The sequence below is a fragment of the Ammospiza caudacuta genome, chromosome 8, assembly GCF_027887145.1.
Source record: "Ammospiza caudacuta isolate bAmmCau1 chromosome 8, bAmmCau1.pri, whole genome shotgun sequence".
In the NCBI taxonomy this organism is placed as follows: Eukaryota; Metazoa; Chordata; class Aves; order Passeriformes; family Passerellidae; genus Ammospiza; species Ammospiza caudacuta.
Window position 1 is genome coordinate 30,558,330 of NC_080600.1, and position 72,089 is coordinate 30,630,418.

At 37.8% G+C, this 72,089-nt stretch overlaps 1 long non-coding RNA gene across 1 annotated transcript; it reads left to right on the forward strand.

Moving 5' to 3' along the window:
* Positions 1-32,601: 32,601 nt before the first annotated feature.
* LOC131560928 (uncharacterized) lies at positions 32,602-52,279 on the forward strand. The gene is made up of 3 exons (XR_009275021.1): positions 32,602-32,729; positions 41,716-41,828; positions 52,060-52,279. It is a non-coding gene; the product is annotated as an uncharacterized LOC131560928 (long non-coding RNA).
* Positions 52,280-72,089: the final 19,810 nt, after the last annotated feature.

The window sequence follows — 72,089 nt, forward strand, 5'->3', positions numbered from 1 at the left end:
CTAATTTGGAAATTCCTAATACCATTAAATAACTTTAGTCTCTGAGTAAATTTAGTTTCCCTTTGTCTGAATGAATTCCCTTTTTTAGAAATTCTCTGTTTTCTCCCCACTGCATTGAAAAAAACAAAAAAAGGTTGGTAGTAGTATTACAGGAAAAACTTAGGAAGATGGAGGGATGAAAAGTATCACTTTTATTTTTCCCTATTTCAGTAAATACTCCAGACTTGTAATGTACTGTGAACATTCTGGTAAATTGCCTTCAAAGTTCCCATATTTTTCTAAGGGTATAATTTTGGAATTCTGGTACTATTGTTGGTATCCAGCATTTACTCTGTGACTTTCCTCACAGTGTATCATGTAGCTACCATGCCATCTGTGTTTTTTCTTAATTTTAGGCTTGGTCAGTTCATTGAAACTTGGATTGGATGGAGTCTGCAGTTGTGTCTTTTTTTCATGTGCGATAGGACTGTGTAAGGATAGGAAAATCTCATTCTATTACAGATAGTTTTTCTATTCTTCTTCTTCAGTTTTGGCCACCATAAACTTCAGGTTTTTTAGTATCATCCTTTCTTCCACAGCAAATGAAGGTCATCCAGTCCTTCCTATCCCCCACCAACCCTGTTTTCCCTCATTTTTACTACCTCCCATATGCATAGTCATGACTATTTAAGAAAAGAAAAAGATATATCCTGGTTGACAGCTGTGACAAATGTTCATTCATTACTTTGATGCATAATTAAATTATTTTCTTAATTGTATCCAATTAATATTTAACTTTTTTATATTCAAATTAAGACACTTGCAATAAAAGAACTTTCTCAGAATTCTGAAGGACTGAAGACACACTTCTTGTGTTTCACATTGAAACTAAAAGGGAAGGTTCAGACAGTATACCTGAAACAAAACCAAGGAGAATCCATGAGGAAAATATCTCTTGGTATTCAAAGTGCACTTAGAGCCAAGTCCTACCATTATTAAATTTATGCATAGATAGACACCTAGATGAAGCTACTGATAAGAGGAGCATAAATCATACCTAATAACTGAATGCATCCAAAATTTGAGGTCACATCTGTCTGCCTTGCTACATCTGGCAGAGTGTAATTAGGTTTTCTCACAAAGACGAGAATTACAAAAAATGTATTTGTTGAGATTGTTATCCCTTCAAGAGATTTCAGATCCATTTTTAATTGATGTAAATAACAGCTCTGCTGAAGCCAGTTGAACCCTGCTGTTATCTGCCTGCAGGGAATCTGTCCTTCCATTCCCAGGTCAGATTTGACAAGAGTTGACTGACCTACAGTTGTTTTTGCTTTGACATTCTCCAGAATATTTGTTATAATTTTATCTTGTTGGGAAGGTTTCTTCACTCTGTTTCAAACTTTTTAAAACAAAAAGTAGTTGAAGTAGAAAGAAAGTTTAAAGCATATTTGTTTACACAGATAATTAAATGTTTCACTAACAGCATCAGAATTATTTTGTTTAGGTATAAAACATTTCCCTAAAATTAGCACTGTCTAATTCTGTTCAAAGGCACAAAATGCCTGTCTACATCTAATACATTTATAGAGAATGAGAGAGTATGTTTTCAACTAATAAAGAGAAAGTTTCTTCACTTTGGCTAAGTAAAATGTTAGAGAAGAAGCAATTAATATGTATTTTTATGGCTTTTTGCACTTAATTGCATTTCATCTGGCATACAAACTGAAATGCAGCACAGCTGCTGTTTGTCCCTTGCCTTCCCACACCCTGTAAGGTGGCCTAATCCTGTGTGCACAAAGCAGATACAGTAGATTGAACAGGAGAAGGATTTTGCCCTCATTCATTTGCTTTTAAAGAATGGTGTCCAGGGTGAAGGATGAGTATTTACTCATGTGTAGGCAAGAAGGTCAAGAAAAGGTTTCTGTTTGTTTTCATAGAATCAAGCCCAGAAATAGTTTTGTACAAATCTGTTGTGCCAAATCCAGCTCTATAATGCTAGGATTGATCAGAGAAAAGAAGAAAACACCCAATGGGAACTGAATTTGCAGTGTTCTCATATGGGAAGGAATGCCTTCTTGACCCCAAGTTTATGTCCTGAAGAATAAAACCTGATAGAAGCTGTCAATTTTATCTTAAGCTGCAGAGCTGTGAGGATTATTTCAGCTGAGGATCTTAATATTGGTCTCTGCCTTCACACAAGAAATGACACTTATGTAAGGAGATAGCAAGAGCTTTAAGAATTAAAATGAACTTAAACCACAGGCTCTGCAGGGTAGGGATGCACTTTCTGGATTCACACACACACTGATACATTTTCCAGTGCTTCTGTAACTTTCACCAAAAACCAAGTGAAAACTCAAAGGCTGGATGCAGCAGCAGGGTTGTCTTTGCTGTATGCAGTCCCATATCTGGTGGGAGAGGGTAACAGGGAGGGGATTACTGTGGCTTCAAAGTAAAATTCCCTATTTCTGTTACAAAGGCTTGTGCCCTGCACCCCCAGTGCCTCTGCTACCCATGAAAGGGCTCTGCTTTTTCAAAAGAATGAAGTCAGGGCTTTGGAAAGTCAGGGGAGTAATTTTGTCTAAAATGATGGCAGCAGAGTCCTTTTTTCTTACCTTAAACATGGGCACTAAACTGGGAGGTTCACCAAAGATTCAACTAGAGACACAGAAGAAGGTGGGTGGCAAAGTGGAGCACGGAAATTATGTTGGATGAGAAGGAGAAAACTTCACACCCATTGCATGATCAGGATGTGTGCTGGACAAAACTTTTTCTCTATGCCTCTCCTTCAACATGTCTCAGGAATAATCAGCCAGGAAGGGGAAATCTGTAGCAAACTGTAGGTGGAGATTGATGGGTCAAAGACAACTTAGGATAGCATTTCCCTGTAGCTAGAGACCTAGGCTTGGGTTCTCAGTTACAGAAACAAATTTGGGGGACACCAAAATCTATCCCAGATAAAAAGAGGAAATTAAGGACCGTTTAAATATCTCTCATTTCTTGTATATTTTCCACTGGGAACTAGGAAATAAGAGATTTCTTAGGGAAAATGGCTGAATGCCCTAAGAAAAAAAGAAAAAAAATTAAAAAAGAGAAAAAAAATCTCCTGGCAATCCTGGATCTCTCTAGGCAATTTTAGGTACCTGCAATAAAATTCTTTCCTAATCACCGTCACAGCTGCTTGTTTGACTAGATGGAACTTTTTTTTATCAATACAAAATACCAGCTTTAATAACTGTTGCAGTTTACTGTGGCTGTGAAAGTTCTTTCTGATATACTTTTAGCAGCTTTAGAGATTACTGCCTTTCCAAAACTAGGCTTTTCAAATGAAAAAAATAATTTCTGTTCAGTTTTGAGGAGTCATCCATAAGATATCCAGCATAAGACATCCTTGAGTGGTCTGTCATTCAGTAATATTGTTCTCATTTAAAATTTTATCATGAAGGGTCTCAGCAGGCACTGGAACATTTCTGTGGTCAGCCCATGATCTTCCCGTGTTGGCTTAGAGTACATGTGCGGGTCAAACTGCAGTGCTCACAGTTCCTTATTTCTATTATTAAAATCTTTAAAACTCAGTTCAAGGGTCTTTAGGCATCTAGGAATGTTGTCTTGCAATAAATACACAGTTACTGGTCTAAATTTTTTAATCGTCTCTTTTAACTACAAATTGGTGGTATTCATCCTCACAGTTTCTTCTCAAATATTTAAATGACATCTATTGAGAAATATATTTTATGATAACAAAATCAGAGCTGAACAATAGAATTACATTTTTAAGGGGGGTTATATAATGCAGGAATTATTTAATAGCAGTTGTAGTGTAATTAGTTTAAAATTATGTATGCAGTTCTTGTATGATTATTTTTCTTTAAATGGATTCAGTTTGCATGGAATATTAAAGCAATGAGCTATCATCCACTATAAGAAAATAACATGGCTAGACACACAGTGAAGCAGAGTATTTCATAAACACTCCCTGGAATATTTTTAAATAATCCAATATTTAAAAAGATTTGTTAGAAGAATACTCAGAAGTTATGAATTGTAAGCAAAGATATTTATTAAGCAGTTGACACCTTAGATACAAAAATTCCTGTTGTCTGCAAATCCTAGAATAGCAGCAGAAGTTTGCTGATGCTGTAGTATCTAAATGGAATCTTAGAAAGTTGTGAGGATTTTAGAAACACTTCAGTGTCATAATAAGAAAATGCAGGAGAGAAATACATACTATAGATTTTAAAAATCACCCTGCTTGTACATTTTAGGCAAGCCTCTCTATATGTTATTTATGGATAAATCAGAAAAAAATTATTTCATCTTTTTCTTTTTCCTCTGTTGAAAAAAACTCCAGAGGAAACTGCACAAATAGGGGACCCAAAAAAACAAAGTTATGTATATGAAGGAGTTTGATTCTTTCTCACCAGTATAAAATTTGTTCATAGAACCGAGTTAAAATAAGAAACTTATTTTATGTGTGAATTACAATATGGGAATTACAAATAAAAGAAGAAGCATTTAAAAATCTGTCTTATCTCTAATTAATCATGTAATATCAGAAGAAAGACCAGATTTTTTCATAGTTCCCAGCTCATGAAAAACAAAGTATTTCCTGGGTTCACTGGTTCAAATACCCACCAGTTTATAATTAGATTTCTCTCCTTCCATCCCCTCATGCTAAATTATTCCTGCAACTTTGGCCTGTCTTCATCAAACTTTCTTGAGAGATTTTGTTTCTGTTCTGTATTTTTACTAGCTGTGCAGTAGAAATGCTGCACCAATCTGGGTTTCATGTTTTGGGTTTGTAGTCATCCAAACTCTGTCATGTGCTATCTAAAGGAGTCCTGGAGCCGCTGCTGGACAGACACAGGAAAGCAGTTTGGCATCCACGTGTGTCTGAGCAGAGGCATGATAGGAATCCTGGACTTGCAGTGAAAATGGAGAGGGAGAGATGAAGCAGGACAGAATCACCACTTTTGGATCCTGTGGCATCTCATTTGTCCTTGTTCACCCTGGGCTTTTGGCTGTTGGGGGTCCCAGAGTCTTCTGGGCTGCCACCTTGGCACAGTCCAAATTCTGGGTGTCCACAGGATGGTCACAGGTGCCATTCCCACAACTTGGGGTGATGTGTATGGGAGTTGCTTCCTTTCCCACAGTTTGCCAGAGGGGAAATGTTTGTCTGGATGTGTTGTCCTGAATGTGCTAACCCAGTCTTACCTCTGGAATTATTGCCTTCCTGTTGCAAATTCCTCCCTTCTGTGCTGATCTGAATTATCCCTTTGGTTGCTGATCATCTTACGGCAAGTTGCTCTTGTGGCCTTGACACTGTTTGAGAAAGGCAGCAGTGTTCTTTAAGTCCTTTCAAATAGCCATTCTTGGAAGTTTTTGTTACATGTGGCAAATAAAATATAAGGAAACTCCTTTCAGATTTCAGGGAGGGCAAATTAAGATGAAATTATTTCTAGACTGAGCATATAATATGCATGTGTTAGCTACCACAGCCTGCTTAGTGCTGGGATATCATATCTCATCACCTAACTTCATTCCAGTTCTGGTGTTAGAAGTTTTTGTTAAAAGACAACAGTCTTTTCAGCTTTTACAATGTGAGAATATTTTAATCAAACACTTCATGAATATTCAGGCATGAATGAGACTGCGAATTGAGCAGGGTATGTGTTATTATTGGAACCATATGTACAGAAAAGATTTCTTAAGAATGCTCCAAAACTGTAGAAGAGAGCTAGAAATTAGGACCTGGTTAGCAGTCTTAGCTAAACAAGATTTGTCATATTTTGCATTATGTGCCCTTATTTTATCGACGTGAAATGTACTGTCTGGCATATCACCTCAGAGAGCTTCCTCAGCTGATGCAGAAAGTGACTGTGACAGCTGTTTTTATTGCAAATCTCTCCTCCAGTGTCCCCTCTGCTATAAAATTGGGAAACAAATGAGAGAACTTGATGAATAGCAGATTCAGTTTATTGGCAGTTACATTTATTTTTCTATCTTTATATAAAACATGAAATATCAATATATCAATCTTTATGTGACTGTAACCATATTTTTCCAGCCTGTGCACAGTGCTTGTATTCTAGGCTCATAAGGTGTGTGGGAAAAGGTCCTCTGAGTGTTTGAATAACTCTTAGCAGAATAGAGCTTAAAGGATGATTTGTGCCTGTGGGCACTGCAGCTGTGTAAGCACAGAACATCTGAAATATATTCTGGAATATGGAACTGAAAATTAAATGGGAAATGCTCATTATGTTGCATGTGTTATGATCAGCCTAATTTGTAAGTGCTGAAGTGGTTTGTCTTCAGAGGGACATTAGGTAATATCTGGATGAACCCAAAGCAGCTTTGGCTCAGATTTACAGAGTTATTCAGGCACTTCCCTTGCACTGATTTCAAAAGGCAATGGGGATAGATTGACTAGACTCTAGTGACCACCATCATTTATTCTTTTTACTGAGGGGATGCTTTGGATGAGATAGGTTGCACAAATCCTGATCAGTCTTACACAGGTGACCAACACTGTGACAATGAGCCTATAAAAACAGAGACAGCTCTCATCACAAACAGATGCCAAACTGACTCTTTTGGCCAATTGAAGTCTGTACTTGGACACTGATTGCAGACTTAAGCATTGGGAAACCAATGACACTTTTAAATTCAACTCAAATCTTAAGATTTAGATCTTAATATGAGATCTATGTTCTTGAGTGGATAGAACAGGATGGGGGAGGAAAAGAGGAATGCTGGGTCTAAACCTGGCTGAGTTAGGTACACGTGCCCAAGTACAGGCAAGCCTGGAAAGTCAGCTGTAGCAGGACACTGGTGCTTGTTGGAGACATTTTCAATAGCCTAGTTTAAACATGAAACTGAACTGCCTCTATAAACCTCAGTACATCATTCATCGTGTGGGTCTTCTGCATATCTTTTGGATGCTGAAGACATCTTTGCATGCTATAAATAATTTCGCATAAGACACACTAACCATACTCCAGGACTTAGGTGTTATTGATTTAGCCATTACTTTTCACATTTCTTCTTCACCTGTAGAAGATTTGCTGCTCACTGCATTTTATAATTATTGCACTCTGGAATTTTAAATGCTCCCAGAAACTCCCCTGCCTTTCAGCTAATAAAACAACACACTAGTGCATTAGATAGGATATTTGCTTTTGTTTTTAACCTCATGTTTATGTCTTACTTTTATCATATCTGGGTGTACAACAAAGTGAAGAGTAATATATAGATAGAATCTCACTGGCCATAAGTCTCTAGGGAGGAAGATTCCATCTTGACCAGAACCTTGTGCTAGGTTCTATTTCATAATACTGACCTGAGAAGCTGCAAAGAAATAGTGTAGCATCAGCTATCATAAAAGAAATCACCACCTTTCTCCTGCCATTGTCCCATGTACTTTGAATTCAGTATTGTCTCTTTACCAAGGAACGTGCCCTACCTGCAGTTGCACACACCACACCACTGAGTGTCCAAGAAAGTGAAGTTGCAAGCACTTAATTTAAATAGCACCTTCATTCATTGAAAATTAAAAAGCTTTTAGTAGTGTTTATGAAGAACAGGAAGGAGTTCTTCACTTGGTAAGCAGATATGTGTCTTCACATGTGCAATGTAACTATGTATGGGTTTCTCAATATACATACAATAAACATGTTACTGCAAAGATGAAGAAAGAGTGAATTTTAAATTGCTACTTTTTCATTGTGGTCTACAGATCCATTTTATTATCCTACTTAAACAGTTTATTTTCACAGTGACCCCTTTTTTTTAATGTCTATAAAAAAGGAATACTCATATTTACCAGCATATGGTGTTGGAGATACATGTAGTCAGTTCAAAATCACCTAGAAGTAACATAAGTAGGACAGGGTATGACACGTGGATTTTCATTTGTGCTTCTTGTGTTTTGAACACTAGTCTGTGCTCACACATGGCAAGGATATAAAGTGAAAAAACAAATGATGGAATTGGACAGCTGTGTGACCTTCTTTTTTCCTTCTCTCTGCTTTAATTCCTCTGCCTTTCATAAAGAATACTGTCATTTTCCTCAACCTTTAAGTGAATTTTGAGGTCTTAGAAGAAAGGAGGACTGCTACAAAAAACCCACACTGGGTAAAAGGGATAGCTTGGAGCTAATCTTGAGGACATTTTAAGTCAGCTTTCTTCATGTTCTTTTAATAAAGAAGAACACTGGTTCATAAATTGTCATAAAACTCATGGGTTTTACCAGTTCATATTTGTGACTCCATAAAATACAATATCTAATATATTATATATCTTGTATAACAAGAAACAGTTGATAGGCAAACCATAGAATTGTTCCAATGTTTCATTTTCTCAGTTTTCTCTTTTACCCTTTGTGTTTGGTTTTGAGCAATTTTTGGGACCTCTGATTTGACACAGGCAGAAAAAAAATAATTGGACTTTTTTCCCACTAGTCTCCAAGACAGGGTTCAAGTGCTTCATGGAAACATTAAAATATCAATATCATTTAACAATGAACATTTTCCTTCCTTTCTCCCTATCTTCACTGTGGTACTCCAGAGGATCTTGGCTTCTGGAAAGTGCTGAGTGCTAAACTAACTGGGTCACCCTGTGACTGCACAGATGTTACCTTTTAATGGCTTCCATGGCTTCTGGCATTTACTGCCTTAGCAGGCTGGGAGGAGGAGGGTAGGAAAATAATATGCAGTAATTATATAGCTTATTTGCATGAATAGTGTCTTTTTAAACAAAAACCACAATTTGGTATCTTTTCCTTTGACAAAATATTAACAAATTACTTGCAAGCCAAAAACCATCAAGTATCTTTCAGTTCCCATAACCAGAAAGCTGAACTTTTTTCCCCCCCAGGTTTCTGGCAGAAACATTAGAAATTCCCGGAAAAAATGTGGCTACTACTAGATTCTTAATATGAAACATTTTTAACAAGCAGATCTAATTATTGTTAATATCTTGTTCTTCATGAGGAGGAGGGCTAGGCACTGATCTCTGCTCTCTGGTGATCACCTATAGGACACAAGGGAACAGCCTGAAATTGTGTTAGAGGAAGTTTGGGCTGGATATTAGGAAAGACATTCACTCAGAGGGTGGCTGGGCATTGGGACAGCTCCCCAGGGAAGAGGTCACAGCACCGAGCCTGACAGAGCTCAAGAAGCATTTGGACAACACTGTCTGGCCCATGGTGTGGCTCGTTGGGTGTCCTTTGCAGGGCCAGGAGATGGATGCAATGATCCTTGTGGGTCCCTGCCAGCTGAGGAGATTCTGTGATTCTAAATATGTTTTCACAAGCAGGATGAATAAGCAGGTCAGCACTAAAATCAGAGGAACTGCGATGGTCGTCAGCAGCCAAAAATTTGCCTTGGAAAATATGAGCACAAGGTATTTAAGCAAGTTAATATTTTGGCTTTTTTTTTTTCCTCCACTGATATAGTCTCTTCTCAGAGTCCATTTATTCAAGCTGGGATCAGCAGATAATTCCTCCTGAGCTGCTAAGATAACTTTATGTTATACAACTCACGTTAGTGGTATTATTTTAATAACCTAATGATTAGTTCATTCTACTCTTAATCTGTTCCATATGCAACAGGTTAGTCTACTTTGATTTTAAGCAACATAATTTGAATTTCAGTCTCCAAATTTTAGTTTAAGTTATTGCTAATCAATATCAGTTTTAATAATTCTTGTTTCTAAAGAGTTTCATAATCATGTGTTCTGTCCTGATTTGATGTCCATTTTTTATGTTTATAAGTATCTAAATAATTACATTTTTTACACAGTATATAATATAACCTCAAATGCATATACTGGCCCATTTATTTTGATAATTACCTACATTTCCCAAGCTGAGCCATTCAGTTACTCTTATTTTTGTAACACAGGAGGTCTGAGGAAGATATGAGGTATGAGTATGAACCCCCATTTTTCAATGTGGATTAATAACTATGTAAGAATCTTTTTCAAAGTATAGTTTAAGAAACATACTTGGAAATCTAAGCACATCTACATGAAACTATGAGAGAGAATACTTTTTCATCTTCCAGGAAAAACAGATTGCAAGAGCTTTCTTAGTGTCCCCTAAACATCACAAATGTATTTTCCTGGTTTGAGAGCAAGAAGCACGAGATAAGACAAATGTGTAATTACTTCTTGACCCACTCTTCTGGGTTATACATTTTCATGAGGTGCCATGATTCATTATTTGCGTTGATATGTACAGAAGGATGGGGCTGCTTAGTTGATATTCATTTATTCAACAGTCTGTAATCTATATTTAATAGAGTACCAGACTGTGGCATAATAAACCGTTTAAAAAGATAGCTGCTGCTTACACAGGGGTTATTGCTTGCATAACCTGTACTTACTTTTCATTACAAAACTAAAAGAGCAAAGCATAATTCACACAAGAAAATGAAGTTAACATTTAATGGCTTGAAAAATGATAGTGTACCATAATGCTGTGCAGCACTCTGAACACTTATAAAACAAAGCAAGGGAGCAAAAAAAATAAATACAAATAAAAAGGCATTAACAGTGCGCTGTGAAATATGGGCACCAAAGCAAAACAATGCATTCTAGTTTGCCACCTGCTTAGCAGGACCACTCAAAGATTGCTAATTAATCTGAAACAAGTTACTGAGCACACAAAAAGACCTATAGTGGCACAAATGCTCAAATATTTTTTGTTACTTTTTTTTCTTGCATTTGTTACATTTCTGTTCCTTCTGTTTTCCTCCATGGAAATAGAAGTCTTCACATCATATAAAAAGTGCTGTTTGGTCTGCATATAGCCATTGAAGCTGTTGACAATCATGATTGCCCCTAGAAAGACATCTTACTGTAGGTGAGATACCATCCAGATTTGTTAAGATGAAAAGTCTGATATTGAAGCTGATAGCAGTATGAGGGAGATGTGCCCTGGTAGCCACAGTCTTTGAGGAGAACTTCAAGGCAGTTGTTGGGATGATGGTGTTAATATCCAAATTTAGGGGCACTTACAAATCTAACACCTTTGGCTATTTCTGTAGTAACAGGGTTTCCAAGTCATCTCTTGCTGGACTTCTCAATGAGCTTAGCTTCCAAAAACCAGTGCTGGTTCAGTCAGCATCTGTAGTCCTGCAGAACTATGAAGTTCCTCAGACTGGGAAATATGACTTTTGTTCTTGGTGAAAACTTGACTGGAACACATTCTTGCGTGCACAGGAGGTTATTGAGTGGCAGCAGCAGCAGAGTGTGGGTTCAGCAAGTTCTGCTATTCCTCCTTTGGGAACTCATGGAGTCCCCAGCACCACCCTCCACTGAGACACGACTGGAGGGACCTCAAAACCAAACCAACACATGGAAATGTCAGTAGGAAAGCCCATCTGTGGCCATCTCCTGCTGACATATGGAGGTGAGTTCACCTACAGTGATTTGAAGGGAAATTTTCACCTTCCAGGCAGCAGAAAATTGTTTCCTGTTAAGTGCAGTGACTGCTGTTTTAGACAAAAAATACCCACATAGTCTTCTTAGATTAATGTCAAGAGGAAAAAAAAAAGCCAGTTAAATAAATAAAAGAAAACACTCTCAAGGGTGTTAGAAATATAATTAAATTCGTGGCTAAAGGATTTCAAGTGCCAATTAGGGGTCATTGTAGGGTTGAAGAAACTGGAGAAGTTTTTTTTTAAATCTTTACATTTAAGAAGCTTTTTCTGCTTGTAATGCTATCACATTGTATAATTCAGGGAGTAAACGTGATATACATAGAAAATTAATGATGATGCCTTGTTGCCTTTTCAAGCTCCCTTTTTCTCTGTATGTCTGCTGAAGAACTTTTCTATTTTAGTGTCTTTGCTTGCTCTCTTCTGGGACTTGCATAAACACCACAGAAAGCTGACACCTGGGAATCCTTGCAGTTGCCTTAAGGGCAATTAGCTATAAAAGACAGGGCTAAAAGCTAATTGCTCTGGTTTAGTTCTCAAAGTGCAGGTGAAGTTTGTTGAGAAATGAAAGTTGAAGGGGAGAAAGGCCAGTTAAAAATTTCTCTCTTGAGTTTAACTGGAGCTTTTAAGACTGAAAACTTTTGCAGGTTCAGCAGCAAATTTCACGCTCTAGTGTCTACTGGGATGAGGTCCTGAGTTTTCTCTTTTTTGTTTACATTCTTGGGGATATTTTGTGCCTTTCCTTCCCTTTTTGGGGAGCTGGCAGAGGATGAAGGGGAAAACAGCACCAAAAATGTGATGGGACTGGAAAGAAGAAAAGGTTTCTACTGTCAATGTTTCCAGAGCTTGTGTGGCTGCAAAGTGTGCTGGGATTTAAGCTGGGTGAATGACGACAACTGGAGGAACCAGCAAAAGGTATTTGTGATGTTCTTCATTTAGCTTGGTAACTAAAGAAAACACACTATCTTCCCAGGTACTTTTCACATTAGATATGTAGTAAAAAATGGATGCTTAGGAAAGATTTGAAGCTGGTTCTATTTATTTGAGTTTGGGTGTAGGAGGAATGCAATGGAAAATTATAAAATAGCTCTTTTATCCTGAACAGTCAACACACTGGAAGTAGGAGCGGAAATGCTTTGCCATCTCAAAATCTCTGAGTTCTCAAATAATTTTCCTGTCATGACTAAAGATTTTTAAAATGTTCAGTTTGCAACAAACACAAAAATGTTTGTTTCAGTGTCCCTAAAACATCCTGTTTCTACCATTTTATGGGGTTTTTTTTTACTCTACTATTTGAAAATAAAATTGAGACAAAAGGTTTTCTTCTATTCATTTTGAAATGTCAAGAAATGTTGTATGAATAATGAGTGAAGGAAGGAAATCACAAAGTCTGGATTCAGAAATCTGCCTAAATTACCCAGTTCTGCAAATAGCACTGATAATGCAACACATCTTCAAAAAGCTCCCAGCTGGCTCTATTTCCATGAATTAGACCAAGATTTACTGACAATCATTTATTGACAATGTTGAACAAACTGTTGTTTGCTCCCTCATATTTCAAAAAGATGTCTTGGTGTAAGTTGTATATCCCAGAAATGGCAGGGTGCCTATGTCTTCCATCTCCCTCTCCACCCAGGGGATGGTTGTGTTTTGTTCCCTGGTATTTATCCAGCTGCAGAAGATCAGCCAAAAGAAGCCCATTCCATGCACCTGTTTCTGTGCTTTTGTTTCTTACTTTCTGATTAAGAGAAGTTATTTGACCTCTCCTGCTACCGTGTCCTTTGAGATTGATATGAGGGAGTTTGGACAGGAGGGGAAAATTAAGAAGGGATGAGACCAGGCATGTTCTCATGACCTGACCAGATCTGTTACATTTCTTTTCTAAGACTGAGGCAATCTAGTTGTCAGAGACCCTATTTTACATTTTCTAAATCTATATCCTTGCTGTAATGAAAGATAAAACAGAATTTAGCAGTAAGGCTATGTAAGAATTTGGGAGGTTTGGACCCAGATGCAGCAAAGTGACTTAATGAGTGTCTGCAAACCACCTCCTGCTGAAAAATGGAGAGAGGACAGGTCTTAATGTGCCCTGGAGAAGGATGCTCTGAGACAGGTAGATGTATGACTTGCTAGAGAAAGTAGAAATTCATGGTTTGTGATATGTGCTGTGGAAGGATATGGTATTAATTTTGTATGTTCAAATGCAAATGTGAATGAGTATAATTGAGGCAAGGTTGTCACACTGCTTGAATGGAAATCCAGAAATAGTTTGTCCAGATTTCAGAGATCACTGTTGAGACTAGTAAATTGCTGGTTCCAGCCTCTCCAGAACAGTCAAGTGGAATTCAAAGGTGAGATATTGTTTAATCTTCTGTTTAATGTAAAAAACCCCCCACCTTCTTCTATTTATTAGCATTTTCATATTTTCAAGCAAATCAAGATTACTTTGATATATGTGAGGAAGAGAACTCTCAACTGAAATACGTTTTAGGCTGGTAGTTAGAGCATGCATTCAGGGAGAGGGGCTCAAACCCATGCAGGGGAAGGGCAAGTCAGAGTGCAGGGCTCCCCTGCTGCACACAGCAGCTGCAGCCCCAAGATAAGGGCTGGAGAGGCACCACCACTGTCTCCTCTCTCTTCCACACCCCAGTGGTTACCTAAGAACTGTGTTGGTTCCCAAAAGCCAGTTAGCTGAATAAAAGTGAAGATAGCAGCTTATGTTTTAGATATAGGTTTAACTCTCTGGTTCCTCATCTTAAATACCCTGTCAGTCCCTGGCAATGCTAAAAATGGGCACAGATAACATCAGAGACACTTAAAATGTATGAAGATGAGTGCCTCAAGGATCAGAAGTGGCAGAATTTTCATAGGTCTCCCTTTAAGATTCGGTTGTTTTGCTGGTTTTTTGTGTATTTGAGTGTATTTTCTTGCTGCTAAGTGCACTTTTCTAAGATAAAGCTGAATAAAGCTGGCAAAATCAGCTCCTTGAGTTCAGCACTGGGAATGACCAATTGCCTGCAGAGGCAGCCAGCTGCAGCAGGGAAGGGACCAAGGTTTCCTGACTTGCTAGGCTGATCCTGAAGCCTTTGATGACAAGGTCTGTCTGCTGCTCCAGGAGCAGGTGGGGACTGAAAATGAACCAAAGAAACAAGTAGCAAGGGAAATAACATCAGGGCATGGAAAGGAAATTCTTGCTACTTTGAAAACACCATTTCACTAAATAATTGAGTTCCCTCTCCACATGCATGCTTGTTCCATATGCTCAAAGTTTAAGCTAAGTATTTTCTTTTTATTACTTCTCTGTTATCAGTACAAACATGTAATCTTGGGCTTAATGCTAAGTGTGTATCTGTCTTCAGTTTTTATGCTTTGTAATTCCCAAGGAAATCAGTTCTGGATATCTTGCCCTGAAAAACTGTGCTCACTCTGCAGGCTAAAGGAGTTTTAAAACTGTAGGCAGTGATGGTAATCCTTTGTGTAGTTACACTGGTGTAAAGCCTGAGTAATTTTAATGTAGCAAGGAGAAGCATTAGGGTTGCAATTCTCAGGAGGATGCTCACTAATTATTTCTAGATAAGGTGGTGGGAATAATCAGCGCTAGATATTGGAATGAGCATTCAATGTAATTTGTGTCCACATAATAATGCCAACATCTACTTCTGTTCAACTTCTATTATCACTTTTCTTTTTTCCTTTTAAATGAGAAGGTACAGGAAAGCTTACTAAAAATACATCAAGTGAGCTGTACACGGATCTTTTTGAGCACTGCAGATCTGTATCAGGCAGTGAGGTTTATAATATTTGTGGAATTGTGTGGCAGACCCCACTGGCAGTTGGGTCAGTGTGTAGAGGGGATGTGGCTGAGTTTGAACTGAACTTGGTGGCACCGAGTGCTTGGATAGAGGATACAGAGAACAGGCTGACCCACCCACTGCTCTTCAAGGCTAACAGGGAAAGAGATGCAGTTTGGGCTGACAGAGAGGTGCTTGCTTTCCCATGTTGATCTAAAGCTGTATCATAGTTCTGATCAGTTAAGAATTATTCCTAATACACGTTAAAAATCAAATTTCTGCTTCAAATGAAACCACTGTGTTTCCAGGTTGGTTCCCTTTCCACAGGGAACCTAGTCAAGTACAGGACATATCACCTTTCCTTGGAGCATAGCATATTGAGATAATTCGTGCCTGGAGGTATCAGGAATATATTTCTTATAACATGCACAGAAGGATATGGAGATTAAAGTTGTCCTAAGTGTAAATGTCTTATTCTGAGTAGTCTTCTGAAATTATTAGGATTTTTTTTTTACATTTTTCTTGTAGTTTGAGGAAATTCCTCAAATCCTGTTCTCTTCCTGGAAACTGCTGACAACAGCGCCTTGCACAATAACACATTTTTTTTTAGGATAGTTTTAGCCAATCATTTGTCTGCTGTAGGAGCCTAACCTGTCAGCGTGCCTATTTTGTGCTTTTTCCTTTATAAGTCTGGTTATCAGTGCAGGTTTGGGCTTTGTCAACCCAACCCCAATGCACTTTTTCAGCTGGAATTATAAGGCACCTTTAGAGATAGCTAGGTGCTGACACTGAGGAACACACTGATATTAGAGCTGTTTTGTTGTTACAACAGTAGTGACCTCCTGGCATTTCACCTGTAATTTCTCTTACAGAATCCCCGGTACCTTCAAGTTCAAGCATTGTGTAATTTTATCAGGCCCTCAGGTGATGCTCCCACTCAGCCATCAGGGATCACCTGGAGACCTTCCCTTTCATTCCCTGCAGCCACCATGAGATGGCAGTTGTCACTTGCTGGACTTGTTTCACTCCATTTGAGCCACAACGACTCAAAGCTTATTGATCCTTGGAGACACTGAGCTTTCCAGCTCTGCTGCTCGCTGTTCGCAGCATGCAAGTGTGAAACTTTACAAGTGACTTTTAAAGGCAGCCAAGGAATGTGTGAGACAGATTGTTAGGGGGGAAAAAAGCAAACCAAAAACAAAACGACAACTCAACATTATTTAATTTGATGGTGCAGAGCTTTATGCCAAAATAAGGCATGTGTTTGCTGTTAGCAATCAAAGAGGTTTAGCAATGAAAAGTGACATTTTGTTTATGGGATTTTACAAGCAGGGGCTCCCTAGGGAAATTAATTTGGCCCTCTGGAATGCTGCCCTCCTCCATGTCACTATCCCTGCAGTCCCAGTATTTTTTTTACCACCAAGTTTATATTAGTTTTTGGGTAGATGGAACCCAGAGGGAGGGATGTGGGTGCAGTAGGTAGCTTCCCTAACTCCACACTGCATTGTAAACCCGTGGCAGGTCTCCAGCATTTTCACAGTGCTCCCTAATAAATCATCAGACCCAGATCCTGGACTGCAGCTAATAAGCAACCATCTAGAGAGCTGGGTTTTATTTTGTCCTTTCAATAAAATCCCAGAGCACAAACCCAAGCTTTTTAAAATAGTGGTCCCCAAACATAGCCTGGAGGCAGTCTAAATAATTTAGATCCTTCTTCATCTCTGTATTCTGTGGAAAAAAAAAAGAAGTCTTGAAATTCTCAACTTATTTCTTAATAACAGATTTCTACAATTTGTGTCTCCATTCTCTCCAGCTATATTCCCACCCCATTTTCAGCTGCACAAATTATTCTCATCTTTTCATGAACAGAATGGCCTATAATTTTTTTCAATGTGTGTTTTCAAATAGTTTCTCCCCTCCATCCCATAGGTAGTCAAATGATATACACGTATAAGTACATTGCTTCTTAGTGATTTTTTTTCTTTTGTGAAAATCAGTAGAACCTTATATTTATAGCTTGCAAATTTTACCATCTAATTTTCAATGTAACTTTATTTCTTTATTTCAAAAACCATGAGAAGGTACTATAGTTATAAAACATTATCATCATCAATAATTTTAAAATAATCAACAAAAGACACCTTGGTTGATTATATCCTGGGGGTTCAATAAAAGGAAAGTGATAAAAACATGTAGAGTTGCTGTGTTTTCAGCCATTTTCTTGCAATGCCAAGGCTTTGAGCCATGGAAGTGATGTTTCACTGTCAGCTGTCCTGATCTACAGGATTGATAATGGAGGATGAAATTGTGTGTTCCAGTGCTTAGTTTACTCCTCTTGGAAATGAGTTCCTGATTCATCTAGGTTAGAAGGGGCTGAGATGTATATATCTGGGCTCTCCTATAACAGGATATTAAATTTCACCCTTGTAGCAGACAATTTCAGAGCATAAAGTAAGAATTGGTTGAGGAAAGGCATCAAGTCCTGGCTTTGAAGAGATGATAAAGGCTTTACACTTTCCTCAAGAGTTTCTCAGTCAATCTCTTTGTCAAGCATGTGTGTAGCAAATTTCTGAGTCTTGCATATGTGATTCAGTTTCCAGACTCTGGTTATGCCTTTCACCAAAAGATTAAAGCATTCTGTGCACCATATTTCCTCTCTTTGGATGTACGTATTTCAACCAAGTTGTCTTTCACTCTTCTGATTAATTAAGCAGATTGAGCACTCTCAATCCCAAAGTCAAGCATTTTTTTTTCCCAGTCTTAGAAGAAATTTCTGAGAGTCACTTCTTATCTTCCTGGTATAGTGCTTCTCTACTGATTTATCCTTGCTCTTCAGCATCCTAAAAAAGGAAAAAAAAAAGTAGAGGTATTTTGCAATGGCTGGTATCTAGAAATCTAATGAGCTGTAAATGTTTGAAGCTTTAAATAAATGTAAGAGGTCGTTTAGTGACCGAACTTTTCCAGCCAAAGGCTATGAGGGAAAATCTCTCATTCACCCTGGGAGTCCAAAAAGGGAGACAATGGTAAACAAAGCTCTCAAAATACCAAAATCAGTCATCTTAGACAGGGAAGACTATTTTCTTTTCCTCTTTCCATTTAAAATTATGTCATAAACGTAAAAAAAACCCAATTAGGAAAAATAGGAATACATTCCAGAAAAACCAAAGTCTCATGTTTGTCTTTCTCCAGTGAGCTACCTAGTCTCAATGTGACAGAGTGAAATATATTTTTCCAATGTCTCTTAATGACTATCCATGATATCATGTGTCTATTTCTCTCTTTATGGCGCACAATCTGTCCTTCTCAAGGTTGTTTGATCCACCAGTGTTTCCTTTCCAATTCAGAAAAAGGTGAAAAGAGCATACAGAGGAGGACAAGACTGGTAGATTGGTTGCTCTAGGGTGGTACAGACTGATTACCAATAGGAATGTTAGAGAAGAACTCTGTGCTGTTCAAGAATTTTTAAGAGTCTGGATAGAAGAAAAGTAGGAAAAAATAATAAAAATAAGTAAAGTTTTGGATGGGAAGACTATTAGCCTGTCTCTCATGAACTTTTCATTTGCAGGAGTCTCTGCCCTGATTGGGAGTTAGAAATCAGAGTCATAGGCAGAAAATAAAGATGAATAAACAAGTAGGGAAGAAAAGAAACAAAAATCCAACAAATCAAAAGATCTTCACTCTGGCAATTTTTCTAGAATATCTTTGTGAATACCTGATGAAAAACCAACAGCATAATGTGGGATATCAGAATTTATTTTCTGCTAAGAGGAGAAGGTGGATATTTTACTAAGTTTTTTTTCCTAAATCTGCCTTTAGCAACCCAAAACTTTGTAACAGTGAAGAGCATTACATGTTTATATATGTGTGTGTGTGTGTGTCTACAGGCTTTTGATATAGCTTTAAGGACATTTTAGTCTTTTTCTCCCTTCTTCTCTCTTTCCATCTCTTTCCCACCTGTTTGGTTTAGCAGTTCTGTTTCACTTCCAGCAATTATGTATTATGCATGCACAATTCAGCAAAGCTAACAAGAGTTCTGCAGCACACTATCTTTGTACATAAGTACTCCTCTTGAAAGCCTAAAATCCGATTGCAATTGTTTAATAACAACTGCTTTTGTAATAACAAAAGAAATTAGACTCTCTGAGAGATATTTTTATGGGGGCATAAGCCCTGTAGATACTTTGTTGGTTTTTTATTAATCTCATGATTCTTTGGTTATACACAGAAAAATATTCAAAAGAATTATTTGTTTTGCCTGGAAATTGTACTTTACTATGTGTTCAGTGCTCAGTACAAGTTCCCAGTTTGGTTAATGTTGCACTTGCTTGATTTATACTACTGGGTTTGCTTTTATAGTTAGGCATATTTCTGAACAACCTACAAACCATAGTCTTAAAATACTAGAGCTTTGCTAATATTTTAATGCAATGAAAACGTACTGGTTGTAGAGAGGATGTTTTTCAGAATTTGTAACGGGACTTAGACTGTTTGGAATTTTTTTTTTTGTAACTCCCAAATCTCTAATTTTGGTATACTAAATGTACTGAAAAGACAATTGTTCCCTTAAATTGAGAATTTCTGGACATGTGTGACTGCTAAATGTGAAATAGATTTCATATGGAAATAATAAAAAGAAAATCTGAACTATGATGAGCATTCAGGTACCAAAAAAACATTTACAGGAGAATGTTGGTGTTAGTGGTTGGTGGCTCAGAAATTCACTGACAGATGGAAAGGAGTAAACACATTTTGTTCTTCTTCAAGGTATGCAAACCTAACATTTGCCTTCCAGGAGGCATTTCTGACTTAGAGGACAATTCCTGGTTTAGGGGGAAGAACAGAAAAACAAAATAAAAACCCAGTCCAACAATCTCTTCCTTCTATTTTGGATCACTGAGCTTTAAAGGTGGAATGAAATAGGAAGAGCAGCACATCTGGACAGGCAATAACAGCAAAGAGTCCAAAATCTCTTATCACCTTCCTGTATAAAATAGAAGCCAACCATTGAGATGTGAGAATATAAGAGTAATTACAATGAAAATATAATCCTTTATCTGTTAACAGACATAAAGTGACAAGACATAAAGACATCTACAAAATCTTGTAGTGCAATTTTTCATTTCTACTAATTTTTTTCCTTTTTAAAACCTGAGCAACTTAGTAAAAATAAAATAATTCACTTAATATCTCCAAGTTGCAGAATCTGCACTTTAAGTTGAATTTTTTTCCTTCATTTTCTTAACTAAGAATGTTTTTCATCTGAAGCCCAATTCCTACAACATCAGCAAAGCAAGGGGAAAAGCAAATCCTACTTTGACAGCGTGTCTGTTCCTTCGTTTTTGTATTTGGAGCAGCTCTGATCTACGAGCAGGCTGTGACTTTGTGAGGAGCAGAGATGGGACCTGGGGTAAGGCACGCTCTATTTGTGTGCTGGGTGAGTGACAGAGCGGGAGCTGGGGTGAATCAAACGCGCTGCCACGGGCTCCTCGCTGCCACCGCATGCAGGGGACTTCAAAAGCTGCACTTCTCCAGGGATTCCTTGAACTTGCCTTTGTTTTTCCTTTTGCTGTTATTGTTGCTCTTTCCCCGTTTTTGACTCTCTGCTTGGCTTTTCTGTGTTGCTGCTTCTCCTTCTCATCCCTTCTGAGACAAATTGGGAGGCTGTGAATATCTCCTGGTCTCATGTCTTCAGAGGATATGAATTTTTAGTCGTTATTATCATCCATAATCATCATTATTTCTTTGCATTTATGTAGTGATGAGGGTCTGGCTAATGGTTTTAGAGAGCGAGGGAAGGGAAGGTCCTAGCCTAAAGGATTTTACAGTCTATTTGTGAGCCAATCAACATCACAGTCAGCACAGTCTGGGAGCTGAGGGGAGCGCTGGGATAATGAAGCCAGAGGAAAAGAAAGTACCATTTAGAGTGTGTTTTCCTCTTAACTTGTCTGTTTATTGACTTGCCTCACCTTGCAACAAAAAACTTCTGTGAGTTTGTCTGGTCAGGCGTGAAATTGGCAGTAGAAAGATAAACAAACACAAAGGCCAAAAAAAACCCCAGACAGACTTTGTGCACTTACATTCAACTCAGGCTGAATGAGTTGAATGTAAGTGCATGAAGTCAGGGCCGCCAGCCCTATTTTTTTGAAAGTGTTCTCCTTTGGATTTGGAAATTTCAGAAAGCAGAAATTACCAGTCCAGTGTGGAAGTCAGCCCATCTCAGCCAGTACCATGTCTTGGACCACTTGGTTTAGAGATGAGAACATCTTAGCTGAAAGGTTTGTTTGTCCTAAGGATAGGTCTGGTCTCTTAACAGCTTCATACACACAGGTCACTGCAAACTTTTAAATTGCAAAACATGTATTTTTTCATGGTACCCATCCATATCTTCTCTCTTGTGACACATGTGGTTATAGGAAATGGAATTAAACCACTTAGGAAGACAATAATTTTCTTGGCTGATAGCCCCAGGATAGGGTCAGCAGGCATGCTGCTGGCACATGTGATCCACTTAAAGTGAGGGTAACAAAATTTTTGCAAATGAATGAGTCACTGGAATAAATGCAGGCATCTAGGAATGTAAAGTAGATGGAATGGAAACAACCAGTGCATTTGCAGTGATCCTTACATGGGAATCTCCTGGTTTTACCAAAGGGACAAGCTGGTCTAGACAAGGACAAGAGCTGCAGAAACGTAATGCAATCCAGGAGCAAGAATAAGTGTCTTCTTTCCTAATATGTTGGTCAGAAAATTGAGGAGAGGTGATTTTTCTGGGTTCTGTCTGAAGATCACCTGCAAATTTCAGCTGAGGAAGGAGATGGTGGCTCTGACTGCTTATTGGAGCTGGGTGCCATGAACATTTCTAGGTGCAATTCAGCATAGTTTAAGGCAGAGCATGATCTTCTGTATCATTCTCCCTTCCCCGTCACACACATGCATACTAAGATCAATGGAGATTAACAAAGGTTTTGATTTGTTCAAATTTGTGATGGGACTTAGACATTTTCCCAAGTAATGAATTATTTGACTCCCACTTCAGGTTAAAATTGTGAAGTATTCAGCCTTTTCACAGCAATTATCCTGATGATCTGTTTTTTCTTTACAGAGAAAGCTAAGCCTGTGTACAGCAAGGCAAAGCAGCTTACAGAGCATTTGTGTAAAATTTATTCTGATTTTTTTCCACAAAAGCTTTTAAGAATGCTCCTTTTTAAAATAATGCTAGGAAAAAAAGGTTTATCTCTGGGTTAAAAAAAAAAAAAACCCTCTTGCATATTTGCTGAGTTATCAAGATGCCCTCTATGTTCATGTTCTCATTCTTTAAATTATATTTCTTCTGACAAACTCATTTTCAGTCACAGTAATGAGCAGATAAACAAGGGGTAGCAGTGGATAGCGGCAGAGTGAATAGAATAATTCAGAAGGGGAACTTTTTTCCCTGAAGAGCATGCCAGCTCCTAAAAATTTATGCATCTAGCCTTGAGATATGCAAGCCATATGCATAAATAAATAAGCTTTTGAATGCACACCATAGGTTTTGGCAGTGCTGGAGATTCTGGGTGGGGGGGAAGCTTGAAAAAAATTCAGTTTTTCCTGACTATTGAAGATGTACAATTATTGGGTGTAGTAATTAGACAATTAAGCTGTCCCTAATAAATCTGTCTTATGGCTCTTGGAACTTTGGTAGCCATGAACATGAGGTTTGTGTTGGACACTTTACAGTCTTCTGCTGAGCATATTATCAGCTTGTGAAACTTTTTAAGAGGAACATGTCCATCCCATAAGCTCACCATCACAGGCAGAAGAAACGGAAATTAATAATATTAAGAGATACATTGCCTTTCAACAAACAACTGCATGACAAATTGTTCTCTTTTCATATACGTTTCCAATTTGTAAATACTTCCTTGCTTTTCTTGACATCTTTAAACTAATTTTGCTTCTTGCATCACACCAGTAACATCAGTGTGACACTGGGCATTGGCACTAGAAAGGGACAGAAAAATGTCATAGATTCTCCTAATCACTCCCCTGTTTTTTGTCTTTGGTTTGGACACATCACCAATGCAGTTTTATTCCTGAAGACCTGGGGCACTGCGTTGGCCAACAGAGAGTGCATGCTAAATGCAGTAAGAATAAAGCTGAAATTTCTTTTCCACCAACCTGTAGAACCCTAAGCACTATTCTTAGGTAGTGAGAAGGGAAGAGAAATGGAAAATTGAGACACTGTGCAGAGGGACTGGATGTGTCCTAAAGCTTGTCGTGTCCCATGCTTTACACACCTGAAGTCTGGTGCTTTGTGAAAATGGTGCAAAAAGAACCTGGGTGTTGTCAGTTTTAATGTAATGGACATGGTGGTTTGTAACTATTGAGATCTCATCCAGTAGCACTTGTTCCCACTGTGGGGTGGGGAAGATATTTGGGCAGACAACTCAACCACCTCCACTGCTTTTATTGGGACAACCTCCATTCCTACAAACTTGGTATATAAGCATCTGTATTTGAAAAAAAGAAACTAAATTCACCCTTAATCTGGACTCAATTTTCTCACCAGCTTTTGAGGGTGATTTCTGAAGATTATGTATAAATATCCAAAGGATTTAGATTGACAGTAAGAGACTCTGTATTGAAATGAAAACAGGGAAAAATATAAAAAGATAAATTTATGATCTTATAATTCTGTTGAGTCCCAGCAAGCTAGAGCACATAAACTTTTAAATGCTAACATAGGGATTTTAAAATCAATGGAGTGTTTAATAGAATTCTGTACAATGCATGCAAAACTGGGGAAATGTGGCAACATACAAATTTGGAATGAGTGAAACCTTGAATGTGGCTTGGTTACATAATTAAAACTAGACAAACAAAGGAAAATGTCAATAATCCAACCAAGAAGCCACACAAATATAGATTGGTGTCTCGCTGTCAAGTAAAAAGAATTAACTAATCAAAACAAACCCACAGATTGGAAAGCAGATGACATCTCAGGAACTGGTAAGAATAAAAAGGATTTTAATTAAGAGTCATATATGAATTGCTGAAATTATGTGCTGAACTCCCCAGCATATGATTAAGTAGAGGAAGCACCTGGGATGACCATCCTGGTATGTCTGCCCTCAGGGGTGTCCAGCAGTAAATGGAGTGTTTTCCTTCCTGAGAGACCTGGAGCAGGGGATTAAAAAAAAAGGAAAAAAAGTGAGAAATGCAGATATGATTTCTTTTACAGCAGAGGAAGTATTTTTTTGGGTGCCTTGTGTGTGATATGACTGGGAGGTCTTAGGCTGAGAGGTTGGCAAAGATGTCTTAAATGCAAGATATTTACGTTTTGGCAAAAAAGGACAGATCCAGCAACAGCCATGCTGATAACAGAAGAATCCTTTCCATCACAGAACTTCTCTTTCCTACAGAAAGAAACATTCTTCACCTTTTGCTGTAGCTCATGCCCTGATGTGGCTTTCCTAGATGCCCAAATGGGTTGGTTTTGCTCTGGACTCCTATGACAACAGCAGACAGAAAAGTGGAATTTATCATGGAAAATTAGGTGCAGCTGAGGGACTGCATGGTCATGGAGACAAAACAGAAACTGCCTCAGTTTCTAATTCAGCTGCTCCTGTTGTGGGATCACAACTGATGTTCCCAGTTTTTTCCATTGTGTCCTCTTATATGGCAGAGATTGATTCTCACTGTGGTTCAGCAGAACCCCATCCAGGCTGGGGCATCTCACAGGACTAGCAGCTACACTGCAAGCCTGCTCTCTGATTACAGTGACAGAAGTGTGCCTGATCTTAAGAGTTTTAGGAATTAAAATGTACTCTGCAAATAAAAGGTTTGAAGAGTAGCTATTTTCACAGATTATGAGGTACTTGAAAAAGAAGTGCTTGGATTAAAGGAGTCTTGGTTTTATTTTAGAAGTCAAAGACATGTCATACCTTTTTAGTAAAATGTGATTAATACAAAATTTCACAGTCAATTCCTAATATTCATATGAAAAACCAGGCAGAATAACCAGACTGGATAAAAATCCAGTCATCTGTATTTTTCACTCCATCATCTATTAATCCCTCTGAATGAGGCATCAGATGCAATTTTCAGGTAACATCACATGAGCTGGTACTTAACAGATTTATTTTCTGACTGAACAGCAGTAGTTCTGCTAAGATTTAGTCTAATTAATTTATTTCACCAGAAGACTCCTGGCTCTAGCAAATGGCCCCAGAGGATTCTGGTTTTGTTGGAATTTGGGTTCAGCTTCAGTGTGAATTCTTCGATGCCATATGAAGGCTGTGTTTACATGGTGACACTCTCTTCTGTCAGGCCACCAAAGATATCTGTGTGGTCCTGGCTGTTTTTATGGTCCTTTCAGAAAGATGTTGCTGTGAGATTTTTAGCTTCTGCCATGTTTGTTGAAAACTTCCCAACAAATACCACAGAAGAGATGGGGAAGGGTTTGTACCCCATCCCTACCCCAGACCACTCCAAACACTTGCTAATACAGTCACACCTCCTTCTTCACCCAGGTAAAGGTCTGTACACTGTCCATGCTCATAAATTTATTTCATACAAGCAGTGCAAACTCCTAAAACAAACCGATTTTCTCTCCTGTCTAAAAATAACATTGTTATACATCATGGCTAGCACTTCTTTTTTCCTCAAACTGAAAAATAATTAAGAGCTTCATCCTTTCCCTCCATCTCCCTGCCCAGCTCTATGATATCTCAATCCATTTTTGCATTGCTATTACTGATTTTAATTCATCCATATTAATCCTGTGGTGACCTTCAGTGGTTTCAGTGCAGTCAGTCCATGAGATGAGCCCGTAAGGCTCAGATGATTTGTAGGACAGGTTTTTTTTTCATTGCTGATGTTCTTAAAGAAAAATAGTATTTTGCCCAAAGAAGGATGAAAATACATTTTCCTGACAGGCAGAGAGGGAACATTTTTGTTATGATTGAAAAAAGTCTCAAAAGTTGAGGGATAAAAAATGATGAAATTGGGATGCAAAAATACTGAGAAGAGGTATGGGGAGCTTGCTGCACAAGCAAAGTGCCAATACTGTGGGCCCGTTCCTGCCAGCAGGGATATTTAACAGGGATTTTGCATGGTATATGGTTCTGATCTCACCTGCATACATATTGTAGCATTAACACATCAGAGCTTGTCCTTTAAGGCCCAGGAATCCCCTGCCATGATTTCACTGCACACAAGAACAGGGGTGAATGCTCATATGGGGGACTTTCTGTACCTTAGGGACTGCCAGCAGCTGTGGGTGAAGCTCTGAGAGAGAATCCAAAAGATAAACTAGCATGGATTTACAATGGAAAGGGGCCAACACTCACTGTGGTTACTGAGCATTGAGAACGCCACAGAATCCCTATGATGCCTCTAACTGAAGGAACAAAATAAAAAGTGTTTTCTCTACATAAATACACAAAGTTACACCTTAATTTATCTTCTAATTTGGCAATGAACGAGGAATTCTGGCTGCGCACAGGGTTGTTGTGTCCTTAAGGACAAAGTGCCTTAACATTGGTCACATACACGTTATTCAGGGAGTGTCACTGAATGCAGTCAGTTACTCTGGTGTGTGAGTACTGTTTAACCAGCAGGGATGACAAAATCTGTCTGCTTATTGCTGACTCTCAATTCATGTTTGATCAAAGTCCCACTGATACATCTATCAAACTTGCTGCTAACTTAATCCCTACTGCTCTCATTTCAAATGACTGAGTCGTTTCCCCCTGTTATGTTCAGCCTGCTGTAAACACCAGCACTTTCTGTAAGTCTCGCTTTTCACCCTGCTGTTTAATAATCTCCACAGCTTTTTTTCCATGACAAATGTGTTCATATTTCTGGAAATTTTCATGCTTATTGCTTTTGTCATTTAAGCCCTCCTAGCACTGTTGCCCTCTGTTACCTTCTCTGTTATGTACTTGTGCCCTCATGATGTGAACAAATGCTCATCTCTCTGGATTTTCATGCTTCCTTTTCATATGTGTTTCTAATTATATCCCACAATTTACAAGTTGTCAGTATGAAAAATTATTAGTATAATGACTATCTGTGATGAATTTGTCCCATTTTTGAGTTAAAACCCAATTTCTTCAGCATGTAAACATTTATTCTCCTTTATTCTAAATTTACTAAATAATAAGACTGGTTGATTCAATTAACTATTATGTCCCTAGGCAAATTTTAAGGTAAAAAACTTGACTAATTCTTTTCAGAGATATGTGGTACATCCTCAGGCAAAAAAATCTGCTTGTCTATTTTTAAACTCCTGAGCCTTCATGCGAAGTATGAGCATTGCTTCTTAATCCTCCTCAATTTACATCTTATTTATTTTTTGTGGTACAATAGCAGTTATGTCATAAACCTGACTAGGAGTAGGCAAAAGTATTTGGAAGAACAATTTAGGTAAAGACAACAAAAAAAAATCCATTAACCAGGGTTTCATTTGTGGGCATGCATCTTTACACATATATAAATATAAATATAAATATATAAATATATATAAATATATATAAACACTATGATGTAGATATATGTGCATATATAGATTACATTTAATATAGCGTATTATATTATTACTTTTATATTTTATTATTGTTATTTTAGGGAAGCAAGTAATCAACACATATGTTATTGGGAATACATATAAGCTACCCATAAAAATGATTGAGATTAAAAACAATTTAAAAATCTAGAAAATACAAATTTGTATTATGACAATTGGATTTTGAGAGAAATCTTGTGGAGATTTTTTTTCTTTTGTATTTGCAATGGCCAAAATGAAAGTCCTCATGATTGATGTTAGCTTTCAGTTCTATGACTTGTTCCAGTTTGTGTCACAATATTTGACTGATGTAGGAGTGTATTGTTCTTTGTTTGGATTTTTTTTTACTCAGTGATGTGTGACAGCATCGCTTTGAAATCAGTACAGAAACAGGGCAACATGTCAGCTTGATTTATTTAGCTGTTTTTCTGTTAACACTCCTCATCATGTTGGTAGAATGATCAGGTAGCTGGCACTAATGTCATTTTGCAAGGGGCATTTCATTCATTCAATGAATATATATAATATTGAAAATTTTAAAAAAATGATTTCCCCATATTTGGGAAGACAGGTTTGCAGGAAGTTATCCAAGACATGCCAATCAACAAGTGGGTAAGACCAGTTGGATCATCCATCCTGTCTGATTTGATACCAGCCAGATATTTTGTAAACTGCTGAGTCACAAGGAAATACTGATTTCAATAGTAGCCTTTTACACAAAGTGAGTCTTCATTAGTTTTCCTCAGCAGACTCCAGTACCTGTAGATTATTAATTTTTACTGCATTTCTGGCAGTTGCATTTCCCTGGACATCATGGTATCTGGATTACAAGTTAGTTACTGATATTACTCAGTAATTTAAATAGGGCAAATAAAGCAGCACTGAAAGATCTTTTCCCTGGTGTTCTTGAGTTCCCTGAGTTCTTGTTATCAGTTGTCATTGTACCTGGGTCTAGTTTATATTGACAGTTTATATTACCACTGGTGGGCTTGTTCTTGAGTCCTCTGCACCAGCAATCACCATATTAATTTTGACAATTTTCAAGACCATTTGCTATCTTAAGGGTTCTTTTAATCCTTGAATGAGAAATGTCTCCAGTCTTAGGGAAGAGTTCATCAGCCTTGCTGTATGCAGACAACTGTAGGTAGGATGATCTGTAAGTTTAGTTTGAAAGAAGGGGCAAAGCTGTGTGCTGATTGCGCTGGGAATATCTCACAAGTGTCAAATCTTCACTGAGTGTAAATTAAACACCAGTCTTTCTGATTAATTTACATAGGTGTCACCAGCTTGTTCCAATTAATTCCTCCCACCACCTCCCACCCCAATTCCAAATGGCTGGAATTAGAAAGCAGGATTTCATTCTGAGCTGCAAGTGCACAGCTCTTTGTTTGAAATGCCCAGGAGGGCAGGTAGAGGAGTCCCTTGCAGAGTGTGCACTTAAACAGCTTCACTCACTGACAGCAGAGTCACGTAATTGCAAGGAATGACTTCAGTAATTCTATTTCCCAAACTCTTAAAAGCAAAGAAGAAATTAGATAGAGAGTTCTCTTATTATTCTCTCTCATACCTTTTTTTTTTTCTTATGCTTCTAAGTGTTTATTATTGTTATACTGGAGTAATTTGAAGGGACATTCTTTCTCTGTGTAGAGACACCTGATATAGCACATTACTACCACGGTATTAAATAAGAATTTTTTTAAAAAAAATATTTTACTGTAAACTTTCCTCTTGTTTCAGTAGTATCAGTAGTATGCTGTTGTTTCCTTTTTTTTTTTTTTTTTTAATTCTTGATGGTGAAGAGTGTTTCCTGTGGGATATGAGAACAATTTTGAGAAAAACATTAGAAGAATCTGACTTCACCTGTTTATTTTGATCATTTCATCAATCCTGTAGTGCCCTTGAGTAAACATTTTCCTCTAAGTGTTTCATTGCCATCATTCCTCACGTCCTCTGCAGTATGAGTTTTTCAGCTTTCTCATGAAAGCTTCATATATATTCATCTTAAAGAAGATCACACTGCACCACTGATCCTTGCTTTGCTCTCACCTGTAATTCTTTTATGCTTAATAGATTTTATCCATGGACAAGTATTATTTTAGGCTTTTTGCCAATGTTTAGTCCTGTGAGCCAGTTTTCTACACAAAGCAGTTACAGCAGCTCTCTGTGAAGAATGTTCTGGCCTTGGCTTACACTGAGATCTAAACTACCAGCCTGCACAGAGTAATATGTAGTGTTAAGAAGACATAAATCATTCTTGGCCACAAATGAAATGTTTTAACTTTTATGAAGTAGTATTCAAACTAGAAACTGTTGAGTTTCCACTTTTCTTTTCCTAATAATTTTGAGAATAAAGCAAAGAGTCCACATTTCTCAGCCTATTTTGTCCCTCTGGTTGGTGCAGTGTGGACTGGGACAGTCTGTGCCAAATCTCCCTGTTATCTCCTCATTATAGGAATGAGGGAGAGCTGAGTCATAGCCACAGTTCAGTTTACAATGTGGACAAAGGGATGCTGAGATCTACACACTCTGCAAACCTGTGAGAATGGATGTCCTTGTTTTTTCATACATTTATTATGGGAAAAGATGAGGGAGGGGGGTGGTTTTTTTTGTTTGTCTTCTCTCTGTTGTTTCTGAAGTTGATAACCTGAAAAACAGGAACACGCTATTCCAAACTATTCCTCACCTCCCACATTAGTTTAACAGATCCTGCAAAAACATTTTGTATAGCAAGAAAAAAAAATTAATCCTTAGGATAACCTGAACAACATTTCAATAGACAGCATATTAATAAAGTTGGAAAATATTTGGAAAAGCAAAGCTGCAAGTGAAAGACCATTCATTTCAGAAACAGAGGTGATCAGAGAGCGGGGTCTCTGTGAGGAGGGGAAGGTCATCAGTTCAATCCTTGGTGTTACTTCATTAGCTCTGGTTATAGGAGACATGACAAATGTGGCAGGATGGGGAAAAAGAGGAGAAATTTTAGTCACTGATCAGAGTACTAAGGATCTGATATTAATGAAGAGAACTTTCTCTTCATTACTGGTGTACTGAGAGAAAGCAGAGATGTCTGCAAAATTTTACTAAGTTACCTCAAGACATAATGGCCAGAGCTGTTTTTCTTTTTAATTTGCATTTTTAAAATTATTTTTCACATTAAGTACTTTACCAACTCATATGCAAATAATTCATCAGGGAGCTTTATCACTGTCAAGCAACTAGTTTGATCTGCAGAACTTAAAAGCCCTAGCAAAGTTAGAGAAGCCACAATGGTGAGCCCATAGCCAAACTGAATCTGAGCAGAGATTAATGCTTAGAGTTTCTGTGCTGCTTCATGGAGAGAGAGATGATTTCAGACAATGCCAATGCCCCTCTTCCTCTTTTTCACCTTGGAAAACATTTATTTGGATTACACCATGCTTACTGTTTCTGGTCCTCCAGTCTGTGAAGATATCAGATGAAATTCCACAGAGGTGTCTTCTGTTATTTGTAAAGATTCTTTGTCCATACCACTTTCACCTATGGTCTTTGAAAGCAGACTAAGGTACTAATTTAGACTAATAAGAAAAAGGGAAAAAAATATTGCAAAGAAAAAAAATATTGCAAATATTATGTGAGTATGCTGACACATCTAACATGGACCTCAAGAGGAGCAAGTTTCCTCATGGTAAAAGAAGAGAAAAACAGAAAAATACAGCCTGAATTGCATATTCTTTCCTCATCGAGTTCTATGAGTTTTTACATCTCTGAATCTGTTTCCCCAACTACAAAATGTTACATATGTCCTCCATTTGGACTCTGGGAGGAAATACATCAGCAAATGCAAGCTATTAAACCTTATTATTTTTTTGTTGAGCTTTAGAAATGTTACATGATGATTGTTTCACCTGTTTTCAGGCTGGGTGTATGGGGTCTTAGTACTGGAGAGGGAATATTAAAAGCCTGTGGCATTCAAATGGTTGGTATAAACCAGGAGCCATTTCTCTAAAGTTTTACTCTTTCCCTCTAAAAAAGCATTTTTGAGAGACAGATAGTAGTTCTATATATTTATATAGGTGTTTATGTTTGTGCTTAAGAATACTCTGAATCATATCAATTATGAGAAATATATTAAATGTACTGGTGCCAAATCGATTTATGTCAAGTATTATTGATTTCAGTGAAGTTTCAGCTCAAGATATTTGTGTGGTTTATTTGTTCATTATTTTTACTTGTGGCATTTCTAAAATCTAATTTAAAAAAGGATTAATCTTTGTGTCAAATAAAATGTTTTTATTTTAAACACTTTTAGCCTTAAAAAGTACAAGTAGAAGACACTAATTGTGGATTAAGATGCATGAATTATTTTTTCAACATGTTTCATTTCAACAAAATTAAATTAAGTATTTCAATGGTATAATTTTTTTAATATAAAAGCGTTGAAAACAGCATGATGTTACAAAATGTCATTGTGTTTTCTACTTTCATCAGAAAGGCGACAGAAGTGAAAAATAGGTGGAAAATGTTGTTTCCTACTACCTTTCAAGAAATGTGGCTCTCTAATCAAACTGTTCAGATTCCCAGAATCATGGTGAATAGCAGTTAATTTTAACTTCATGTACAATAGGCTCCCTGTGACCCTTATTGACCCTAAAAAAAATTTTAAAAGCCCTGACCAAAATCAAAACAGACCTGGTAAGTGTTTTTTTCTCTTTTAGATTGGAGGTGAAAATTGACAACTAGGGATAGAGGACTGGTTGTTATTAGTAAACAAGAATCAGCAGGAAGCAAAGAAAATAAGTAATTGCTTTTTTGTCAAACAGAAAGCGCTTCCACCTGGTGTGGAAACATACAAAGCACCATGGGAGAACAGCTATTTTGGAAGATAAGCCATAGAGGCAGAATTGTTTGCATCTTTGAAACAAGGGCTCTGCTACAATGTAGGATGTTTTTGGATCCTGACTGTGGCTGAGGAATTCTTGGGGTGACAAGGTGAGTGTTAATGACCAGTCAGGGACTTCAGTGCATCAGGAAAAAGGCCTGGAGTTCAGCAAACCTGGTGCTAGGGCTGGGAGTCAGGACAAAGTATGACATGCACAAGAGAGAAAAAGTTTTGAATTTTCAGTCTCTTTTGGTTTGATTGTTCTTTGCTTTGCTGCCACCATCCCACACCCCTAATGGCAAGGATTATCTTTGCTTTAATTCCAGACTAAAATTAACGAGCCATTGTAGCTCCAGTGGGATATTAGGATATGAGTGAAACTCCTCAGAAATAGATGTGTGCTTTTTTTCCCTTTCTTTTATTTCTTCTCCCTTTAATATGTAGCAGGTAGCAAAAGAAATGGGATGACCATTTTGCTGCTTGCTTCCAGCCAGCTGGATTATTTCTAGTTGGCTGGTCACGTCTCCAACACCTAGTGATATAAATGATGGGCTTAGTTAAAATGGTCTGTGCTTTTTAATTTATTTTCCTTTCTTATTAAGACAATTCAGCAGATTGCTTTATTTTTCTCAACTGCAGCAGAAAGAGCATGAGTGAATATGCCTGGACTCCTGGTCCCTGGAGAGTAATCACACATTTGTGCAGATATGCTCCTTGACCCTGTGCTGAAAGGCTAATCCTAGAAAAACAGGCAATGAGGTCTTTCATTTGTGTGGTTTTTTGTGTTGTGCTATTCTCTTTCACCAGGTGTGTGGTGGTGTATTGCTAGGTGCTTTTTCATGTGGTCAGGTTGCTTCCTCCTGCATCTCAACCCTTTATGTAAAGCTGTATATTAGCTCCTTCAGTGTACATATATATTTATACTAATATTTGAGGCTAATCTGAAAAAGGATACCAATGCTGAATTCTGCATCTCTTTCTGTAACAAGCCCTGTGCACAAAGTTGAGTTTCTGCTATGCTTGGTGTGGCCAGGTACTCCACAATCTGGCTCCACATTGGAGCCCATGATCTAGTCAAAATTTATCCTATGTTCAAAATTTCCATAGGGGTGTACTAAATAAAGGATATTTCTCTTTTTGTCCTCCCTTTCTAGTCCTTCAATGTACTCTCTCCTACTTGATCCTATCTCCCAAAACTTCTGTAAAACCAGAAACAAAAACAATATGGGAAAAGCCCCTAAAAAGTGTGTCAGATGGAAGTCATGAACTGAAGAAAAAATTCTATAATGTTGTAGTTTAGTGATAAATGTTTTTTGGCTGAGACTAAGAAAGCTAAATTATAGTGCCTGATTTTCAGGCTTTTTTCTTTTTTATTATTACTGTTATCGATAGCAAGTCTAGTTGAGGAAATGAAGTTTAAGTTCATGTGTGTGCATGCACATGTCAGCTCTGCCTAATAACTTTTAAACTTATTTCCCAATTTCAACCAAATTTTACATTAGTAAAAATGTGATTTGACAATTTGTGTGGGGTTTTTATCTGTTTGGGGTTTGTGGTTGGGAGCATTGACCTTTTTGAGGAGCAGGTTTGTTTGTATGATTTTGGGTTTAGATGTTTTATTTTGTGGTTTTTGTTTGTTTTTCTAATGGAATCAATCACTGAATAAAACTTTTGAGGAATGAATACTTCCCAGGAGAGAAAAGCTTGAGGGGTAAACTCATCTCTGGGTTTACTTACCAAAGTATCCCTGCTTTTCAAATTCAGACTGTTCTCTGTCCCAGGAACATTCAAATGCTGGGGTAATGGAGCCACCTTGCTTCCCTCTTGGGTTGCTGTGGAACAGAACTGTGCAAATGGCTGTTTTCTCAGTTAATTGGAAATTTAAGAGCAAATTGTCAAAATTCTAGGGTGTGATGTAAATTAAGGTTAAAACCAATATATTTTAAACCGTCTAACCCTTAAAATATTTCTTACAAAATAATGAAACATAAACTTGCAAATTAAAAATAAACTAGAGTGTTCTGAGATAATTGTCAAAAAAAGCATTAAAACGATATCTTTAGATAAAAATGTTGCCATAAGAAAATAATTGCCTGTTCCCAATGGAGGTAGTGGTGCCAGTTTTTGAGGTCAGTTTAACAGAAGTAAAACCACTTCTGATTTATTTATACTCTTCAACCCACCATATATATTTTTTTTGCTTTTGGGAGCCAGTAAGGAAAACGTCAGTCTTGCTCCTCAGCAGCCATCTCGACTTGACTCAGTTTCTAGGTCAGAGTTCTTTCTCCATCCATGCCCTGCCATGAAAGAGCTCAAGGTTTCTTGAAACACTATTTAAGGATTGGCAAGCAGTGAGGTTTGGGAGCTGGGAATGTTTGAGACAGCAGAATTAGTGCACAGAATTTACAGGGCTGATTTCTGTGGAAGGAATGCAGCAGGTGATCTGTCTCCCTTGATTCCAGAGTGTATCCAGAGAGATAAGGGGTTAACCTGCCTGCTGTAATTGCTCATAGCTGAGATGTGTGTGCGCTGCGCTCGGTGTAAGAAATGAGACAGCTGATCCATGGTGTGGGGATTCATTCTGCGGAGAGCAGGCTCTGGAAAGGCCCTAAATAGGAGCTGCTTTCTGCCTTACCCTGCCCTGTTTAGGGCTGCACTGGGCACATTGGGGTGTCCTTGCTGGCTCAGCTCGCTGAGGAGGAGGAGACCAGCTCTGGTGCTGGCCATGAGGAGCTTTCCCTGCCTGCCCTCTCTGCTGGCCTGCTGCCTGCTTTTGCAACCAGCAAGGCAGGGACATCCTCCCTAGCAGCTCAGATCTAAATCCCAGATATGGAGATTGATTTCCAGCACAGCCTGTGCTGTGTGTAAATCCTGGATCAAACAGGCTAATCACTGTTAATCACTGCTAATCAGCATGATGCTGCCTGTAGACCTCTGCAGCCCTGCTTACTGGCTAGGGGGGACAAACTGCCAGTGGATGCTAAATCATTAACAGTTCCTGTTGAATTTAAGTAGCTGGTGGTGTTGAATTTCAGTGACTAGTGCTACTGTCATACACTGCCAAGAAATGAAATATTCCAGAGCTATGGCATCACTGTGGATTTTTCTCAGCACGACTGTGATTCAGGCTGAGAAGCGTTCAACTGCCTCAGCACATGGGCAAACCTAGTGGAAGAACTCCTTCCAAATAAACCACAGAGTGCTGTACTGCTGATTATCTTTGAGGTTTTTTTCATTACTCCATCACAGGTTATGTTACAGCCCTCTTCTACCTGCAGTTTAGCATTTGCACTCAGCACTTTGGCTGAAAGGAAAATAACACTGGATCTCAGACTGCATTATCTATCCTTGTTGTTTACTGTATGGTTTATACTTGGATAGCTATGGAATTTGGGAAACTTTCCTAATTTTATTTGCTCTACGCAGGTTTCATTGTCTTTATTTTTTCTTTTTCCTATTTCTTTCTTTTAATTTGCAAATTGTATTTCAAAATAGCAAGGAAAAGTGGCAGGTTGTATAGTTGGAGAGAATTATGGCCCCTCTCTTGTAGTTAATGTACCCGAGCTTTTGGCTTAGGTGCCTCATAATGCCACATGAGGCATGTGGAAACTGCTCAGAAACACATTTGTTAGCTGTCATGTCAGTGCTTAATTATATCTTACTTCTGTTTCAGTGCATCATGCATAAGTCTGCTAAATGTTCTGTGTGAATCCAAACCTGATTTATAGGCACAAAAGTACCTTAGAGAATACCAGTGGAATAAAAGAGCTCCCTTTAATGTGCTTTGCTATCTGCAGAGATCAAATTTAGTGTAACTTTGTTAATCTTTGAATCAGTAAACAATACAGTGTGTAGCTTAATTTAAGCAGATTGCTTACTTATGATCTTGTTCTCAGGTGTGCTGTAAAAATTAAATTTTCTTTCTTTGCTAGATTGTAGGAAGAGTTGAAAATATGGTGTGTGTGTTTCTAGATCCTCTGCTGCTGCAATCCAGGGCAGTTTCAAAACCACGACAATAGCACTGATTTATACCATCTAGTGCTCAGATTTTGCTGCTGTTGGTGATGGGAAGCAAAACACCATTTTGAGGCTGCAGCTTTCTCCCTGTAAGTCCCTGAACTGAAGGATTAGGGGGAGCAGAAGGGAGGAGATTGTGCTTAGGTAAGGAAGTGAAATCTTGCTGTTGTGTGCTGGGGGTGTTGCTACATTCTTCTCAATAAATTATTTCAGTTCTCTCGGTGGCAGCAGCTCCAAGATGCCATAAGTGCTTTTTGCTATGAAATGAGATTTACTGAGTGCATGAGCCCGGAGCCTGTGAGCTTTTGGAGGCTGCTGAATGGTTGCTCTACATGAGCAGACTAAGGGCAAAAGAGTATCACAGCATTTGGAGAGTGATGCTCCCACATGTCCTGTGATGCAAAATAAAGAAGTTTGTTTGCTGTTTACCAGTGAGGATGATGCAGTTTCTCAATGCCTACCCAAACATTGTAGAGGCACTGGACGAAGGCATAAGCCTTTTCTGCTTTGAAACTTGTGGTAAGCCTCATGAAGGGTTTCACAGTGAGTCTGTTGCTTAGGCTGTTAATGCTCAGGGGTTTCTTGTGCTGATAGCTGAAGCCTGTGCCCCCTTGCATTCCTTCTTGTCTGATCTAATACATGTGAAATAATGTTAGGCCTGTAGTTTACCAAATACCTGGAAGCCCTAAAAGATAGGGGCTGTGTGGTGGAACTGAAACAGCCCACCTCAAATTGCCTGGTGAAGGAAGACAACGTGCTCAAAGCATGTGAGAAGGTGTTTGTAAGGAAGTCATCCAGAATGGGGATTGTCTTTCCTGAGAAACTGGTCAGCCATGAAAACATGCTGGGGTGCCCATGGAAGAGATCAGGAGTTGGTGGTTCCTCTTGGAGTGGCATGTAGGTGAGCAAGGATATGAGGTGAGGCTCTGTCTGCAATCAGGCTGTAGGAATGCACACCTTCAAAGAAAAGAACAAGATTTCTGTCACGCTGTGAAGGTGAAGCTAGCAGTGATGTTTAGAGATGATACCAAGAAGTTAATTCCACAAGTTAAATTTTACTTAAACCAATAGACTTTTCACAATGGCTCAACTGAACTGGAATTTTATCCCACATAGCTCATGGCTATCAGTGGGCATAATGGGAACAAGTGGAAATAACGACAAGGGTCAGAAATGCGCTTTTAAATATCAGCTTTGAATTGGAGAAAACTGTAGAGTAGCCAGATATTGCAGTTTCTTAGAACTTAGTTGGAAAACTTTAGATTACGATTGCACAGGCTCTTTTTGTAAGAGACGTGAAATGTCTTTAAAATGCTTTTATGCACATAACATACAAGGTTATGAAGCTTTTTTTTCCTTTTTTCTCCTTTCATCGTGGTTGCTTACCACAGGCATTTCCCTTTTTATACTTCTCACTATAAACCCTGGTGCAGCTGCATTGTTGTTCACCTTAGCAGAAGATAAACCGGGGAAGATTTGCATAGCTACAGTTGTTTATCTCTTTGCTGTTTTCTCACCATGCCCAGCAGGCATGGTAGGAATCCATCATTTACGGTGACTTTATACGATCCATGAAACTCAGAAATTTCACTAGGAGAGGAAGCAGCTGAAATCTGTCTGAATTTTTTACAAGTCAGTTCTTGAATGATAATACTTGCAAGACTATTTAATGAGGATGCCTAGGTTTGGTTATATAAATACACACATGTAAAAACCCAGGTGATGCCCTTTATCTTGTTAGATCATCACATTCAATTTCAGTCTGTGCAGTAAGGAGTGAAACACCATTTAATTCTTGAAGGATAGACTGTCTCTGCAAATTAGCTCCCTTTAAAATTTAGAACAGTTTTGGGCTTACACAGGAGTCCTGGAGTCATAATCTTCAGGGCTTTAAAAGCTGCTAGGATTTGACACAGGAAGAGGGAATCCAAAATTATTGCTGCAGTATGCCAGCCAATGAAGTCAGCTGTGCCTGAGGCAGACACAGCTGCTAAAACCCTTGTGCTTGAATTCTGCATAGGCACCCTGAGATTCCAGCTATTTTAGCTCAGTCTCTGTTTGAAAAGCAAGGATTTGGACTCAGCTTCACAAAGGTCTTGATCTGCGTGCTCTACTCATAGCACGGTTTTGATGAACTACCACCAACCCATAGAACAGAGTAAATGAATAAGGGTTAAAAAGCTGTATCCTAGGGTTTGAACATGTTGAAATGAAGACCTTTGATTCATGTCTCAGATGAGTTCTACTAAATATTCAGCAAGGTGTTGCTTAGGTAGATTAACACCTCTTAAGGCCATAGAGTTATTTTGGTGGCAGAACAGTTTAATGGATCCAAAAAGTCTAATGATGAGACTGTATGATGGCCATGTAATTAGAGAATGCCAAGACTTGATTTCATTATAAAAATAAAATTTAACTTAAAAATATTATTTTAAGATCAGTATGAAAAATTGGGATTAGATTAGTCTTTAAGATGCATTCAGATTTGTGATTGTAGGTACCTGAGTCCCTAGAACTAAGGTAAAATTTGAATCATACCAAAAAAACCAAAAAGGTGATCCCCCAATGTGCTTTTTGTTTACCTTTAGCAGAAACTATCTTTTTGTTTAAAGTTCAAGTCCAAAAACAACATCAGGTGTTGTGAAGAAATACTAAAAGTACTAAAAGAAATAGTAAATCCTGAGCTATTAAACATAACTGCCAGATATCTAAAAGAGAGATTTTTTTTTTTTTCTGTTGGAGATCTTAAATTTAGACTTCAGTGTGTGTGTAAAAGAGATCAACTTCTGCTGCATATAGGATATTGAGCTAAGGAAGATAAAAGAATACAGTTGTTTAGGAAGCCTTTGGTCTTAAAATCTGCTGCACCCTCTGTCAGACTGTGGTCAGTCTTCTCAGAGATGATCAATTTAGATCATTTCTATCCCTAAAGAAAAGTTTGTAGGAGCTTTGTGTTTCTAATTCACTTTCTGCATATTTGGTGATTGAAGAGAGTTAAAGAGTGTCTTTCAGTAGCAATAGTCTCTGCTTCTTGAAGGACTCTGCTAGGAGATATTTTCTGCATGATTTTCACATAGTCTCTATGAGCATTCACCATTAGATACATAAATCTGAAGTAAAGCTCTCTTGAGGAACATGCAATGAATTCAGCCATCTAATGAAAGGGAACAAGATATTCTCCAGATGGGATACTCTAATGTCTGATTCTCCTTTGGAAGAGAAAGAAATTGACCTTTAGGTCATGGTCAGCCCTCACTGTCTGGTGAAAGAAAAAAAAAAGTAGACTACATAAATCTGTTTTTTCCCTTCTTCTCTCATAGAGACAGGTTGGTCTTTTTTGTTAGGTTTTTGTTGCTGGAATGTGGTAGATGAAAGAGAAGTTGTATGGATAACACTGGTGAGGAAGCTTGCTTTACTTTGAAGATTTAAAATAGGCTTATGAGCTGTTTGCATCCTCTCTTGAATTAAGATATTAACAAAATACAGGTATCTCTGGTACTGTGCACAGGAATTCATTGAACACTTACTGCTTTTCAAACATACAATTATTTATTTACTGTCTCTTTAAGGGGGTGTTAGACATTTTTTAATTGTAAAAAGTTTTTAAGAGATATTTTTAGATTTAAGAAGCTTTCTAAGATAATCCCTTATCTACTCAGCATGCAGAAAGAGCCAAACCCATCAGCTCAGCATTGTCTCTGAGTTTTAATGGGTGCTTTGTGATGTTAAAGTGTAATGAAGTTTTCCAGGGAAGGGTTGGATTAATCCTGTCCTGTAGGAGAGCTGTGCAAAAATAAACCTATCCATGTGAGCAAATTTTAAATAAATAGGTACATTTGCCAGTCTCTGAATGCAGGATTAATTTTTATGCCTGGGTGATTCATGTGGGATCTAAAAAACCATGAGCCTAAAGTGTTGGAAATGTATAGGAAAATTGTCATTTGGTCATAATTCACCTTGACATGAGTGATGGAGAATTCATATGGGTAAGTGAAGCCTTTGAGGGCATGGGCCACAGTTATTAAATCAAGCTTTTCTATGAATACAAGATTGCATAAGGTTGCACTTGCAACAAAACCTTTGTATTCAGGCAGACTGTGGGGAAGGAGTTAATAACATATTTGTGAACATTTGTTTGCATCTGACATGGCTTGTTCATTTTGTCTTATTTATGGCTTCTCACTTGCCCTGCACAGGGTATGCAGGTAAACTGAATTTTGTTTGCTAATATTCAGAGAGGGTTTTCTCTTGTTGCTTTCCGGAGTATCTCCTAAACACACACGTACAGCTGTGCTAATATCAGAACAGAAACTTTGTCACTGGTGTCCTTTCTTAAGTTGCTGCCCACTCTGAGTAATAAAAGAATCTAAGCAGAAACTGTGACCTGCTGCACCTTTGATAGACAGAAAATCATTGCAATGTACCTGCCTACAAAAACAAAGGGTGATTATTATTCATGTAGAGAAAAGTTGTGGATAAAGGAGATGTTTACAGAGATCAGAATGAGTTTGCAAAAGATTGCATGGGAGACTTGTTCCTTTTCTGAGTGCAGAATTTGATTGTGCAGGAGCTTACTCTGTGACCTGATCACCTATTTAATTATATCTTGGATAAATTTGTTTTACAGTCTCATGCCCAAAATATTTAATTGGTTTAAGTTACAGAAATAGGATCAGTTAGCAGCAGCTCAGTTTTCTAGCTGTTAGCATTTTTACAGCGCCATTTGTTGGTATGGAAATGTTGTCCTATCTATGTTGCACACTTCTACAAATGATTTAAATTCTTGCTGCTTTTTTGACATATTTGTGACTATTTCAATGTACAGTGTCTCTCCATTTTTTCAATTCTTAATCATATAAAAACTATGAGGCTTTCATGTTTCTGTCATACCCAAATTTTCACAATGCACAGTAAAAAATCTGTCCTTCAAGTATGTGGGCTTTTTCTAATTGATTGTAACTGATTATGTATAAGGGGTTGTGAAAGGTAATCAAGTCTGTTACTTACAAAAAATCATGCAGACCTTGTTCCTTTAAAAGTTAGGCATCTGACCTAATAAGTGCATATCTTTACCTATAGTCTCTGAAGAGGAATCAGTCCCCTTGTGAGCTGAATCGTGTGTCTGCTACTATTCTCTAACAGCAAAGGATCTCCAGATGCTTAGTTGAAGTAAACACCTAAATTTTAGACTGGTAAGTTCTCATAAGCAAATGTCTTAATTAGGTTTGCCCCCCCAATCATCTAGTCCAAACTCTGTGGTCAGTGGCTCTCTACAGTCTGTGTTGGATCAAGTTCCATGTTCCATTACACCTGATTCTCTTTCATGTTCCCTTGGAATGAAACTCTGACTACCAGCTGGAGCATTACCAGAGACTTTTCTCAGCTCTCTGACTGACACAAATGGTCTTCCAGTGTCCTCTGGAGCTCCACTGACTATGTTGATTTATATCAGCCGCAAGTCTGGCCCAGTGGCTGTAACCAAAGTATTGATAAAATCCAGAAGTTCAACTAATGCAAAGAAATTGATTTTTTAATATACATTTCTGTTTGAAGGGTGGTCCTTAGAGTCATTCTTTGACTCTGAGTTGTAATCATATTCATGTTGTTCAGATGATATACAATGCCTGGGGTTGCAATGCGTCATGAAAACCACATTGTGTTGGATAAAAATACAATCTGCAGTTGAATAAGACTTTTTTTTTCATTGTTGTCTATCAAAATTTCTATTACTAGCTCAGTCATTCATTAGCAAAAATACAAAGAACATTGTCTGAGTTCTGTACAGGACCATCAATTATGCTAGTCTTGTGAGGAAGTACTGGCATTCATTTTGAACTGGACAGCAGATTTTTTCCCCTCTTCTTTTTACAGGGCTATTTTTATTCTTTTTTAAGTGGAAACAAACATCCTAGCTCATCTTCCAGGGTATGTCCCTGACAGAGGACATGGAATGACTCATTTATAACAAAGCAAAGCTGTACTCAATGCAGAACTTTAAAATTTTCCTTCTTAAACTCGGCTCCTGAATTAGCAACTCTGGAGAGAAATGTTAAGACTTTTGTATTGTCTCCAAAGAGCAGCAAATCTTTGATGTAAGAGTTCTGTCTGTCAGAGAACTGTAACTCCAGTTTTCTTGTCAGTTCCTATCTGTGGCTATTTTTGGCAGACCAGAATGCTTTGGAATATTATAGATTTTTTTTCTGTACGATTGGACCTTATTTCTAGACAAGTCTATTGCCTTTCTAAATTATGTTATAAATTACTATTATAATTGTAGTAGATTAACTAAATCATCATCATTTGAGGGAAACTTAATCAAGACCTTTGTCAGCAAAGGTTGGTTAGCACACAAATTATTAAATAGGTGGAAACATTGCTCCTTAAAAAGCATGAAGGGAGAATGAAGCATGCAGTCATAGTGAAAAAAGATGGAAAAGAAAGCAAATATGCCAGATAGCACGTTATGCATTTTAATTTTCTGCTATGTTTCTAGACATGCCTCTGTACCAGGTTAATGTTTTATGGTTAGAGATTCATAATAATAACTTTTTAAAGTTAGAGGGACTGAGTAGAAAAGCACACCCTTTTTTGAAATTGAAATCTTTGCCTACCTAAGAGCATAAATTTGTATTTTAAGAACTGTATCACAGGTCTCTCTCTTTTATTAAAAATACTTTTCCATGTGTAAATTGGAGCTTTTACAAAGGACATTAAGTTTGGGGGGGGGGGGGGAAGTAAGAAATGGACTTTTCCTTTTTGTTAAAATTCACAGATTTTCAGTCTAAAATCATAGTCTTAATGAAGTAATATTCTGCTGGAGGAAGCTTTCTAACCATCAGTTTAAAAAGTGGGAAGAAGGAGGTAGGAATAGCCCACGCATGGGCAAGTAGATGGAGAGAAAAAAATAGGTTAATGTGAAAATATGTTTTCTAGGATTTAGTCTTGTTGCTATTAAAAATGACAATGCACCATTATGAATAGAATGGCTCACCACATTAATATTGTATTCCAGGCTTAGCTAGAAGCCTTTTAATGATGCATTAATAGGAATGTAGGGGGACTCCAAATAAGCTGTACAATTCTGCATTTCACATGCTTGACCCTAATGTCACACAACACGACAGGAACACCAAATTTGTATGTTTACCAGCTGTTAGCAACACCATTGCTTGTATTTGTGTCTGTGCACAGCTTGGTGAGTCTCACTGTTTATGATCCCTGCTCTGCATTGCTGTCACATAATTCTCCCATCAATAATAATCACAGATGTGTTTACTTTAGAAATATGGGGAATGAATATGCTTTACTTCAACCTAAGGGAAATTTCATAAATAAGTACCTGTGAGGGAAATAATGAACCTGCTGATAAACATATGTATTGTATTTTTTACCGGAGACTATTAAAGCATTTACTCATGTGTCTTGAAACAGACTGAGAAAACACAACTTCATGGTAATTCTAATTTGACAGTGACTAGGATAACCTATACCCTGCATACTCTTTTTTTTTGTTTTGTTTGCTTTCCCCTAAATACTTTCCTATAAATAATGAGCCAAAACTCAAGTATATGGCAAGTATAGCTTTTTTTTCTTTTTATTGTGTAATAAACTTAGGATTTCTAGCCTAGCATCTTGCTCTCCCATTTTCTTGCTCTTACAATACAGCTGGGGAGAAACAATCTATTGTGCTTCATTAATCCTTTTAATATCTGTTGTCTGCATTATTTGCTCTTTACTTTGTGTTTAGAATTAATATTTAACTTCCATTATGCAAAGTCCATGTAGCTGTATTAAATTCTACTTGCTAGAGTTCTGTTTCAAAGTACTGTTGGGACAGCATTTAGAACCCAGTATCTCTTCTTACTCTAATGTTTAGGCAAATCTGTGAATAGTGTTTATTAGATTTCTTGAATTTCCTGAAGGATTTCTTCTTTCTTTATCTACATAACTGATAGAGATGGAAAACAAGAAATATCCCTTCTACCCTGTTTGCCTCCTTCATAAACAATTGCCTGTTACAACTTGTTTGCCAATTTCTAGCCAATTTTCTACACAACTTGCTGCTATTTTTCTTAATTCTGTTGGTACAATTGACTACAGGCACTTTTTTTCTCATATATGCTTGTTTGCAGCTATTTGAAGTAGACTAATTCTAAATATTTCTTTAGTTGTGAAGACCTAGATTGGGAAGTTATTTTTTGTTTTCTATGTATATTAATGTTGGTTCTTAATGGGGCATTCTTAATTTTGACTACAAGCATGCTGAAGGTGTCTTGACATGATGTGACCTCTCCAGTTGCTTGTTGAGCAGCCAGATTAAATGAGGACAGTACAGTTTAGGCACGGATCTCCTCTTGGTTACCAGAAACTCTGCAGGGCACTCACAATCAAAAACCTCCATTTCCTGCACTGTGTGGGCATCGCTGAACAAACCCAGCTGTCACTAAGGCACTTCCTGTTCACTTTGGAGGGAATATCAGATCAATGGTGTTTTCAGCTCTATGAGAATTTATATTCCATTATTCTAATTACTCACAAACTAGTTGTCAACAGGCTTTATGGATGGGATTAATATAGCTGAGTAAAGACTCAAAGTTTGCTTTAACTCTTTTCCCTGGAAATAAAACAGACTCGTAATCAAGAATTATTTTTTTAAACTACCCAATTATTTTTTTAACCTACCCAAGCTTTGCTAAAGTGCTTCAATGTTAAGTCTTTTCTAGTGTTTCCCAAATTAATTATTTGACCTTCTTGTATATGTCCATAGCACAATCCTGGTCCTGTTCTTGTTTTGAAACCAAACACTAAGACTGCTGAGAAGTTTGAATAGGACATAACTGTTGGTTTTCATGAAGCGCCATCTTAGAGCAGAACCAATGCTTTCAACTTTTGAGAAATTCTAGGAAAATAAAAAAAAAGCAACACAAAAAACCAGGAAAAATATCACTATATTCACTTCACCATTTTTTACTGAGATCATTTTTCTCTCCTAGAAGTGTTTGATTTTTAAGAAAGATTGCTTTGGGGTGTTTATTTATATCAGGAAAGTAGGGTTCCAAATGCATCTGGAAATCAGCAGATGGGATGGCAATATTAATTCTGACTCAGCATGGAAAAAAATATGGAACAAAAGTAAATACCATGGAAAAATATTTGTAAATAAATTAATCAAGATCAGAAATCAGGGCAATTTGGAGAAAAAGTCATGGAACTTGAATCTAATGAGCAGTAACAGCTTCAATTATGCACTGTGAAATTTGAAAAACCTGTAAGCAAAAGGATAAATTTGGGAGTAGACTCTAACTTTTGGGAAGCTGTCTGGGAGCAGAAACTGAAGGTTTGTTGTACAATAACAGGGAAAAAAATCCTTGTAGGTGTCTGCAATGTGATCATCAAAAAGATAGTGATCAATGAACGCATTGAGGAAAAAACAGAGCATTGAGAAAACAGAGCCCCTGCTCACAGGCAGGAGCCCAGTGCTGGGGCTGCCTGCAGTTCTGAGGCTGTCCCAAAATCCTTACTCCCCAGAGGAAGCCAAGCCTGCCTTTCAAATTAAAAAGAAGAGGAAACAGTTATAATAAAGCCAAGCTTTGCAAAGTCAGCTCCAGCCTGCTGTCTTTGGTTTCCCTTTTGTCAGCAGAAGCTGTTGAGAGGCAGCCTGGCAGCCCACCTGTGTTTGTTTTTCAGGTTATTAACTATCAAACCTGAGCCAAACAGAGTGTAGAAAATATGTTCGAAATAATGGATGAAATCTTAAAGGATCAATTCCCACAAGTGTCACATGACACATAGGGGGAACATGATCAGTTAAACAAGCCTGAGGGATACTGGCAACTCTCCTGTGGCTGGTCAGGGTGTTAGTATGCTTCAGGTTTTCTGATATTGTCTGGGCAGTGCTTTAGTTAGTGGCTTACAGATAGGAATGCTCTTTTACCATTGGTAGGAAGCCACTTTTACAAGAATGAAGGTACCAGCTTTTCAGTAGGATCCCCAATGTGAAGTTTTGAGCTTTAATTCCATCTATAAGAATTTGGGGTACTCATATTGGCACTATATGATAAACAAAGACTTAAAAATCAAGGCACTTCACAAAGTATGAACTGTCCTGCATTTGATACCACATTGCATTGGGTTTTTATGTCCACATTTTGGTACTGGGGCAGCTACAGGGCTGGTTTCTGTGTGCAGCTGCTGGAAGCTCCTGCCTGTCCAGCAGAGCCAATGCCAGGCAGCTCCAAGAGGGACGTGCTGCTGGTTTAGGCTGATCCAATCAGAGATGGTGGTAATGCCTCTGTGATAACATATTAAAGAGTAAGGAGAAATGGTTTTGCACAGGTGTAATTGCAGCTAGTGAAAAACCAGAGCTTTTGCAAGAATGAGAATCAGAAAACACCAACATTCTGAGTTTACCTAAGGAAAATCACATTAATCTTTACTCACTCTTCAGCAGTGGAGCAATTAGTTGATTTTTTACTCTTATTTGGTTGGGGTTTTTTAGGAGGATGCTTTTTTGGTGATTTCTCTCTTTGGTTTGTGGATTTCTTTGGGTTTTTTTCCCGATGTAAAATCCCTAAATAATGTTAGTGGGACAGAACACATATTGTGAATATCCTTTCCATTGAAAGTAGCTTTGTTTTAATTCTGAATTATTTCAAAAGTATTGCAAGCAATTCTGCTCCTTACCTTATAAAACACAGGCTGAAATCCATCACTACAAAGCAAATGTAGGGCTGTGCTTATTCCCAGGGCTCAATCAGCCAGGTGAAGTCAAGCTGGACTTGAGCTGTTTGCTTCTCAGGCAAAAGCTGCATTTCTTACAAAAGTACCAGATAATAGAAATTTCACAGTATGCTCTTGTGCGTCTAGGAAACTGATATTTTAATCAGAGCTATAGAATTCCTTGGGAATCATTTGCTGTGCCTAGGAGAAAAAAAGATGGCTGCTTCCAGCACCCTCTGCTCCTCCACCTCCTTTGTGTAATGTATCATCGGTGTAAATTGTTACTGTGCAACAAGAGGATAGCTTGAGTTGTACAGCTTGAAGAATTTCTCCTGATCCTTGTTCAAGCTGACAAACAAACAAGATGAGCAGCCTGAATAGGTTTTCCTAGATGATTTGCATAATGGAATTTGAGTCTTGGCATGCTGGCCTGCAAACAGCATGCTCGCTCCTTTTCTTCTCCAGTGTGGAAATCTAATCTGAACTCTTGTCATGCATCTGGGAAATGGACTCACACTTGTGATTCAAGGTGATCAGGATGCAAATCGGGTCCTATGGCCTAGTAATCTCAGCTCACCTGTTTGTGAACAGTGACTCTGACAGAAATAATGATATTAAACCAAAGTCCTGCTCTCTTGTGTGCATGTGAAAAATCAAGGAGGCAAGAGATTTATTCTTATTCTCTGAGAGTAGAGTTTGTCTTGGCCTCATTACTGTATTTCTGCTTAATTAAGAGTTTCAGGCAGTGCTAAAGGAGCATTTCTTGCACTAAAAATACAAACCGATTTGGAGTTTGTCATGCTTTCTGGTATGTTCTGGCATATCCAGTAGGTATTTGTAACAGGAAGTTTTAACAAATCCTAAGATGTGAGGATTGCTCTTACATAATTTGCTCACGGGAGATACTCCAAGCAGCACAGTCATGTGAATAAAGCATTCTGGGGGGCTGCTGGGAAGCCCTGTACTTTTGACTTTCCCAGTGCTGAAAACACGACTCTGCCAGGGCTGTCAGTACTGTGACTTGGGAAAGGAAAGAATCAGATCAAGAATATTTCAAGTGTTGGCCTTTACCTACCAGTCGTGTTCCTGCTGCTCTTGCCCGACAGCCTTGCCTTTGCCAGTGCCCCAGCACTGAGGGAAACATAGCATGCAATGGCCAACTGGTCCCCCTTGAAAAGCAATTTATGTTCACCTTAGGGACTGCAAACAGTGATGTTGTGTCTGGCTGCCTCGGTGGCAGTCAGGCACCTTTGAAGAATGCTTTCCTTAGGCTTTGTCTGTACCCACTTGCTTCTTGCCAGGAGCTGTCAAGGATAAGCAGAAAGCCTGGCTGTTACATCTATTCTCTGATGCCTTTAGTCCTTGAAAAATCAGAAAGGTGACTTTGCAGAGAACATTCAGTGCTCGTCCTGAGGGTCCCCTTGCAGTCCCACCCTAATTGCCTCCTTCAGCTCAAAGTGCCTTTCCTCCTTTTGCTTTGCTGTGTGGCAGAATCTCCTCTTATGCTGCATTATTTAGTATCTCAAGAGTGGGCACTGTGACTTCAAATGCTTTGAAGCCTCCAAGCCGACTTGGATTATTTAAAGAAATGGAGGATTTCTCTGTAGTTCTGAGCAACCAGGTTATAGGAATTTTATTTTTTTTCTTTTAAATACTGGACCATGGATACCAAATACTCTGCCTGGATAAAATAAGGATGTTCAGCTTAATTAACAGAGAAAAACCTCTTCCTCTCCCCTTGGCTTCAGCCCCTCCTAGAGAGTTCCAGTGGGCCCATGAAAACAACTCCTCTTTGGCTACACAGTTTTTGTCTTAATCTGTGGGAATTACCACAACTTTTGAGTTAGTGCCAGTGTTATGGCACTAAAAATAAATACAGGTAGGTGTGAAACCAGACAAGTCATTAGTGAGTATGGTAACAGTGTGTTAAGGTGAGGGTTAGTGGTGTTACTTGATTAAACCTTAAGCACAGCACTACAAGCCAACAGAATCCTTCTCCCTTCTGGCAGAGTTCTTACCCACTGAGCATCAGATTCTTTGGGATCTGATTTCAGTTCAGATGTCAAGAGACTTTTCCAGATCTTTTTCATGGAAATACTTTGCTGATACTGCAACTTTTTTCTTTTTTAGTTTTCATTGATTTCTAATTTACAGATGAGCCAGCAATCCATGAGGAGAACCTTTGCTATGATATTCATGTACCTCATCAAATAGGATGATCAGGACCATGCTGAGAGAGAAGTTGAAGTCAACTCAGTTGAAGCGCAATTTTAACAGCAAAATCTTCTCTTTCATTCTTTTAGTGAAGGCACTTCTGATGATCTGTCTTTTTTTGGTACCAAATCAGAAAGTGTACATTTCTGTTATTGATCCCTGAAAGTTATTAGAGGTGTCCTGAGCTATTTATGTTTTTTATTTGTGTGCAAATGACTAGTTCCTGACTTTGGATATGAAGAAAAGCTAATTTACACTGGGAGCTCTCAGACACCAGAGTGCACAAATTTGGTAGGCTATAAATACTGTTAATATTCATGGTATCAAAGATAAATGATATTAGTTTTCATTTGTTCTACAGACAGGAGAAACTTCTCATTTAAATTTAACCAAGTAAGATAATCTTTTTGACACCTGATGTGAGCATGCCACTGAAAAAAACCCATGTAATTTATTGATTAAAACTTATGAATATTTTAACAGTACTTAAAGGAATAGTTGTGGGGATGTATGTTCCAATGAACCGGTAATTCAATGGATTAATTGAAAGCTTAGATGATTTCAGGAGGATATAGCTAACAAAGAATTTCTAGACATCTGTCCTAAATAATATGTTTATCTCTACAACCAGAAATAACTTGAAAAGCTAGTAACTCTTAATCCTTGTCAGAAACACCCCAAATCTCTAGTTTATTACTTTCTCTTTCTTTGGAAGAAAATGGAAGGTGTTTGATTTTTTTCTTTTGTATTAAATAGATCTGATTTCCATGGGGAAGCTACTGATTAAAAGAAACAAATGATAAAAAGTCCCAGACATTTCCATCAAATTTCTGGTTTTGCCTGACTGTTCATTGTGTAGAAAATAATTGTCAGAGACATGATTCTGGGGGTATTTCTGGGGTACCTTGCCTGCATGTCTACAGTTCTTGATGAAAAGACCTTAAGTTTTTCTTTGTTTGATGGCTTTCAAGGGCTTGCTGCTTTGAAGTTAGAAGCACTGCCCTTTTTTTCCCCTCTACCAGTTTTCAGGCTCAAAAGCACTTTCACAATGCATATAGATGAAGGTTTCATGCAGTCTGATTTCCACAGTGGTGAAAAAGGCGCAAGAGGCATTTGCTAAGTTCCTTGGTTTTTACCTTCACTGGGAATAATTTGCTAGTCTTTAAAAGACTTGAAATGTTGGTAAATCACTCCATTTTATGTACTTAAAAACAAAAAAAAAAGGGAAAAAAACAACGTCAGCCTATCATTTTAATTCTTCGCTCATTATCTTGGGAAAGACTTGCACTGCAGGATTATGCCAAATACCGAGACCATCATCTTAAATGTGCCTTTGGTCTGTTTGTGGGATGAAAGTACCAAAGATATACAGACACTGTTTAGAAATGAGTGATAGCAATGCCAAAATAGAAAAATAAAAAGTATTTAATTGAACATGACTGTCAAATTTTCAAATATATTGTATGCAAGCAATTATGTGAATGTACTTGAAGCTCATTGGAGTATACAGTGTAGCTCCTACTTCACTAGAGGTGATTGGAATTGTAATTAAAGATGCATTACTGCATCTTTAAATGAAAATATGAAATATGAAAATAATTCGTATGATATGAAAATCAACAACCATCAGTCAACAGAGCTGGTAAAATGTCTAGCAGAGGTCATAATCCAAACTTATCTGTGAACTGTGTTTTATCTTTCAACATGCTTTGAGTATGGATTTTTCATAGCTAAGAATCTATAAAAAGTAATATTGCCCCAAGAGAGACTCCTGAAACCATTCACAGCATCTCAAACCTGTCAGGATTGTATGTTTCAGCAGTCTAAAAATTTATCATTCTCATCAGTCTGTTTGATGAAATGAAATCTGTAAGCTGGTTGCTGGATATAAATTACCTGGGAGGCTGAAGATTAAAAGTAGCTCCTGAACAACTAGAATGAGAGGGAAAAAAAAAATTGAGCCACATTACCCCAACTCACTGGATTTTTATATGGAAACCTATTCCCAGGCAATTGATTTTACATTATTCATTATTTGTTTGAGATTTGAATGGCAGCTAGAATATTATAAAAAATAATGAAACTCTCCAAAGGCAGTGGAAGTACAAATTCAAGCCCAGTTACAGGTATATGGCTCAAAGAATGCTCTTATCCTTGAAAATGAGCTTCATTTATTTTCAATACACTGAGGAAAAACAACTGCATTCGAAAACTCAGTGTTTTGTTCATTAGCACTCTGTCTTACCTGTCTTGTTTTAAGCTCCCAAATCCTCCCACTGTTCTGATTATTTGCCTGATAGGGTGTGATTTCAGCTGAAATTTAGGAGATCAGGAATAGCCAACCAGGTAATTCATTCTTGAGGAGCCACAGGGATTGCTTGAAGTTGCGCAGGGAGAAGGAACTCTATTAAATCCCATCCATGCAGAAAGAAACATCCCAAGCTGGAGTGGGGGTGTTTGGATAATTCTGGAATTTTGCATTACTTATAGGGAAAGGCACATCCCTTGCCGAAGTTCTGATCCTACACCGAGGCTGTGGTCTGTGTGAGCACTGCCATGAGCCATTGCCAGACCATTTCTGCAGATCCATCCTGTGATGTGTGAGACTTTATTCCTTTCTCCCTCTTCTCCCATCAGTACATTAGTGCTGCTCTGCTCTCAGCTACTGCCCGTGCAGCAAAGCTGATGAAAGAGAAGCACAAAGGCTTTCTTGAAGGATCCATGCTAGGCAGTTTTGTATCACTTCAATAAAACCTTGTCTCTTTTTAAATTGTATGTTTGTTCTTGAAAATTACAGAAATATGTTCACTGATACTTTCTCAATATGTTTTGCCTGAGGTAGAGACAAATGTTGGTAAAATAGAGCCCAAAGTGTTTACATTTAGCAAAGGTAGAAGCAATCAAAGTTTCCTGTGATCTATTGGGCAAAGCCTGGTATTGGACATTGCTGTCACCCATGAGAACAGGCAAAGTGTTAAAAACCCAAAATAATCAGAAGTTTAAAAATTACATGGGGATTGCATTTCTGCTCACAAAAGCAGAAACTTTCACGTTGCATTCAATGCACAATTTTTTTGTTTTATCACATAGAATCATTCAGAGGAGGCTTTCAAATGTTTTTAACATATAATGACTTTTAAAGTGGTGATGAAAGAGGCTGGCACTGATTTCAAAGACTGATTGAAGCATTTTATTCTTGAGAAATTTTGACCACATTTAAAAAGCTAAGTAATTTTGAGGTCTGTCAGTCACAAGCAGCTTTATGGGAGCAATTGTTCCCTGTCCAGCCACACAGACCTTGTCTGGCTGAAGCTCACAACCCTGAACAGGCAGTGTCACCAAAACATGTTCTGGTCACTTGTTCCTATCACACTTCCTGTGCTGAATCTAATATTAATGTGGTTACATTCTAAGCTAACCGAGGGATTGGTTCAGCTGAAAAATTTAAAAAGGAAGGTAAAAAAACACTTTCTTGGCTATTTGAATAATTTCAGGTGGAAGAAAGTACTGTTGTCTCAAAAAAAAAAGAAAAAAAAAGCTTAAGAGGAAAAGCCTTTCCCATCTCTAGCTGTAGTGATGGATTAGTTTTTCTACAGGTTTCTCTCTAGGGCCTTTACAGCATTAATTTTCATAGGCAGGATTGTTGCATTAGGACCTAAAATTGTTCAGACCAAAGGGCTTTTTGTGGTGTTGTTTTTTTGACTTCCCTCTTCAAAGACATTACTTTGTTCATGATGAATCCATGGAAACTCAGTCTAGATTTATTTGTTACCCAGAGGTGTAGCTTAACCCTGCTCTACACACTGGGTGATATAAATGATGTTTGTATGATTCCAAATGAAGTAGAAATTGATGTCAAGTCTTGTGGACAAATTTTGTCATATAACGAGGGAACTAGAATAACCAATGCATCCAGGAATAATATAGAAATTATAGGTGCTTGTCAGATTTGAATATTATTCATTCTCATATCCAAGGCTTATAAAACATCCGATTTAATCCACACTGAAGTTTGGTGCCTCTTGGGTTTAATTAACCCTGATGTAACTCTGATGGCTTCATTAAAGATGGACGAGAGCAGTGTCTGAATCATTCACAGGAGCACAAATGTGGTATTTTAAAAAGAGATTTTAAAAAACCCCAAATCTGTGGCAAGAATCTTTGAGAAGAGAAATTTGACTGGATTTCCAAAAGGTACTGAACAACTTCTGCATTTATATATGTGTTAGTGGGTTATATTGCAACAAAAACTAGGATTTGTTACAAATTCATATTTGTCTTGACCAAAGAACTAAAATGGTTTGGTCTCTTCAAAAGTAATTCCAAAACTATCAGATGGATTAATTAAGTAGGATAGTTTTTGGCTGGTGTTCAAAGGGGCCATTCATTCCTGCAGATGATATTATTTAGGTCAGCTCTCAAAAGTATGCTTTAAAAAGGCATTGCTCATACACACCATGTGTTCTTTTATCCCCCATCATCTCCCAAGGGTGTTTCTCTGTCAGGTTCTCAACAGAATCACGTTGCTCCTGCATTTTCTGAGTCCTTAGGTGGGTTATTGACAAGAGTGACTGTAGGGATCTGGCAAAGCGAGTGAAAGCAGGGACAGAACCCTGACATGAGATGTGAATAAACCTCTTCCAGTGAGATTCAGAGAGCTCCCCACAGTCAGTTCTGCTCTCACAGTTTCAAACCAAGTGTGAGAGGGGAATATCCACCAAATAATAACCTTTTACTCAGAGAGAGTCATCCTAGGCAAATTTTAGTCAAGCACTGGCTAAACTAATCTGGCTTGACACCAATAATAAATTGTGCAAATTCCTGTGACCTTCATCATTCTTATTTTGTATTAAATGTCATCTTGTTAGATCATGCATGAATGAATGGCACAATATGATAGATAGCATGAATTATTGTTCACTAATAGATTTTGTTAAAACGTCTCCTCTCTGGGCTGGTCCTTGAGAAATATGCTCAAAATTGTTTCTTAGCAGGCCTTCAAAATCAGAGTTAAACCTTCATAGGAGTTGAAAAGCTTCTGGTTGGTTTTGGTGTAGGGTTTTTTTTTTTTTTTTTTTTTTGGTTTGGTTTAGGGTCTTTTGAGGCTTTTTGTGGTTTGTTTTTTTTTGTTTTTTTTTTACCATCTTCATTTTTTTGCTCTCAATTTAAGACATGGCTTTTTTCCTGTACTTTTACTACTGCATGATTGTAAACACTTGGAGTGATATAAATACAAATACATAAGCTTAACTTGGATCTGACTCTGTAGGTTGTGGTCATCAGAAACTTTGAGAAAGTAAAACAATTTCTGAAATACATGAGGAACACTACAGACTAAGCAGGGTGGTGACTAAACTGAGAGCAGGTGAAAACATTTCTGTTCACAACCCCTTAAGGCCGCTTCCCACCCATAAAGAACCCATCTTTTCATGCTCCCTGCAAAGCCCAGCCCAATGGATGCTGTAGCCATGGAATTAAGGGAGTTCAATAGGCTTTTTGCTTTCCCCTGGCAAGCTGCTCATCAGCAACCCTTAAACCTCCATTAAATCTAATGCACTAGAAATGTGTTTGCCTCTGAAATTACAGAGTCCAGGATATTGAATGACAAAGATATTTGCTTAATAGTCTAGAATAATTAGGATGATACCTAGGCTTATCTGATAATTTTGTCTCCAAAATAATTTTGTCCCTAAACATCTATCTCCTGGCATATAATCAAATAATTAAGTTTACTTTTCACTAAACACTATTGATAAATATTTTTAATGTACTTCCAGAGATTGTAAAATAGTAAAAATTTTAATTGCTAGTGGTTTTCTTAGAGAAACAAAAATCCCCTAAAACTATCATCTTTAAGGCTTCAAGATTGTAGATAATTAAATGTGATCCATCTTTAGCCCAGCTCCTTTTTCTGTCCACAGTTCTATATAGATATATTTATGCAGATGTTTAAATTCCACAAGGCAAAAGACACTGCTCTCTGCCTCAAATCCCTTCTTTCCAAGAGGATGGATTTTGTAACATGGTTGTGTCTCTCAGGGTGTGGTTTTAGTCTGAGCCATTTTCCTTCACATACACATGATATCTCTGACATGACTAGAGGCCCTCTAGAAGGGTATTAGGAAATTGAGACTGACTGCAATGTCAACTTTTCTGATGCCTGTCTCTCCCACCTGAGGTTATGTTTTTCTTGTCAATCAGCATAGCTTGAAGCCATCTCTAAAAGCTTTAAAAATGTTCAGAACTGATACCTGTAGTTCAGATAGAAAAAAACTTACTAATCTTGAACTTGTGACTGGAATGCAGCAACCTCAGCTTCTGTATTTGAATGAAATCCTTAATAAATGTTTCTGCATATCTACAGCAAATTTCTGTCAATGGACTCAAAAATCCTTGAGCATTTTTAACCTTGAATAAGCAGCACATTTTTATTCTAACGACTATATTTCTGTAAAAATCTTTCACTGTGTCATTAAGTAGCAACCCATTTTGCAGAGGAACTGATGTTTCCCTCTCATCCTGCTGCATAATGGAATTGTCTTGGGCTCTTTCCACTCAACTGCACTTTAATTGGGTGTCGTAGAAGGTAGGTGGAAGGCATAGGAATGTTCCATCTGAGTAAGCTTCAGAAAATTTGGCTAAGAGCAGAAAACAGCAAAAAGAAGATAGTGGTAGGCTCCACAGTGGCTGCAGCTTGTCTGGGATAACATCTAAAATTGGGTAAATCTTGGTACATAATGTGTGACCCCCCTGGGGAAGTGACCATATAATTGGATAGATGGTTTTCCTCAGCGTTGTTCTTTGCCTTATTCTTTTTCCCCATCTCCTTCAGTCATTCTATTACAGAAATACTGAACATGATTACTTGAGGAACTTCAAGAAAGTGTCAAGCAGATGTTATTTCTGAAGTATACTTCTTCAATCATGCACCTCTTGCCTGAAACCTTGAATATAATCACAAGAACACTTATGTAGAACAGAACAGGCAATTATAATACGACACCGTGAAGGGATTGAGTGCTATGTTGGTATTTTTTGTGCTAAATTTTACTTATCAGACTCTACACTGAGTACCTTTTCTGTTTGGTTTTGATAGGTATATAACAGAGTGGTTTGTTTATGGGGTGTTTTTAGTGGCTTTTTTTTTTAATCTCCAGAAACTTTGTTGTGTTTTGACTTTGATATGTTGCCAGTTTGATTTAGGTGCATCCAATGCGAGAGTGAAATCGTGACTTGTAAAAGTTACTAGATAAATTGTTCTTTTGGGGCTATGCCAACCCTAAGTAAGGTCCAAAATCACCTTTGCCTTGAAGGCAGTACCCTTTTGCTGAGATTTTTCCTAAAAAAAAAACCTTCAAAAGGCAGGTACTCAATTTAGTCTGCTTTTGGCAGGTATAAGATTCATCAAGACTACAGCAGGTATTTCTAAGAGTGGCTGACCAGAGATTGAGAGTTGAAATGTTAGCAAGAACCTGCAGTGCATCCATTTCCCATAGATTTCAGCAAATCCCATCCAGACGTATTCAACACAGGTGTGTGATTTCCTGTGAACCTTCTGCTTCTGGGATTGGGGAGGTCTCTGATTTTCACTTTGCAATGTCCCATTCAGTAAGTCCTTCTCCCAAAAGGAGAAAGGTATTGTAAACCCTTACTTTTTTCCATCATATAAAGTAAGATCAATCTTGCTGAAATCAGTGTGAGTCTAGTTCAAATGATGCTTCCAAGGAAGAAAATCTTAAAATCAAATAAGCGTTTACATGACATTGCAGTCTAGCACTTACTCTTATCATGTAAACAAGCAGGATTTGGGAAAATTAGGCATGTTGATGTATGAAAAATAAACTTCATGCTGACATTTTGCAAGATTTAGGATTTCTTTGCATGAGAATCAGTCTAACCTAGCTTTAATTTAAACACTGAAGATAAAAAGGGTATATAAAGAAATCCAACCAGTCCCAGATTTTTACAGTCTTTCATAATTAAAGGACATGAGGTCACATGAAGATAATCATGGATAAATTTCAAGCAAATGAAATGAAATATTTCCTCACAAAGCACTTAGATTATGCTGGAGGTCAGAATCAAACAGTGGAGCTGCACTTTTAAAAAACATGAGCTGACTTTATGATGATCCATAAAACTTTTAGCTTACCTGCTAGATTGGGTTAGTCTGAGTTCATGGCTCAGAGCATTAGCTGATTACAAAATTATTAAAAAATATTTTTCTTTTCCCTATGCAAAGCATGGTCTGTTGGCACAGTCCAAAAAAAACCCCCAAAAACAAAACACCAAAAGCCAACTGAAACAAAAGTGCCTTTATTTTTTAGCAATGCTTTGTAGTAACAATACTGACCAAAAAAGTATTGCTAAAACAATGATGCATGTAGCCAGGGCAATTTGAATTGATTTTACTTCAAACTTTTCTCAGAGTATATTGAAGTGACATGATGTTTTGTATTTGAGCTGATGTCACATACGTCTCTTGTCCTGATAAAATGATATCCACGTGTGTGTTGCTCTAGCTTAGCATACAGTTTTAAGGTACTACTTGTGTTTGTTTTCCCTCTTTTTTCATCCTATTATTTCAGGTTTTTTTAGGGTTCACTTCTTCAGGTTTAATAGATCATCAGCACAATACTATTTTGTCACATTAATATAGAATGCTTTAAAGTATTTCCTGATTTAAGAAACTCTGAAACTTTCAATTCTTCTGAAACTACTATCCCTTTGAAAATCAGCTTTAAGTTGTCATCTTCTTGCAATATGTGATGCTACTGTGTCTGTAGGTCTACAGAACATATTATTCAAAGATACTTTGTGTCATTAAGGTAATACCATAATGCAACTGAAGTTCAGAAATTATATATCAAATCTGTTTTTAAAATATACAAAGCTGAGGGAATTGGAAATAGACTATTTTGCCTGGAGTACATCACTTTTGATGTCTTCCCAGGTTCCCTAAAATCCAGATTGTTTCACTGTATGCATGGCTGCTAGGGCTGGGTCAAAGAAGGTCTTAGGAACGGGAATGCCATGTGGAAACTGAATGTCAGCAAGGTTGTGAAACAAGAGGTGGGTGCCCAAGCCTTTCACTCAGTGTAAGATAATGAGGATTAATTATCAGGATCAGTTTCCAGAAATATTTCTAACAGTACAGAAGTCTTTACAAACCCCTCCAAAAACCCAACTGATCCCTAAGGTCCTGTAAGTAGACTGTGGGATCACTGTTGACTCGGAATAGTTGTCAGCAGGGAAAGCACTGGCAACTGCTGGTGAAACTGCAGTTATCTTGATGGAAAGGATACAGTAATATCTGAGACACCTTCAATGTTGTTTGGCTGGGAACACAGAAATAGTGATTGTTTTAAGTCTTAGGACACTTCAGCTTATCACATATTGCTTAGTTCTGCTGATGCTCTGATGTTCAACACCAATCTGTAACAATTCCAGTGCGGTTGTGGTTATTTCCATTAGAGTACTCTCAGGAAACTAAATTTTTGGCCCTTTCCTTCTGCCTGTATCCTCCACTTGTTAAATAAATGCACTCCTGGCTGTAATGAATTCCATTGCCTGCTTGGAGAGTGGTGACCTTCCCCATTGCAGCGGTGACTTGAGTTTGTTCCTGTGCTGCAAGCAATTGAGGATGTTGGGAAGTGGAGAAAGGAAAGCTGTGAGGGAAGCAGAGCCCTTCAGATGCATACCCAAGGTGAAATGTTGACAAGGGTGCAGAGAGATGTTTTGTTTCATAGTGGCAATTTTCAACCTTCAGGAGTGCTGGGTAAGTGGGAGAAAAGTGACCCATGGGCTTGAGATTGAGCAGTGTCTTGTACTGGGGTTGCCATTTAAACTCTTGAAGGAAAAGTTAAAATTGTGAGTTCCTCAGCTAATTCTGCAGCGAGGAGGGAAACTAGGAAAACAGCATCTTAACAACATGAAAAGATCCTGATCTATTTTTTTCTTCAGGCGTATTTGTTTGATCATGCTGGAGCTTTGAGGCCAAATAGCCTGCAAATTGCTTTCTCATTTCAGATGTTTCCATTGCTGCAAAACAAATACTTTGTTTTGCAGCTTTTAAATGATCCTCCCAAGCATTTCTCCTTCTTATCCCGTTCTCTTCCTTGCTTCAGCGTTTTCTCTGCTGCTGCCATTCATCTGCATTTCTTTCTTCTTTGATATTTATGAACTCGGCTTCAGCAGCAGAGTTCACAGAAAAAATCCCCTCCTTCTCTGTGCAAGACAAGCCATGTAAAAATAGTTTACTGAAATGAAGGAGACCAGAATTCTTACTGGTAAATCAGGCCCTCAGGCCAAATTTCACTGTGATGTGGGGATTATTACCTAGTTATCTCCCAGGGAAGGAGGTCTGGAATTAACCTACCTTCCTTCTGAGATGTAAAAAGATGTTTCAACCCAATTTAAACTCTTCCCAGCAGGAACAGTCCTGTGGGAGTCTCACAGGAAGAACAGGGCAGACTTCAGCAGAGTGAGGGGTTTCAGTGGCTGAAGGGTTCCAATGCATGAGACCTCCCTGGTCTCTTACATTCTTGTAAACAAGTTCTCCCATCTCTGTACCACTGTCTTTTCTCCCACTCCTATTTCAATAATATGCTTTGATAAAAACTTGTGAAGAGGTCTGAAGGTTTTAGATCTGCCTTTGATGCAGGTATTAGTTCTGTTGTAACTACCATTGCTTTGATTGCCAAGGTGCCTAAGAGACACCCAGTGTCCATGTTTGTTTAAAGTATGTTTCGAGGTCCACTTGATTTTTTTTCTCCTCGTATTCTTTCTTTTTGACTAAGGGATAATTTTCCAGCCCCTAATGAAAAAAACCCAAAAGATATCCTAGATTTGCATGGGCAGGCATCCACATTGGAGCTAGAATTATGAAAAGGAAAAGAGAGAAGGAAGTTTCAGAAATTGGAATAGGACAATCTTCTCTAGTTTTGTTGTTTTTTGCTGTTGTGTTGTTTAAATTAATATTCACAGTGAGCAGGCTGAGCTCCCAGAAAACATGAGTGTAACAAACATTCCTATCTATAGGTAATAAGATCATTTTCTCTGAAACACCTCTCCCCTAGCTGGGGGGCTGGAGGCATATGATGCATAAAGGGAAACTGGCAGCATTTTCTGGCAATTCTTCACTGATGTTTTTGTCTTCTTTTTGGATGTTTGAATTATTTTAAATATTCTGGATAGCTAATTTCTGAGTTTGTATATCTGTGTGTGTATGTGTGAATATGGAATCTCAGAACCCTTTATTTATGCATAAGATTTTTCTCCTTCTTCCACTGCTGGAATTACTGCATGAAATCCAGACGAATTATTCTGTTATATGAGACATCAACATAAATAGTGTGAACAATCTCTTACAGCTTTAAACATCTATGAATCAAAATCTATTTGCTCTCTTCATTGTTATGTTCCTACATCTCAATTAATGAGATTTCTGAACAAGAGTCTGAGAGTAAGAGATTTTAATAGAGTAGATAAACTGAAAAAGTTGAAAGGAAAAAAGCCTGAGTGGGAACAAAAAGAGACTGTCTCCATCTCTTGGAATGGTAATATGCCTTTCCTGTCTAACTTCTTCAGACATTCTTCTTGAGATCAATTAAGTTTCATTTTAAAGTTCACATTTCCTCACATTTTGCTTTTCTTTCTGGTTAACACTTCACATTTTCAGACTTATTAGCTGTGTCCTGAATAATCCTGTGTCCTCCTCTTATTACTCATACTGCCATGAAAAGAATGGTTGTGACTGTTTGTCTGTAAGATATTAACCCTTTCATTTATCTAAGAGTGTACTGCATGATTAAAGACATGGCAGGAATCAGCCTAGACTCTTCATAAGACACAGGACTGAACTAGAAGAAAAGCAGCATCCCTAACAACCAACAGTGGGCTGGAAAGGGGGATTGGAGGTGATGCTGGGAATCACAAATAAATGTGCAGGCTGGTGATACAGAGCACAGATGGCTCATCCTGTATTTGATGGTAGACAGCTTCCCACTCTTTCCAGTTTAACCTTACAGTTTTGCTTTTGTGTCCCAACATCTTGTAGACACTTTGACTTCTTCCTTAGTCTCCATAATGAAGGACTCCAAGTGCCTGAATGCTTTATCAATTTGTGTCCCCTCTATCAATTACTGCTCTGTGTAAGAGCACACAGCAGTACAGAGAGTACTCTGCTCTCCCTGATCAAAACCACCACCATAGCTATTACTGTGCTAGTTACTGGTCTGACCTGAGAGAAAGTTAGAATTAACTCTGTTAATGTGACATCTTTCCTTTCTCTCTTTGAAAATTCTGCAAGCTGAATGTATTGAAATAATTCAAGTCCTTTGTGTGTTTTGGAGTGTGATGGGAATGGGGAAGAAGCTCTTCATGTCCAAACTGTAGGGCTGGAAGTTCCCTGAGCCGTCTAATAACTTTTTTATTTATCAGTCAATTTCAATACGATGCAGCAGATCTATGGGAGAATTACTTCCTACAAGTTTTCTGACAATCAGGTGCTAGAAAGACAAGGGACACCTACAGAGAGAAGGGAACAGGCAGCTCGACCCTTAGTGATTCTTGCCTAGTTTGCTCAGTGGGAATGGGCAATGCATGAGTTAAAATACAAAAACTCAAGGCAAGCCAGGGCAAACTGGGTTTATTTTCCCACTAAGGATGTGGGGAGGAGATGAAAATAAGGAGGGGGTGAGGTCTACACATCTTAACAGAATCTTGGGTATGGTCAGGGGTGCTTTAGTGACAGGAGTCTGAGGAGGAGATTGCACTCTGCAGAAGAACTTGCTATTAGGTTAGTGGATATAAATAACACAATTTTAGGAAAAAACTCCAGCTTTTCTGTGACCAGTGTAATAAGTTGTTTTTCTGGCTGATCATTGATTCTTGTTTATCATTTTCACTTCAAACCATGAGGTTCAACTCTTATGGGTAAAGGTGAATCACACTGCTTTTATTTCCAGATTGTTTTTCAGCAGGCAATTAGAGAGAGTATAAGGAAACAGTAATAAAAAATACAGAAAACTGCAGGCACAGACGAATCTGGAGGATTAGGTATATAATTCATGTGGATATGTTTTTAGGACAATCATTCAATTTTTTTAACGTTTTCTGATGTTCAGTGGCTTACAATGGGGCAAGTTTTTAATTAAGATTTCTATCTATGATATTTTCATTGCAAACTCCCGTAGATTGCAACTTCTGTGTGTTGTGTTATTAAATTTCAGAAGCACTGTTGTAAGATGATGCAACCACCATTTCTAGGACTGAAATAATGAGAGGCAGCTTATGAAATCCTGTGACATTTCAGAATCTGCTAGAAACGTGCTGAGAGTGAAAACAATTGATGACAAGATTTTTTTTTTCTTTCCCCTAATACATTTTAAAGATCTATAATTTCAGATTGTTACAGTGTATCTGGAAAAAAGGAGAAATGTGACTTCAGATTTCAGCACCACCCTAAACAAGGATAAGATAATTGTTAATATAACTTAGCCAATGATCAATCCATACACAAAATGTCATGATAAACAGCCCTCTCTGAAGTGGTCTGTGTTCTTCAACTACTTCACCTAGCACCCATTTGTCTATCTTTATTTGCTTCTCCCAACAGACTTGTGTTTTTCTGCCTGTGTGACAATTTCTATCTAGTTCATACCTTCCTTAGGTTTCATCTGGCTGTCTTTTCCTTTTTTAGTTTCTTCCATCTGATAAAAATCATATTCAGCAAATTAAAAAAATATACTTAAAGCTCACCTGAAAAAAGCAAATAAAAAGGCTGGAAAAAAGTTTTTGGCTTTAATATGTTTTGTTCCAGAATACTCAAATCTATGAAATTTTTTTAACATTTCTGAAGAACAGGATAGAACATATTAAAAAATAAGAGCAAATGCATGTGTTGTGGGAATTTTGTCCACTTACCTGCTTTGAGCAGGGAGGTGATTCTGTATATAGTCACAGGCAAGCACATGGCTCTTGTCATTTGTAGAGATTTCTCTTTTTTTTCTTCATTAACTCTAAAAAAATAAAAAAAAAAAGACAGGTTTTAAAAATCTGTTGAAAATAAGTGCCAAAACATTAGAATTTCCTAATAAGGTGTAATTGGTTTTCAAGTAAACGTAAGTAAAACTAGCTTTTTAACCCAAAAACAAAATCTGTTTTTACCCCACAGGGCTATCTTGCTGTTACATAAAATACCAGTAGCTATGCAGGTAATCACAGATTTTCACCCAGGAAATCAATAAAGAGCTTTTTAATCACCTATTGTGTACAGACAAATAGGTAACTCGAGCAGCCTGTTACCACCCACCGGCTTCTATGTTAAAGAGGAATACATGCTCTGTGAGTATTTTCCTGGGGATAGTTATGTCTAGATTCTTCCTGTAAGGCATACAATAAATCCTTCTAATCTGCAGTCTGCCAGCATTTGATTTCTGCATACTCAGCCCAACCCAGCCCGTGAAAGGTGAATGCAAAACTATGAGCTAATGAATCAAACAAACATTCAGCTTTTGTAGGAATTTGCATGGTGGTAATATTGGAATAAATGATAAATTCCAAATGAAATTCAATGAAACTGAGTCAGCCTTTCTGAGATTTATCTGTCTTTTTCTCCTTGGAAAGTATCTGATAGCAAAGTGTTTATTCTTTTTTTTGCTACATTTGTTTGAATTTAGTGTTGGACTAGGCAGACTGGATCAGACCCAAGTTCCACACTGGCCAATATTTTGTCTTCATCATTGACCACTGACACAGACTTCAGAATAAGGCAAAGGAGATCTGTAGGAAGCTGTCATGGGAGTCTTGCTCCCTGCTTTGTGATGAGGTTATCCCAAGCTGCAGATCACTGAGGTTGCCCCTAATTTGTGTTCTTCACATGGAGGTGTTTTCCACAAGCAGAGGAGCTCTGGAAATCCCAACATAAATGAAGACATTTAGACTCTGGCTTCTAAGCTTGTTGCATGGGCTCTCTTGCTGGTTGATAGAGAAGGATGGGCTCTTGCAGGATGCAGTTATCTTGCTGTATGGCAGACATCCAAGAGATCTGTCTTGTGCCTAGGAGAGACACTCAGTGAGCAGTGAGCTGTACCTTAGATAAGTCCACTTCTTTCTGCTGATTGCAAAAGAAACCTGTGAAACTAGCTCAGAGGTAGACAACTACAGCTGTGTGAGATCAGGCTCACTCTTGGCAGCTCGAAATATGTAGGTAGGACATAGTGTTGGTTTTTTCCAACTCTAAAACATATTTTGTCCTTTCTTATAAAATGCTGTTAGGTTAGGAGTTCAGGAGTTACTAGAAACAGCAGGAGAAGACCACTGGAGATCCCCAGGGCTGAGATGACAGTGGTAGCAATGAGAGTTGTCTCTCTCCTTTAGGCGGTATTTATATAAATATCTTAGCTTTTTATCAAAGCCTTTTGTCACCTTATTTGAAGGGAAATTCTTTAATGGCACGTTACCAAACTGCAGCTGACTCGCAGGACTGAGACTGGGTCACACTTGCCCATGCTCAGAATCAGAGAAAAGGTTTTTCCCTTCCTTTTCTTCTGTGTCAAAACTTGTATGTGTCTCTAAAGAAGGTATTTATGTGGCTGTTTCAATGCTTTCCTCTTTTCACTTACCAGATTTATTTAGAATCCATGTTCAGTAAACTTGGAAAGAGAATGTGCTTTATCCAGGGAGATGAAGTTTAAAGTACTTTTAGTAGTCTTTTTCTTCTCTTTTCTTGCACTGCTTTCAAAAGGTAGAAAAAAAGATACTTCAGGCTTTCTATGGAGAAAAACTTGTTGGATACCTGATGTAACACTTCATCACTGCTTGTGTACATAGAATTCAGCTAACTTTAGGAAGCAGCATTTTGGTATCATTTTTTTCTAACAGGACATGTCCAAATAAGAAAATAATTTATCTTTTCAATCTTACTCTCATGTATATTTTCCATTTTGGTTTAGCTTTTCATTCATCATGTGGCACTGGTGCATATTGTATTAGGGTATTAGATCAAACTGTCAAAAAGCTGACTTTTTTTTTTCCCCTAAGCATATGCATTTTTGGAATAGTAATTAATTCAACCAACTGGAAGTAAGTAATTAGTGGCTTTTTTCCTTGTGTTTTTTGTAAGTTTTAATATGAAGTATTTTTAGAAGGCTGCAGTTTTAACATCTAAAAAGCCCTTATTTTTGGGTACCTTGGTTATAGAAGAAGTACATTAACACACATGATGCTAAAGATGGTTTTTGGAGGGAGAAATGCCTAATGACCTTAGAGAAGAGCCTTGTGGATGCTCAGTGGTTGTCTGCATAGGTGGTTTGAATATTCAAGACATTGTGTTTCATAGTTACAGCCAACTACTGTGACTATATGTAGGATTAGTGTGTTCCATTCCTGAAGTTCTGTGTGCTGTAGGTGACAAAAAAGTTTCTTTAGGTGAACCCCATGAAAAGCCCAGCTGTATGGGACCAGTGACATTGTGACTGATATGCAGCAAGATAATAGAATCAAATGCAGAATGTTTGTGCTCTGGAAGGACTGGAAAGCTGTGCACAGGAGGGTAATGCTGACAGGGCAATTTACAAAAATAGCAAAGAGATTTACACAACATAAACTGAACCCACAATGATTTAAAATATGGACATGAAAGAATGAAAAGCTATGCAGAAGGTCATTTACCTATTTTAAAGAATGTCTAGTGGAACAGTGGAGGATAATGGCTGACAGGAGAATGACTAACTGCAGAAAAGGGCCTGATTGATTGTGCTTAGGAAAGGAACTGAGGTTTGAATTCAGGATGCTGAGCATTGAATGCCCACTGTGGGCTTTTCAGCCATACCTTTGCAACGTTGAACTTCCTCCCTGCTGGCCTGAATAGACCAAGTTGTGCATAAATCCAGCATCCCATTATGTTGAGTGAATGCTGGTCCTGCGAATGAAGTATAAGGAAAATGTTGAAATGGTTTCTAGGTCCAGCAGGTGTTCTCTCAGCTCAGAGTGCTGGGACTGAGTCAAGGTACTGGGAATGCCTGGAGACCACAAATCCTGGGACCAGAGGGAGTACAGGATGGCCAATGTGGAGTATTGTTGGATTGTTCAAGTGATGCAATAAATAAGCAGAGGATACAGATCTTCTCATCTCTACTTCCATTATTAAAGATCCTTTAACATACAACTGGTTAACCTACATCTGAGCTGAGATGTGCTCACCTCTCTCTTACACTGTTTCAACCTGTGGCTTGGGTGTATTTATACCATAATGTGGAGAAATTAATTTGAGGATGGTGAAAATGACTCATTATCTATTTACTAAAAAGGGGAAATTTGTGACCTAGGTAAGTTCCATTATTTCATTTCACAGGACTTGAGGTTGCTTAGTTTTCTTTAGTGCAGCAAAGGCAAGAAAGAAAAAGAAAAACTTTGCTTGGGGGTTTAAACTTCTATTATTCCCACCTGTGTGATATGTTTCCATACCACAGGATGTGCTCCCCAAACAAAAGGTTTCCTTTTCCCTTTACAATATTTATTGAAAAAAATGATTATTTTAAAAAATTTGTTGCTAATCTATAACCTGCTGAAATAATTCCCAGTATCTATTTAGGCTCCATAAATGCTGAACAAAATCCCCACCCTGTTCTACCAGTTTGGACATGGGGTGAAAGCTACTTTGAAAAGCCAAAAGGCTTTAGAGCTTTGAAAAGCCTCAGACTATTAGAGTCTCATCCTCAGTGAAGAGCTGGACAGTTCTTTTATCTTTTATGTCAGTCTAAAGCTCTTTTTGTTTTGGTTTTGTTCTTTTGGGGTTTTTTTGTGGATTTTTTTTTGTTGTTGTTGTTTTTTTCTGTTTTGGTTTTTTGTTTTGTTTTGGTTTTTTTTTTGTCTGTTAGAGATCTGAGATAAACTGTTAAAATAATAAAAGGTCAAATCAGTTGTTTCCTTTTGCAAGGAGGTGAATTAAAGGGAAAGAGATACTTGGGCTTCAAAGGGCTAGATGTTCCAGCTGCCTAGCTGGCAGAAAGTAGATGAGCTGTAGTCATTTACGAAAATATAACAGTGAACCCAAAGCTTTGTGTTCCTCCACTTTTACCCCCACGTGAATTGCTGCATATCAGTGGGATTGGGATATTGGGCTGTTCATGCTTTTGTAGGAGAATGGATTATTGATTTCTCCCAGTATTCAGGGAGGCATGTTATACATAAGAGTAAGGCATTCATGCATGCATGTCTGTGTGTGTGTCTGTGCAGAGGTATGTGTATTTGTACAATATAATTTGTGTTAATATGTATGAAGTGTTATTCTTCCCATACCCCTTGTCTGACCTTGTCTAGAAGACAATAAATATAGTATTAACCTTGCTGCTTGTGATTTTTACTAACTTTTTCTAGCCGTTTTAATTTTCTTATTGTTAATACCTCCTGTAATTCAGGCACGGTACTGCCCAACTGCATGGTAATTTGGAGCAGGGGGGAAGTCAGGCTCTTTAGTGACCTTTTCACTAGAAATTTCTCATGAAAGCAACTGTTAGCAAGTTTGAATGTGTCTTTTTATAACCTTTACAGTTCAGTGTGTGTCCTTCTAATGAGCTATTCAATAACTCAGTGCCTCAGCTCTGCTAATACCAGTCATATTTAACATGTGCTTGTGTGGCCCTGAAATTCATTCTTTCTTCTTCAAGGAAGAAGTAAGCAATTCTGAGAGTCTGGTAAACAGTTTGTACTGAGAATTTGGTTGCTGGGAACACCAAAAATGCCTGTAATTCCACTCTAGAAAAATAGACAGTAGAAAATATCATGACCTCATCTTAGCATATAAATAAACAAATAATGATTTTTGCATTTTCTCCCATCTAATCTCACAGTAATTTTTAGTGATCAATATTTAGTAGAACTTGATCATGCTATTTTTTCTCCCATGATTTTATCAAATTAAGATTGAGACAATATGAGTTTAGAAAATTTTCAGAAATATTCTCCTAAATGCATGTCACATTAATTTGTTTGTTGGTTTTGTACTAATAAATAAATATGTTGGAGATTTTTATTCGTCCCCCCCGTGGATCTTTTTTTTTTGTCCATTACAATACCTGGTTACAGAGTTTATAATTTTGTGTCTGGCTGGTTCTGCCCAAGGGTTCTTGCTGAACAGAATACTAAAAGTCTTGTCGTGATCATCTTAGAAATATTAGTGTGGCAAAAATTGCTGCTTGCCAGTTTCTTTCTAAATTTAATGATTTTTGATGTATTCCAAAATACTCTGTCCTTGGTGTGATCTGAGCCTGGGTTTTATGTGGGAGCACTGATAAAGAGAAAAAAATTCTTTTGAACTTGACATTTAATCAGAGGTTAAAATGCTGAGCTGTGGCTAAAGAAATTTAGGTTTCATTCCTAACTTTAAAACAGTTTCCTTATTTGATATGAAATTTGTTTCTCCACCTGCTTTATTTGTTCCAAGCAGGCTGATAGCAGTTCCTTAACCTGCAAGGATATTGCAGTAATAAATTTCCTAAAATATCAAAGGAGCTTGGATAGCAGATTACTGAGGGCTGATGAAGTATCCAAGAAGAGCAATAGAAATCAGTTGCATGCACACTTTTCTCAGCACTGTACTGTAGTACTTTAAAAAAAGTTTTAAAAACAAAAAGTAATTATTTTACCAAGTAGTCTCAGTAAGTTCATGTTTCTCCATCATCCTTCTCAGCATATCCTGTTGTGTGTAACAATCATTTCAAACATAAAAAGGCCCAGAAAGTGCAACTTTTACAAATTGTAGCTTCCAGTCATGTTGTTTTGGTGCTTTGTAGGCTTTTCTCTTAGGGTGTTTCTATTCTAAATTGAAAGCAGCATGTCAGATTCCCTACATGCTCATTTGGACCTGCTGCTGTCTTTGACACAGCCTCTGGTCCTAACTGAAGAGTTTCATGGTTGTCTCTTATTTTTCTTTTACTTTTTTTTTTGGGGGGGGGGGGGAGGAGGGGGAATCTAGCAGGGGGCAAGGCTTTGTTTTGATGAAAAACTTTTAACACTTTGAGATAATATCCATGGGTTCCTTATCAACAATAACAATCAATTAATAACCAAGAAAAATCATTACTGAAGGTGCCGTCCAGCTGTTGAAATAAAGCTATTCCTCTCATCCATTCCATTCAGGAGAAGGCAAAGATTTCTTCTCCCATTGTCTGATGCTGACTAGAGGATTCACTTGTCATTCTGGGTGCATCACATGGTGAAAAGGTCTGGACCTTTATTCTGGACAGTTCAGTGATCTCTTGGAAAAAGTGGAGGGTTTCTGTTTTGTGGAGTAGGGAATCATGAGGGCACTCAGCCAGGAGAAGCTGATATTCACCATCACCTCCTGATGGTGAATATGTGCTGCTGTAATGAGGGAGCATCCTGAACAGAAATGCAGCAGAGAAGAACCAAAGGCAGGATTTCCATTCAGCACCTCTGCCCCTTCCTTCTTCTGTACAGAACTGATCAGAATCACTTCCCTGAGAGGGAACTTTGCTTTCCTAAGCTCATTTTATCTGTAAAGAGTCTCCTGTTGCATTATTTATTCGGGGCCTTTATTGCAGGAGTGGGCTAGGGATGTTCATGAGTGATGACAAACAGAATGTAATTTCCTAATTTTTTGCTGTCTCTCACTTCTGTGGAAATACAAAATGTCTCTCAGCTACTTTCATTAGAGAAAAGTACAGGTGCTAACTCTGAAACAGAAAAATGTATTTTCTTTTATAGTCTTCTGGCCATTTTTGGTTTATCAATCCATCTGGGTGAAAAAACAATCTGGATTAAGTTAGATATTTTATTCAGAGTAGCTAATGCAAAATAAACAGCTCTATCATTTTTTTCCTATTCTCCTGGAATCCAGCCAGATTTCCAGCAGTGTTGCCAAATAATATCTACTCTTTCAATTAACATTAGATACAGTGCTTAGGCAAACTAGAACTAAATTGCAAGTCACCCAGTCCCTCCTCTCTAAAATCAGAAAACTGCAATTTAACCACTAACTTAAGGCAAAGATTGTTTTTATCTGTGAAATTATCTGTGTTTTACAGACTAGCCACCAAGATAAACACAAATGTTTTTCTTTATTCTGTCTGTGGGCTGTCAGGGTGTTACACAAGCTGAAAACCAGGCATGGGGTCTGGTAAATAAAGACAACGCAGCTGGAACGCAAGCTGTCTGGAATGCTATTTACTGTAATGCTCTTTCTTTAGCTGACTTGTTATTTGAAGACTACCTGTAAACCCACAGGTACTGAAATTTAAGAACAACTTGTGGTTACACCTGTTACTGATAAAGCAGACCCATTTTGTTGGTGTTTTCAGCCTAGGGTCTAATCATAAATCAAATCTACTGTGCATCTGAATTTGCAGGTGCAAAGTTTGCTTGCTGAATGTGAAACTAGGTGGAGTCTTGTATAAAATAAAATGTCTCACTGCCCTGCACAAAGAAGAAAAAACACAAAGTAACATGAATTTGTTGTTAACTTAGGCAAAAGCAACAGGGAAATCTGTAGCGATAAGTATATTCACCTAGAAGCTCTGTATGTAAAGGGCAAAGTTGCACAGATGACAAGCTGGATGTTTTGAGATGAGTTTTGCTGCTGAAAAGCAGAAATAGTGTTGGGACTTGTTATATTTTTTCCTGAAAAACAACTGGTGACACACTCTAAGGTCAACACGTAATATCTTTTCCATGCTCTTCTAAAAAGTCAGATTAGTCCTTTCAACAGTAACCTTTCTCACACTGAGCATGTTTGCTTTCCTGCCTTTAAAATTCATCTTCTCTGTTTGTGAATCTGACAGCTTGTAGGATTACATTGTCCATATATCAATGTAGATGTGCCCTCTTTGTCATATTTTGATTAAAAGAAGTATACTTTTACTTATGCTAAGATAATATAGTGTACAGCAGATATATAACTTTTTAGCAAATCTTCTTTTTTTGTTATATTTTTGAAGAACCTTCAGATGCCGTTTAACTATTCAAGCTCAGGTATAGTAAAACTGAAACAGGGTTTGGTAGGTTGAAGAAAAGATTTTCTCTTAATCTTTACATAGATACAAAGGAAACCAGTGAAATGTGAAATAGAGAAGTCCTTGGGAATATTTGAGTAAACATGTATCAAATGTTTCTCATGTCCATTTTAGAAATGTTTCAGTAAACATGGGCTCATTGTGCTCATTGTCACTTTATAGTAGATAAAACTTCATTGTGAGGGCTTTCACATCCTAGCACAAAAGCAATGTCTGCACACAAACAATTTGTTCTTGGAACATGAATCTGAAGTAGACCTCCTAGACCACTAAATCCAGTATATTTGCTTTGTTAGGCAATGACACCATTTATATAATCTGTTTATTTTTCAAGTGATTATCAAAAACAAAAAAAGAATAAAAGTTTGTTTACTTAGCTAGCACAATACATTTAAAAACATACAATAATATAGTGTATTTATTTTTATTTAAAAATAAAACCACCAAAGTGAGACATGATTTAATTATCATTACTCTGAAGATATT